The sequence below is a fragment of the Erythrolamprus reginae genome, chromosome 3 (assembly GCF_031021105.1).
Source record: "Erythrolamprus reginae isolate rEryReg1 chromosome 3, rEryReg1.hap1, whole genome shotgun sequence".
Lineage (NCBI taxonomy): Eukaryota > Metazoa > Chordata > Lepidosauria > Squamata > Dipsadidae > Erythrolamprus > Erythrolamprus reginae.
In genome coordinates, this window is record NC_091952.1 from 25951224 (window position 1) to 26022103 (window position 70880).

The window sequence follows — 70880 nt, forward strand, 5'->3', positions numbered from 1 at the left end:
ACTTTTTTTTAAAAAAAAGGGATTCTGCACTTTTAAATTCACCTTTTCAGTTTCTCAACTTTTGCCACAGCATCATTTTTAGGTAGTTGTAGACACCTGCTGGTCAATGGTAGATATTGCAACCATAAAAACATTAAAAAACATGGGAATAGAAAGACATACTTTTAAAGGGCTTGAATATGGTACTATTTGCTATTTCTTCCGGATGATACTGCATAAATAACTCTTAGAAACTCCTTAATTTTAAAAGAAGTTGTCCTATCAATCAATTATTGAAGAAATAAAGTCCCCACAGTAGTAACTAAAAAAATGGAAATTACATTGATATGTATATAACTATGAATATCTGATTCTGCACAAACCAAACTGTAGGTGATCACAAGCTGGACCCAAGTCAGATCATGATGCAACCAGACAAAAAAAAAGCAAATGAAGCATCCACTAGGAAAGACAAAACACAAAAGCTGCATTACTTGCATGTTCAAAGTTCAACTTTATTATTAGTCATAGACCAAAACAAATAAAAACAAGTGAATACACAATCAAAAGTTGTAGGATAAAATGATAAATAACAGATAAAATCCACTTACATGTTCATAGCACATACAAAAAAAGATTACTGTTCAATCACACAGGTGTAGCTTACCATTTTAACTTTTTTCACACTTGTACACATACCCTTGAAGACAAATGTAATTTTAGAATGCACCCTCGAGTAAACTTTACCAAGCACAGGAAGGATCAGTTCCTCTGTACTTAGTTATTTGGTCAGACCTCACTTTGAATACTATATGCATTCTGGGCACCAAACTCTAAGAGGCAATAGCAATAGCATTTAGACTTATATATGGCTTCACAGTACTTTACAGCCGCCTGTAAGCAGTTTAGAGTCGGCATATTGCCTCCCAAAATCTGGGTCTTCATTTCACTGACCTTGGAAAGATGGAAGGCTGAGTCAACCTTGAGCCTACTGAGATTCGATCTGCCAAACTGCTGGCAGCTGGTGATCAGAAGTAGCTTGCAGTACTTCACTCTAACTAACCAATGCACCACCAAGCCTCTTGTAGCTGAGTAGCTGATGTAGTTTAAAGAGAACGAAACTAACTCTAATAAAGAATTGAAGGAGCTGGGCATACTTTGTCTTTAAAAAATGAAAATCTGAGTGTTCTTCAAATGTCTGAAATGAACACACACACTATTTTCTATTATTCCTGAATATATCTATTTACAAAATAAATTTATGTGTCTGCCCAGTTCACACACATTGACTTCAGGCAGCTCACATTAAAAATCAACAATATAAAACTAATATCCTCAACCTCCCATTTGCTTGGTATGTATGTGTATTGCTGTATAGTAGTTTGGGGTTTTTTATTGATTAGTTAACTGGGGTTTTACTGTTTTATATTTTATTTCTACTGTATCATTGTATTATTATTGTAAGCTGCCCTGAGTCCTATAGGATTGGGTGGCACATACAGTAAGTCAATTAAATTAAATTAAAGTCACTTGATCAGCTCAGTGTAAATCTGGGATCCCCAGTTCTGCTGATGTTTTCAGGGTCAAGGTAGAGATCGATTTTATTTTTTCTAGAAAGCAGTACAAAAGGGATTTAGATTTTGGTAAGGCAGATTCCAGCTAAATGTATGTCAAAAACTACCTTAACAGGAAAAGAGCAGCTGGCAATGGAATCAATCATTTATAGAAGTGGAATTGTTCTCTTCTTCATTGGATGTGGTGAAGCAAATGCCTATCAATAATCTGTCAGGGATATTTTAATTGGAATTCCTGAGGAAAACAAGAGGTCAAAATTCTAGCTCTCCCACTGAGGTTTTAACACAAGTGTAATTATAGCACCTGAACTGTTTTAGTATGTATGGGTTGTTCCATATCAGTAATTCTTTGATAACATTCAGAATTAATTCTCCCTGGAGGGTTTCAGTAAGGATGGTGGGCACATTCCTTTCCAGTGATACTACGGAGGAGACAAATAATCCAAAGATAGAGAAGTATAATCAGAAATGTTTCAACCTCCCAAAGCACTGAAACCATTGCCCAGGACTGTCAAACATGTGGCCCGCAGGCTGGATGTGTCACACGCTGAACATACCCAGTTTAATGAAGGGGGGAAACTCCTGATACACCATGTGATGCCACCGTGACGACGTGAATTTGACACCCCACCACAAGGGTCCCCAAACTTGGCCACTTTAAGAGTTGTGGACTTCAACTCCCGGAATCCTGGGAATTCAGAGAATTCTGGGAGTTGAAGTTCACAACTCTTAAAGTGGCCATGTTTGGAGACCTCTGCCCCACCATATCAGGACTTCAGCAAACTCCTTCTGAAGTTCCATTATTTCTGGTAGAAGATACAACCCCCCCCCCCCCATCTAATTTTTATTAGTGGTTGGGTACTGGATTCAGTGGGATTCTAGGAATCTAGCAGCATCTTTTATTTGTGTAAACCTTTTTTTCTCAACGGAGCCCACACCGAACAACGGTCATAAATATAAAGGAGTCACTAAGCATCTGGATTTTGATTGCATGAACATGGGTATGTTTCACATGAACTGTGAAAAAAATGGTCGTCACTTTTTCCAGCACCATGATAACTTTGAACAGTCACTAAATAAACATAAATTGAGGACTACCTGTACAGTGGTACCTCTACTTAAAAACTATTCTAGATAAGAACTGGGTGCTCAAGATTTTTTTGCCTCTACTTAAGAAACATTTTCTACTTAAGAACCCGAGGCCAGAAAAATCCCCCAAGAAATCTGAGAGTGGCATGAAGGCCCGGCCAGTTTTCTGCCATTCCCCATTTAATCCCGGCCATCTGGGCTGCCAGAGGAGCCTTTTGGTGGTGCTTAAGGAGGCTTTGGCAGTCCAGACCGAAAGAAGCATTTTCCTTTCTCTGGGCACTTGGACAGGGAATAAACCTCTTCCAGCACCCAGAGAAAATAAATGCTCCCTTCGCTCTGGGCAGCTGAGGAGTCACCACAGTGAAGGAAAGGCACCGGCTACAATGCGACCGAACGATAGTCCAGGGGAGCCCTTCAGCATGGGAAGGAAGAGGAAGCAGGTAGCAGCAGCCAGTGTATGGGAGGCAGCCTCGCTCCAGGTGTATTGGAGGCACATGCTCCTTCTCGTGCCTCAGTTCCTCTTTCTTTTTTTAAGCCTTAAAGTTTTGGATTTTTTTTTATTCCCCTCACCTTCCTTAGGCAGTGACCCTCCTCCTCCTCCTCCCCCCACCCAAATTCCGAGCTTTTATTTCTTTCCTAATCGGTTTGCACACACGATTTGCTTTTACATTGATTCCTATGGGAAAAATTGCTTCTACTTAAGAACGTTTCTACTTAAGAACCTGGTCACGGAACGAATTAAGTTCTTAAGTAGAGGTACCACTGTACTAGATCTGTCAAACCTGCGAAGTTTGAAGCCAGTTTTACTTCCTATCCAAACTTCATGTCCTTTAAATGTGATTGACCCTCTTCCTTATTATTCACAGTCAAGCTAAGACCTAATTGGGGGGAAACTACCTCATTCTACAGAGGAAAAATATGTTTTCTTTTTGTGTGTGTAGACAGACAAATCCAGTTTAAAAGCGGTGCTGAGGGGCTAATTTCTGTGCAATAATAGGACAGGCATTACTGCAGCACGAATAGCTTATGCCCAATATTGGAAGGATGACAAATCTCCAGTGGGAAATGTATTGATTGACAAAATATACAGATGTGCAGAAATGGACAAATTGACAATAGAATTGAAAAGATAAAGTGAATCAGACTATTTCTGGAAGAAATGGTATAACTGGATTGGAAAAATGAGAAAAAAACAGCGTGATAGTGTGGAAAAGACTAGGAATCGGGACAATGGAAAGACATGACATATTATGAACAGATCACATATTGTAAAGGTAAAGTATAAAATTTAATGCCTACCCTCCCTGCCCTTCTGTCCTATTATCCTTTTTTATCACTTCTTTATACTTTATTTTAATACAAACTATAATTCTATACTGTATTTGTTAGACCAATATAATAAAGGAAGAAAAACAATAAAAACAATAATATAAAAAATAATAGTTCAGACTATTTCGAATGAAACCAGATATTTTATGCAAACCAATCAGAAATTAGGCTTTCAGGAAGGAAACTAATTAGGTCGCTTCCTGATTTATTATATCAGCATGGACTCTCCAGATCTCCGTAATCTCCATTCAAGCAACTCCGGCAAACAGTCTTCCCCCGACCACCCCAACTTTTTTCTTCCAAAAGAAAAACCCTCCCCCCCAAAACGACCCCCCACATTTCTACGGCTGCTCCCAAATTTTAATCCCTCTTCCAACGGCCATTTAGAAACTTGCCCTCCCGGATGGGCTCGTTTCCCGAACGGTTGATCTGCACCAGAAAAACAAACGCGACGACCCCAGAAGTAGCGCGCGCGCGACAGAGAGAGGCTTCGGTGCTGGGTGGCCTGCGTGGCTTGCGACGGTCGCCTTCCCCTCCACCTCCCCCCGCCCCCCGCCCGCGCCCTGTCTTGCGCCCGCCCGCTCTCCGGCTGCCGCAGCCACTTGCCTTAGCCGTTAGCAGCAATTCACTTCCCGCGTTGAAGTGACGTGGGCGTTGGGGAGGGCGGGCTTGGAGCGACAGCGGCGCAAGATGGCGGCCACCACGGGCTCGGGTGAGCGGGGGACCGGTTAGCCCAGGCCGGCTTGGCCCGTGAGAAGGAGGCGCTGCTCGGCGGGGAGGGAGAAGCGGGTTGGCGACTCTGGCGGGGGCCCGGTCCTCCTGGGAAGGGGGCTCAGAAGGCGACCCCGCGGGCTCCCCAACCAGCCGGGCTCGCCGGCTGGGTGTGTCTGGGGCCCGAGTGTCACGCTACCGTATATGGGCTGGAACCTATCTAGGCGACTGGCAGGGTGCTAGCCAGGAGAGACTTTTAGTCTTTACCGCCATCTAGTGGCCAGCCGTGTTTTGACAGGCCGGGAGTGGGGAGCCGTACCGAGGGGCGGTGGCTTGGGGGAGTCGGTATCCCGACTTGGTCGAGGCTGAGGCTGTGGGAGAGGCGGGTGGGCAGCCTTTGGTGTGGCAGGGGGAGTCCATGGGGGGCAGAGGATGGAAAGAGTCTAAGGAAATCCTCCTTGTAGGAGACTGACAGCTTCCTTTATCATAGTGGTCCTCAACCTTTCTAATGCCTTAATACATTGACGCTAGACTTATGGTTGGGGGTCACCACAATATGAGGATATTGTAGTGACCCCCAACCATAAGTCTAGTGCCAATTCTCCCAACAAAGCTTTAAGTTGATTGGCAGGGAGGTCAGAGGGACATCCCCACTGTAAACACCTGATTGGTCAGATTGCAAAAATATGTTCCAAGGCACCAGAATAGAAATTTTAGTTCCTAACACCATGGGAAATTTGTCTTCTCCCATGGTCTTAGGTGACCCCTGTGAAACGGTCGTTCGACCCCAAAGGAGTCCTGACCCCCAGGTTGAGAGCCACTGCTTTAACAGATTAACAGTGTTAGAAGGGATACTGCAGGTCATCTAGTCCAACCCTCCTGCCCAAGCAGGAGACCCTACATCTGCTTCCACTCAGGATCAAACTCATAACCTCCTGATTGTGAGACAAGAGCTCTCTACCTCTAGGCCACAGAGGCTACTTTTAGTTTGTAGAACTGGTGAGTTTCAGCTCCCATCATCCCTCTGATGGGAGTTGGAGCTTTCCCGTTTGGATTGCCACCACAAATCCGAAAAAGCAGAATGGTTGGGATACAGGAAGAGAAGTTTGTGCAAATTCTGCCAGCTTTTTGGAACTTCCATGTTCAGAAGCAGTGATACTTGAAGGGTGGAGTGGAACAGCTTGCCTCCAGGAGTTGTGAATACTTCAACACTAGAGGTTTTAAAGAAGATGTTGGATAACCATTTGTCTGAAGTAGTGCAGGGTTTCCTGCCTAAGCAGGGGGTTGGACTAGATAGAAGACCTCCAAGATGTTTATGTTTATTTAGATTTGTATGCCGCCCCTCTCCGCAGACTCGCAGATCCCTTCTAACTGTGTCGTATTATTATTATTATTATTATTATTATTATTATTATTATTATTATTATTATTATTATTATTATTATAGGGTAAGGCCCAGGTAAGTGCCAGAGGGCTTTTTGCTTTTTCTGTGCCTTTTGAACATTGAGTTGCATATATTCATATATACCTGAGTTGCATATATTCTCCACTGCCACTATTTGAATGGTTTTTGGAGTTCAAGCCCTAACTGAATGTAAGAACCTCTGTTTAGATCAATTTTTAGTAAGATCCTTGTAGGCTCGACTAGTAGGAAATTACTATTTATCTTAAGACTAATACACTGTCATTACCAGCATTATAGAGTCTCAGTTATCATGATGTAAGATGGGCAGTCAATGAATTTCATGAATAAATTTATTTATTTATTGGATTTGTATGCCGCCCCTCTCCGTGAACTATGTAAAAAATGATAGGGGAGGGAGAGTTGAAGGCTAAAACATATGAAGAGTGGTTGCAGAAGTTGTCTGAAAACTGCAAAGAACTAGGGGTGACATGATAACAGTGGTCCAATAGTTGAGGGGCTGCTGTAAAGAAGAGCGGGGTCAACATATTTTCCAAAGCATCAGAAGAACCAATGGATGAAAAGTGAACAAAGGGAGAAGCAGCCTAGAACTTAGGAGAAATTTCCCGACAGTAAGAACAATCAATTAGTGGAACACATTGCTTTCAGAATTTTTTAATGCTTCAACAATGGGACCTTTTTTGGAAGGGACTGGACAGCCATTTCGTAAAGCTTGGGGGCTGTGAGTGATGAGACTGTCTCTGGCTGATATGAGATAGGATTGGATTGGATGAATGTGTATGAGTGTACATGGGGGGTCTTTTAAAATGTTTTAGTAAATTTTCATACTTTATAGTTATTAAATTTCTTATATATTGTTATATTTAATGTCGTACACCTCCCTGAGTCGCCTCCAGGAGGGTGGCATAGAAATCTAATAAATAAATAAATAAATAAAATGTTATAGGGTCTCCTGCTTAAGCAAGGGGTCTCTTCCCACTCTCTTTATTCTGTATTCTGCGAAAGTGATACTGTACTCCTAAAATAATCCAATGTTTTAGAAATGAATTATAAATGTTTGCTTTTTGTTTGATAGATCTATGGTATTTGAAGAGATGTTTGCTGAGAGAACCTTCTAGCTGAATGGGTTTTCATCCAGGGTGGATTTGATTTAAATCAAGTCCATTTAAATCCCAATTTCAATCATGATTTCAATCACTAGTAAAAAAAACTTAATTTAAATCATAATTTTAAAAGAACAACTGTCATCTCTGTCCTGCAGCAGCTCCTCTGACCCACTGTTGACTCACCAACAGTCCCATTCACTTTAATGGGATGGCTGGTTATCTGGCAAAAAGGTGAGAGACGTGGCAGGCAGCAGGTGAGTGGATGCCCACTAACAGGTGCTGCCATGATGGATCTGAAATTTATTTATTTATTCATTCATTCATTCATTCATTCATTCATTCAATTTTTTTAATGCCGCCCTTCTGCTTAGGCTCAGGGCCGCTTACAACATTTTATTTTATTTATTCATTTGTCCAATACACAATACATATGGAAGAGAATAAACATGAAGTAATATATATAAAGATAATATGTAAAAATAGAGGAGAAGATATATTAAAGGAAGAAAATATATATGATATATGAGATAAAGGAAAGGCAATTGGACAGAGGACGAAAGGCACACCAGTGCACTTATGTACGCCCCTTACTGACCTCTTAGGAATCTGGAGAGGTCAATCGTGAATAGTCTAAGGGAGAAATGTTGGGGTTTAGGAGTTGACACTATTGAGTCCGGTAATGAGTTCCACGCTTCGACAACTCGATTGTTAAAGTCATATTTTTTACAGTCAAGTTTGGAGCGGTTAATATTAAGTTTGAATCTGTTGCGTGCTCTTGTGTTGTTGTGGTTGAAGCTGAAGTAGTCGTTGACCAGTAGGACGTTGCAGCATATGATCTTGTGGGCAATACTTAGATCGTGTCTTAGGCGCCGTAGTTCTAAGCTTTCTAGACCCATGTTAGCAATAGTACTTTTTAACAGAGCCAGCATATTGTCCCCACAATCTGGGTCCTCATTGACAGATGCCCTTTAATATTATATTTATCAGCTGCTTAGAAGCTTTCATTTTTACTACTTGCCCTTCCTCCTCACACTTAGAGCCCAGTGGTACAGAGGCATTTCTCTTCAAACAGTCTTACATTGTTTAGTGTTGCCAAACAATGGATAAAAGAATATTCCTGAACTTCATTTTATGATTTATCTCATGGTTACTGCAAAATTGTGTGAATGCATCAATGCAGTGCATGTTATCTGAGCTTGCAGAGCTTGGATTCATTGAATGAGTTTACCCAAAATGTAAATATTTCGGATTATACAGCCTCATGCTCCATAACTAAGCTCCATTTCATGCTGAATAAACTAAATTATTAATGTATCTTAAATAGAAAACTTTTACTATAGATTTTTAGAAATATTTATAGCAAATCTTTTACTATGGATTTTTTTTACTCCAAAAGCATTTTATTAAAATAAATTTAATTTTTTTTAAAAAAAATATCATTTTATTTTATGTTTATTTTTTTTAAAAAGCATTGATTTTTATCCACCCTGATTTCATTCTTGGTTGTCTATGTTCAAGCCAAGTTTTTTAAATACTGCTGGTTGCTTTCAGTTGGTTTTAAGAAGACACTACAATTTTTACTGCCTTGTAAGCAACATAGATTCTGAGGACAATCTGGAGCCTGTTGAGGTGTTTCCAGACCTGCTTATTACCATTTACTGAATTTGATGAGTATATAACCTTATATTCCAGTTATAACTTGTGACTTCCCCACTGCTTTTCCTGTCCCTGTTTATTATCAGAGAAAAATGTAGAGAAAAAGAAGAAGTAGCTACCTGATTTTTTTTTGCATATAACCACATAGTGAGGCAGTTCCTAGCTTAATTAAGAAAGGGTTGTTTCTGGGGACATTAATTGCTCAGGTGGGTAGATACTGCTGGTAATAAATTTGTGTAGAAAATGTTTCCAATTCAGAATTTTCCAGGAAACCTACATCTTTGTCTACACTACAAAGTTGTAAACGTTATTACCAAAAGTAGTAGTGATGGCTTAAATATTAGACATTACACAAATAAATGGAGGCAATAGGGACCGCCTTCTGCTGCACAAATCCCAGCGACCAGTTAGGTCCCACAGAGTGGATCTTCTCCGGGTCCCGTCAACTAAACAATGTCGCTTGGCGGGACCCAGGGGAAGAGCCTTCTCTGTGGTGGCCCCGGCCCTCTGGAACCAACTCCCCCCAGAGATTAGAATTGCCCCCACCCTCCTTGCCTTTCGTAAGCTACTTAAAACCCACCTCTGCCGTCAGGCATGGGGGAATTGAGATCCTCTTTCCCCCTAGGCATTTACAATTCTATACATGGTATGTATGTATGTATGTTTGGTTTTTATATTAATGGGTTTTTAATCATTTTTAGTATTGAATTACTATTGTACACTGTTTTATTGTTGCTGTTAGCCGCCCCGAGTCTCCGGAGAGGGGTGGTATACAAATCCAATAAATAAATAAGTAAGTCAGTCAGTCAGTCAGTCAGTCAGTCAGTCAGTCAGTCTAGAAAATCAGATTTGAACAGCTCTGTTGTACGTCACATGATATTATAATTGAATAATTCTTGATAGGGTCTCAGTGAGTTAATAATGGGTTCAGAAAGGGCAGATACCAAATAAAATGTTGAAAAACTTGTTCTACATAATACTTCATAAGAGTGAGTAACAAAAATGTTTTTTGGCAAATTAAAAGCTTCCATCCCTAAAATGGAATTTCCTTGTGTTCCATTGAAAAAGTGATCAAAAAGGCTTGGGTGTTGAGATTTTTCTGTGGAGATAATTGTTTCAAATGAGAGAGTAAAGTTTAAATATGGTATTTCTAAAGCAGACATTTTTAGTAAAAAGTATTCTGTGACAACTCAGCATCTTTGTCTTGATGTCTATATAGTGAAGTGTTAACTAATGCTAACTATGCAGTCCTATGAAAGTTGGCTGATATATCCTATTTATTGAGAAATATTTTTCTGAAAGTTCGCAAGGTCTCCAGTCTAGTAAAGACATCTTTTATTCCTCAATATTAATATAGATAACTGACTTCTCTGAGATTAGACTACCATACTTGTCCATTTAGGTTAAAACGAGGTACTCTAATTAGTTGATTGTCTCTGGAGTCTAAAGCATTTATTTACCAGCTATGATCCAGCTGGAATCCTCTCTTATACAAGAAATGTGGCAAATCACCAAGCTATAGTTTATCTAGTAGCTTGCCTGTGCTGGGGAAGCAACTTTTAGGGTAGGAATCCTATATACTGTATCTTTAGAGGAAGTAGCTATTTTGTGGTCCTTAGTTTGGAAGAAATGATTGGTCGTAGACTGGAACACATTACATAAATTGGAAGAGAAAGAATTTCTGTCTAGGTCACATTTGTTAATGATATTCATGTACCCAGTAGAACAAGTAATAAATCTTTCACTTGAGCTCATAGAAATTATTCTTTTCCTCTCATTTTAGATCCCGGTTTGAAATTTCTGTGGAAGAAATTAAGTGTCACTGGCAATTATTTTGGCTTATAAAACTCTTCTTTATGGTCTATTTAGAGATATTTTTAAATAAAAATCAAAGGATAAAAAAATACATTGCATTGAATGCTGATTTAACCACTTTGTTGTCAAAGCAATCTTGGGCCACTTTAAAGTTTCTTTTTCTCCTAACATGAAGGAAATCAAGAATTGTCTCACCTTGTATTTTAATAGTCGCAGTCGGGTAATGCCTGACTTCTGTATCATTTGATTGAATTTATAGTGGACCTGTTTGAACAATACAGCAAAGACCGATCTGTATATTAGCAAACATTCCTGCTTCCAACTATTGGCTTACCTTGTCCCCAACAATCCAGCCAGAAAATAGCTGTCCTTGGTTTGGTTTTAACGTAATATGTCTGATTGAAGCTGACCTACCTATTTGATACAGCTGTCTTTGCTTTGCTCATATCTGATAAGCCATGCTTGGGATGTATGTTATCCAAATGCATGAAGTTTTTAATTCATTTCAAAATTATTTGTTATACTACTGAATGTAATGTCTTACTGAACACAAGCAACATGACTGTTCTTTGGTTTTACAATAACGGGACCCAGGGGAAGAGCCTTCTCTGTGGCAGCCCCGGCCCTCTGAAACCAACTTCCCCCAGAGATTAGAATTGCTCTCACCCTCCTTGCCTTTCGTAAGCTTCTTAAAACCCACCTCTGCCGCCAGGCATGGGGGAATTGAGATACTCTTTCCCCCTAGGCCTTTACAATTTTATGCATGGTATGTCTGTATGTATGTTTGGTTTTACAATAAGGGTTTTTAACTGTTTATATTGGATTGTCATATGCTGTTTACTACTGTTGTTAGCCGCCCCGAGTCTGTGGAGAGGGGCGGCATACAAATCCAATCCAATCCAATCAAATCAACTATTCTTCAGAGTTCACAAGAATAGCATGTTCAGATCCTTCTTTGGCTTGTGCCCTGCTCTGAAGTTTTATTTGCATACTGTTTTGATAATCCAAAACCCCAGTGACAAAGGAAGTAGCATACCATCCTAAACCTGTATGAACTTGTCTCAATGCTAAGATTAGCTATGGAAGCCCTCTATCATGTGCCCGCCAATTAGATCTGTCAGATGAGTAGGGACAAAAGACAGGATCTTCCATTCCCTATTACTATTTCTTAATTTGTTCTTAATCTTTAAAGGTTTTATTCCACTGTTTTCTCAGTTATATTTTAATGGGCATTTTTTTTATTTGTATCACATTTTAGTTTGTTGTATTCCATTTTGTAAACTGCTCTGCTCATATCTTTCAAAAAGGTATAAAAATATTGTAGCTATAATAAAGTTACATGATCATATAGATATTTATTACCTTTGGATCTTACTTCTGGATTTAATTCCTTCTCTCATTACAATTCTTGTAAGGTAAGATGAGATACTGTTAATGACCAAAGTTATGCTGTTTCTTTAATTCAAATCCAGTATTTTAAACACTGTATCACACTGTTTCTTAGGTTTCCCTATCTGAGCAAATAATTTTGTTCAACAAAAATATATAGCAAGCAATAGCAACAATTTTTGCATGAGGAAATGAAAAATCTTAAGTTAACTCGTAATAGCATAGTTGTTCATGTCAGCAGTTTAGAACTATTTTTTATTGTTCTGGTCAAATGTCTTGCTTGGCGGTTGTATTTTGGAAATGTCTTCGTAGAAATCTACTGTTTCAGCAGCTACATTTGAATCACTGACATCTTTATTATTGACCTTTGTACCAGCATATTTGTTCTTGATATGACGACTTTGCAGTACTGGTCTCAAACTATAAGATGTGGCAGTGCACTAATAGCAGTGGCTTATACGCTAATATTGATTTGTGATGCAGAAAGAGTTAATTTTGGCCAGTTTTATAAAATATTCTGACATGGGAATTCCAGCCCTTTCATCTTGTGAAGTGTTGATTGTTTAATTCATTATGTGCCATCCAGTGGGGAACAACTCTTAGGAATATATAGATTTTTTCCATGACAATATATAGATTTTATCCATGCCAGTGTAACTCAGTCCACCTATCTTATTGCTGGTCTCTTCTTTTTCATTCCATTTCCCCCAGCATTTGAGGCTTCTCTGGGGTTTTCAATTATCCACGGTGTATCAGCAATAATGTCTCATGTCCCTTGGCTATTTTCTAAAATCAGATTCAATGTCTGGTTTCTCTTTTTTCCATGTGGGGTTCTAATGTGTGTTGAATGATTCTAAGCATTATTGTGCCTGTATGGGAAAGTATGAATATTTTATGTTAGTTTTTACACTTTATTAAAAGTCTTTTTTTTGGTATTGGAATGTAACTTCCCTTTTTTCATTGACTGTGCTGTTCTACAGTTTTGCTGACAAAATTTGCTTGAGACCTTTAGTGATTCTTCACAATTTCTCTAGCCGTTTAACTTTCTAATAGTCACCCAGGAAGCAATGAAGGAAGGAAGGAAGGAAGGAAGGAAGGAAGGAAGGAAGGAAGGAAGGAAGGAAGTGCTGATCAATTTCTGTAACTTGCTAATAACCAGAGTGCTGATCTAATTTTATCTTCTAGTATTAGAAGTTCTTATAAGTAGTGAGGATCTTTTAAAGGTATTTTGGATGTTGGCTACTTTACAGTGTTGTTTTTCAGTATACTCTAGTCATCTTTGATCTGTTTTGAATTCAATACTCTGTCCACTGGTGTTTATGCCAATTCAAAGATGAATTGATTTGGGTACTCCATTTTCAGTGCCTTTACAGATTTTGTTGCAATAATGTACTTGAGTCTTATCTTTTGTCACAGATTTCTGAAATTTTGTTCAGTTCCTTTTTGAGATTTTTGTCTTTTCTTCTCTTCTTGACAATTTCCACAGTTTGCTCTGATGCCCAGTTTTTTTCCTTCTGCTTTTGGGTTTTGGGTACTCTTATTTCTATATTAATCTTTAACAACTTCTTTCCATTCATTCCACTGTTCTGTTGATTGTCTACTAATGAAATTCATGACTTCAAAGTACTTCCTGATGTTCTTTTTTAAAATTGTGGGTATATATATGCTCAAGATGACATTGTGGAAACTGATTGGCTTTCTTCTTTCTTCTTTAACTTAACTGGAACTAGCATATGACAGGTTAATAATCTGTTCCACAGTCAGTACCTGGCTAATGTCTTTGATGATATAGATGAGCTACTTTAGTAATAATTTTTTTTAAGAAGAGACTGACCAACCATATATCTGAAATAAAGACCTCCAAGGTCCCCTCCAACTGTTGTGTTGTTCTGTTCTACTCTGATTTCTGTGTACTCCATGTAGTGATGTCCATGCAGATGCATCTTTTTGAGATGATATATCTCAATAGCCAGTGTGGCACAGTGGTTACAGTGCAGCACTGCAGGCTACTTCAGTTAACTGCTTGTAGTTCAGCAGTTCAAATCTCACCACCGGCTCAAGGTTGACTCAGCCTTCCATCCTTCCGAGGAGGGTAAAATGAGGATCCAGATTGTTGGGGGCAATATGCTGATTCTGTAAACTGCTTAAAGAGGGCTGTAAAAGCACTATGAAGCGATATATAAGTTTAAATGCTATTGCTGTTGCTACTTTGGTTGTTGACGATAGCATTATTTATAGGCCACCCAGAGTCCGTCTGGAGTTGGGTAGCCTATAAATCCAATAAAACTTAAACATTAGCTATGAGAAAAATAATTGGAGTTGTGAAATTGAGAAGTCATTCTGCTTCATTTCAGGTGGCTATAATTATTTCAGCTGCTGACTTGCAGTTTCAAGTTGACTGGAACAATAAGACAAGTTATGAATACACGTGGCCCTTATTTAGCCACAACTGGGATCAGTAACTTGGTTGTAAAGGGACAGAGCAGTCACTATGTGAAACTGTGACTGTGCTTGTGATCTGAATGCCAGACTTGGTCACAAGGTTATTTTTTCATCCCCTTTGTAACAGCCGTCGCTATCCAAAGCAGTTGCTAAACAAGGATTATCTCCTGTTCCATTTAAAAATTGCTTTAAGAGCCTACAGGTGAAACTTGAAAAATTAGAATATCGTTTACTTCAGTAATGCAACTTAAAAGGTGAAATGTAATATATGAGAGAAACTCATTACATGCGAGGCAAGATAGTTCAAGCTGTCATAATTCAATATTTGTCATAATTGTGATGATTATGGGGTACAGCTCATGAAAACCCCAAATCTACCATCTCAGAACATTAGAACATTTTCAATAAAAAAAGAATTTTACATAGAACAATATCAGACCTCTGAAAAGTATAAGCAATACCTATGCATTCAGTACTTGGTTTGGGCCCCTCTTGCAGCAATAACTGCCTCAATGCGGTGCAGCATGGAAGCTATCAGCCTGTGGCACTGCTAATGTGTTATGGAAGATCAGGATGCTTCAATAGCGGTCTTCAGCTTTGTTCGGTCTTATGTCTCTCATCTTTCTCTTGGCAATGCCCCATAGATGCTCTATGGGGTTCAGGTCAGGTGATTTTGCTGGCCAATCAAGCACAGTAATTGAATCAGGTTTTGGTCCTTTTGGCAGTGTGGGCAGGTGCCAAGTCCTGCTGGAAAATTGAAGTCAGCATCTCCATAAAGCTCAGCTGCAGAAGGAAGCATGAAGTGCTCCAAAATCTCCTGATAGACGGCTGCGCTGACCCTGGACTTAATGAAACACAGTGGACCAAAATCAGCAAATGACAAGGCTCCCCAAATCAACACAGATTGTGAACACTTTTGCATCTCCTTTGGAAACCAAGGACCCAGAGTATGGAGGAAGAATGGAGAGGCACACACTGCAAGATGCTTGAAGTCCAGTGTGAAATTTCCACAGTCTGTGTTGATTTGGGAAGCCATGTCACCTGCTGGTATTGGTCCACTGTGCTTCGTTAAGTCCAGGGTCAGTGCAAAAAGTCCAGGGTCAGTCTCAAAATGGGTGAGCAGTGTGGTCGGGCGGTAGGAAAGGCAAGTAGGATGCTTGGCTGCATAACTAGAGGTATAACAAGCAGGAAGAGGGAGATTGTGATCCCCTTATATAGAGCGCTGGTGAGACCACATTTGGAGTACTGTGTTCAGTTCTGGAGACCTCACCTACAAAAAGATATTGACAAAATTGAACGGGTCCAAAGACGGGCTACAAGAATGGTGGAAGGTCTGAAGTATAAAACGTATCAGGAAAGACTTAATGAACTCAATCTGTATAGTCTGGAAGACAGAAGGAAAAGGGGGGACATGATCGAAACATTTAAATATGTTAAAGGGTTAAATAGGGTTCAGGAGGGAAGTGTTTTTAACAGGAAAGTGAACACAAGAACAAGGGGACACAATCTGAAGTTAGTTGGGGGAAAGATCAAAGGCAACATGAGAAAGTATTATTTTACTGAAAGAGTAGTAGATCCTTGGAACAAACTTCCAGCAGACGTGGTTGGTAAATCCACAGTAACCGAATTTAAACATGCCTGGGATAAACATATATCCATTGTAAGATAAAATACAGTGATCTCTCGATTAGCGCGGGGGTTACGTTCCAAGACCTCCCGCGCTAACTGATTTCCGCGTTATACTGGATGCGGAAGTAAAAACCACCATCTGCGCATGTGCGCCATTTTTTCATGGCCGCACATGCGCAGATGGTGGAGGTTGCGTGTGGGCGGCGGGGAAGACCAAGGGGAGGTTCCTTCAGCCGCCCAACAGCTGATCTGCTCCGCAGCGCGGAAGCAGCGAGGAGCCGAAGATGGGGTTTCCCCGTTGCCGCGCTGCGGAGCGGATCAGGTGTTGGGCGGCTGAAGGAACCTTCCCTTGGTCTTCCCGCCGCCCAGGCAAAGGGGAAACCCCAAGATCACTTGCCGCTTGCCGTATTGCAGCTTGGAGCCTTGCTTCGCCTCCTTCCCTGCAATATGGCAAGCGGCAAGCTGCCTGGGCGGCGCTGGGGCCATGCGGAGCCGCTCATCTAGGGGGGCGTGGACCGGCAAGGTGCCCTCCGCTCTCTCTCTTTCTCTCCCTGTTACCGGTGTGGTATAAGAGAGAGAAAGAAAGAGAAAGGAGGGCGACTTGCCAGTCCACGCCCCCCTGGATGAGCGGCCCCGCATGGCCCCAGCGCCGGACTCCGTTGCCGAACGCCGAAACCGGAAGGGGCGAGGTGTGGGGGGGAGAACGGGAGGCTCAGCATTCCGTCAGTCGCAGCGCTGGCTGTCAACTTTTCTTTTTAGCACTGGGGAGGCAAGTCAGCTCCTGCCCAGTTTTAAAAAGAAAAGTTGACAGCCAGCGCTGCGGCTGACGGAATGCTGAGCTTCCCGTTCTCTCTCCGCCCCCTCGCCCCTTCGCCCCCCTTTGTTCCTAGGAGAAGTGCTGGTGAGGAGCAGAAGGTCTGTCTTGCCTCAATCCCCAGCACTTCTCCTAGGAACACAGGGAGGCGAAGGGGCGAGGTGGGGGGGAGAGAAAACGGGAGGCTCAGCATTCCGTCAGTCGCAGCGCTGGCTGTCAACTTTTCTTTTTAGCACTGGGGAGGCAAGTCAGCTCCTGCCCAGTTTTAAAAAGAAAAGTTGACAGCCAGCGATTGTTCCGCTGCCGCCAGCATGGCCTGGCTGGCAGCGGAAGATGTAACGGAGCCCACGGGGGATTCGCCTTCCTCCCACCCGCAGCCGAGACTGATCGTGGGCTCCTTCGCAACCTCGGAGAGCTTCCAGGGCATGAAAGCTCACGAAAACCAGGAAGCTCTCCGAGGTTGCGAAGGAGCCCACGATCAGTCTCGGCTGCGGGCGGGAGGAAGGCGAATGCCACGGGGCTGGGCTCGGCTCCCCCCTCGGCTCCCCCCCTTACCAGCCCCGCCGCGGAAGGCTCCATTCTGTTCCCTGCCGGCCCGATTGAGCGGCCGGCGGTCTCCATTCAGGGAACCGGCACCCAGCGTCCCCACGCCGCCTCCACCTCCCGATAATGCACCCGACCTCTGCCTCTCTCTTTCTCTCTCATATACCACGCCGGCAACAGGGAGAGAAAGAGAGAGAGAACTAGCGTGGACTTATTTTTTATTTTTTAATATTTTATTTTAATATTTTATTTTTTTAATTAATATTTTTTGAAAAACCGCGTTGCAGCGTTTCGCGCTAATCGAGACCGTGCTAATCGAGGGATCACTGTACAGGAAATAGTAAAAGGGCAGACTAGATGGACCATGGGGTCTTTTTCTGCCGTCAGTCTTCTATGTTTCTATGTTTCTAAAAAAATACCCAAAGAATCAAACAGTTTGAATTTTATTGTCAACTTAACATTGATATTTGTTAGTGGAGCAGAATAATGTTTTAGTCCAACTCCGGACAGTGAGTGATTAAATATTAAATGCTTAACTGCTTTGTGGGCTTTTAATGTTGTAGCTGGGCTTATAACTCAAACAGCCATGACACTACCAAAATGTAAATTTGCACCTTTTTGTTGAAATAGCAATCTTGCCAAGTTATATTCTGTTCCTATTAAACTGTTCCAGTAAAGCATTAATATAGACATAAATCTTCTGCGAGTCAACTTCAAGATCCGTTCAGCCCTTGGGCAGTATAATAGCTCTTTTTAATGTTGAGGCAGGCCATTCTCTCTGGTTATTTTCAAGGATATGACTTCTGACTTAATTCGGGGTTTGTCACTTTTTATGTGTAGTCATGTTCTTAACAGATAGGTCTCTCTCTAGCTTTTAAAGGATAAGAGGTGAGTTTTGTTCAAGGTCTGGCAAAGTGAGATTAACCAAATTTTATATCAAATCTTCCGAGAACATATCCCTTATCCCTAATATTCATATTACTATGAAGCTGGGGAAAAGAATAAAGGTTTGCTTCAAACCCTTTTAAATCTGAAATTTTGCAGAACCATTTTCAACTTAAAACTACCGTTTTTGTGTATGAAATTATCTGTTTCAAGCATTTGGAAGTGATTTTCATGTTCAGGGCAGGTGTTTTGCACTCAAAATATGTTTTTTTTATGATGTTTTGTGCCAGAAACCCTTCAAAATGAGATGTTTTACACTCACCTAGAAACAAGACCTTACCTCTGTAATTAGAATAGGACTTTAAAGTACTTGAAAAACAATTTATCATTACATTGTATGAAAGATTCCTCCCACCCATCACCCATCCTGTACTCTTTTGAGGATAGGCCTGTTAGCAGTTAAGACCTAAAAAGAGCATTGCTGGATGAGAATCCTGATCTATCTAATCCTGCTCTAGGTTTTTATAGTGGCGAATCGAGTGCGCAAGGAAGCTTTCTGGTCTCCCTGCAGGTGGCCTTCAAGGTATCACAGTTATTCTCAAGGATAAAAGTAATATTTATCACTTTTAGAAATGACTTAACTAGCTTTGAAGCCCCTATTTCATTAGGATTTATTATGGGTTTTATTGTTCTTTTATTAATATTTGACTTTGTTTATTGTATGTACTATGTACTGTTGTAAGTCGCCTTGAATCCCATTGGGATTATCTATCTATCTATCTATCTATCTATCTATCTATCTACCCACCTACCTACCTACCTACCTATCATATATCTCAAGGATCGACAAACCCAGGCGCCTGGTCGCCAGTGGCGCCTAGAAAATGTTGTCTGGCGCCTAGAAAATGTTGCCTGCTGTACTGTATGTATACAGTATATTTTTCCCGCCTTGTGTTTACGCCCAGAAATGGTACATCTTGGCTTCCGTAGCTCCGCCCATCAACCTCGGAGCGAGCTGCTTTCCCAGCGTCCCCTGCGCTTGCGTGCGTCTCTCCCTCCCCCCCTTGCCTCCATTCCGCCTCCTACTCGAACCCCTTCACTCCCCCCCACCGCACACAGACGCTCCGATCTTGGCCGCTCACCCGCCTTCGGAGAGAAGCGGAAGCCCCTCCCCTCCCGGCGTGAGGTTTTGTTCATTCCTCCTCCGGCCGCGTGCGCGGTGACTTCCGACCAGTAACCCCTCCTCCCCCCTCCCCCCCCCTCACCCGCGTCCCCGGCCCGGTCTCCCTTTCCTTCTTCTCTGTTTCGGTTTCTGACTAACGGTCTCGCCTCGGATCCCGACGGGAGTACAGCAGAGCCGGCTCGGCGGAGCCAGGCCTGCGCCGGGGGGGAGGGGGTGAAAGCGATGTCAGGTGGAGACTCGGCAAAAAACCAAGTTTGCTTAAAAAAAATTCTGGCTCCTAAATTTTTTGGCTGGCTCCTAGATTCTGAACAACTTTGTCGACCCCTGATATATCTATCTATCTACCCACCTACCTACCTATCATATATCTATCTATCCATCCATCCATCCATCCATCCATCCATCCATCCATCCATCCATCTATCTATTTGATTTTTATGCCGTCCTTCTCCTTAGACTCAGGGTGGCTTACAACATGTTAGCAATAGCACTTTTTAACAGAGCCAACATATTGCCCCCACAATCCTCATTTTACCCACCTGGGAAGGATGGAAGGCTGAGTCAACCTTGAGCCGGCAATGAGATTTGAACCGCTGACCTACAGATCTACAGTCAGCTTCAGTGGCCTTCAGTACCTTCTGCGCCACCCCGGCTCTTAGGCGGCATAGAAATCAAATTAATTAAATTAAATTAAATTTTAGAACCGGTCCGAACCGGGAACAACCCACCTCTGACCATAAATTCATATCAGATAAACTAGAATAAGGAGCTATACAGCTCAGTAGTTCAGCACTTATTTTACATGCATCTTCCTATGGTAATTCAGATAGGCAAGGGTACAATCTCCATTGGGGGAGATTTCCACCCAGGTGAAACAATAGTATAAAATATCTTCCTGTTGCTAAATCAACACCAGTTTATATATATTTGGGCCTCCTGGATAGGTTTATTGTGAGAATCTTGGGTTCTGGGTTGTAATAAACAATCCAGATGTCGTTAGGAGAGAAACCAGTAAGTGTGCGGTTGGCAGTCTTCGAGAATATATTGTAGCAATTTGTGTTGCTTATGACACCTTTACGTTCCAATTGGAGCAACTGGCATTTGGTTGTGTGTATTTCCCCCTTATATTAATGTAATTCACAATGTTGTGGTGGTGAAAATAGCAGAAAGGTGTGTTAAATATGCTCGCCACCTTGTGTTATTTCAATAGCAGTGTATCCAAGTGTCTTCTTAAAATATTCAGAAGACATTTTAAAAAAAACTCAAAATTGCTGTGCCAAGCCTGAAATGTTACCGTGCCTCAATAGCACCATACCCCCACTCCCCAATGTTTCACCCAACTCAAGTACTTTTCCATATCTGGACAGCCATACGTTCTACCTCCTCACCTTATACATCACTGATCTCCTATTTTTTGTGCTTGTACATCACTCAGGAACTAATGAGTAATGTTTGTGCAGGGATGGCTTAAAGTCGATACAATCATAAAAATATATATCTTTTTTTAAAAAGCAGTAAAATTAAATGTGTCATGCATTAAAATAATAAATAGAAGTTACCAGAAGAAGCCACTTACTAAGGACAAAAATGATAGCTAAATGGAATCTGAGGTCTGCTTAGAACAATGTTTCCCAACCTTGGCAATTTGAAGATATCTGGACTTCAACTCCCAGAATTCCCCAGCCAGCATTTGCTGCTGGGGAATTCTGCGAGTCGAAGTCCAAATATCTTCAAGTTGCCAAGGTTGGGAAACACTGGTTTAGAAGAGCTAAATTTTAGCCCAAAATGCATCAGCGTCTTTGAGAGATATTTGGAGAGTTCAAAATGTTTTCAGAGTTTTTGTTGCTTTTACCGTATTTTTGAGATTATAAGATGTGCCTTTTCCTTCCCTAAAAGGCTGAAAATTTGGGTGCATATTATTATTATTATTATTATTATTATTATTATTATTATTATTATTATTATTAATTGGATTTGTATGCCGTCCCTCTCCGCAGACTCTCCGCAGACTATGTTCTTATACTCTGAACATAGCTTTTTCGAAGCTTTTTTTTTTTTTTAGCCTTAATGAGATGCTAACAATCTCCCCAGCTCTTAGCAGCTTGCAGGCTCTTTCACTGTTGCTCTCTCTGAATAAAGTTTTTCCAGTCCTAAGTCTTTGCAGGCTTTTTTCATTTATTTATTTATTAGATTTGTATGCCGCCCCTCTCCGCAGACTCAGGGCGGCTCACAACAATAATAACAACAATATACGATGTAACAAATCCAATATTAAAAGAAAGTATCTGCTGCTCTACTTGCTCCAAATAAGTTTCTTTCCAGCTCTAATGAGATGTTAACGATCTTCTCAGCTCTTACTGGCTTTCAGGCTCTTTCATTGGTAGTCTCTGGATAAGGTTTTTTAAAATAATATGCTGAAACTGACCGGACTAAGGATGCTAGCCAGATAAATACCTGGTAGGCAGATCGCCCCCCTTCTATTTTCCTCCCCCAAAACTAAGCTACATCTTATACTTTGGTGCATCTTGTACTCTAAAAATACAGTAATTAAAATGTATTTTAAAAGATGGCTTCAGGTTAAATATCTATTTTAAGTCAATCCCTATATCAAGCTTTGAATATCAGTTTTAATGCAAGATTTTACTTTAAAGTGTAATTTCTTTGGGATTTAACTGCAGGGAAATGAAACTTGCTGGAGTGGAAGGTGGAAGAGTTAGAAAGAGTGGTAATTGAATAGAATCCAAGGTGGGAGAGAATCTTTATAAAGGAGACTGATATTGGAGAGGTGGCCATGTCAGGTTTTCTGCAGATGATGCTGGTATTGGCTTTGACTGAGCTGCCAGAAAATCACTGCAAAAGGAGGATACACTTTGACATCAATATGTGCACTGGTGGAGGGTGAGCTAAGTGGGTGGGGTCAACATCATGGGTTTATTAGAGAGCGTAAAAGCAGAAGCTGAGCCAGAATTCTAGATTATAGAAGTTTGTTTCTGGCCCTTTGGCAACTGCCACAGTCAGTGAGAAAAACAACAGCAGATTCAGAATTAAAAGCAATTTGAATAGCTCCCAAGCAACTAGTGCTAAAGCTTTCTAGTCAAATTCAAATTGCTAGCCATTACCTTTAAAGTCTTAAACTACACAGCATTTGTATATGTCAGGCTATGCCTTGCCAGGATTGAATCTGCATTTACATCTTCAAAAGAGGGCATGTTGAAAGTCTCATCCCACCCTGCATGAGGTTCATGGGTATTACCCAATATCTTTCAGACAATTTTGGCTCCTTGTAACTGCTCCTGGAGATATGTGCAGATTCTGCCTTGCTAATTTATTTATTTATTAGATTTGTATGCCACCCCTCTCCGCAGAGTCGGGGCGGCTAACAACAGTAAAAAGACAACGTAAACAAATCTAATATTAAAAAATCTAAAAACCCCAATTTAAGAGATCAGTCATACATACAGTCATACCATACATAAATCTTATAAGCCTAGGGGAAGGGAATATTTCAATTCCCCCATGCCTGATGACAGAGGTGGGTTTTTAAGAGCAAGGAGGGTGGGGGCAACTCTGATATCTGGGGGGAGTTGGTTCCATAGGGTTGGGGCTGCCACAGAGAAGGCTCTTCCCCTGGGTCCTGCCAAATGACATTGTTTAGTCGACGAGACCCGGAGAAGGCCAACTCTGTGGAACCTAACTGGTTGCTGGGATTCGTGCGGCAGAAGGTGGTCCCGGAGATATTCTGGTCCGATGCCATGAAGGGCTTTATAGGTCATAACCAACACTTTGAATTGTGACCGGAAACCGATCGGCAACCAATGCAGACTGCGGAGTGTTGGAGTAACATGGGCATATTAAGGAAAGCCCATGATAGCTCTCGCAGCTGCATTCTGCACGACCTGAAGTTTCCGAACACTTTTCAAAGGTAGCCCCATGTAGAGGGCGTTACAGTAGTCGAGCCTCGAGGTGATGAGGGCATGAGTGACTGTGAGTAGTGACTCCCGGTCCAAATAATTATTCCATCAGTAGTCCCAAAGGTGCTTTTCCGAGAGGCAACTCGACTTTCTGGGTTTTCTTTGAAGACCTTTTGCTTCTCATCCAAGAAGCTTCCTCAGCTCTACAGATGAAACTTGAAAAATTACAATATCGTGCAAAAGTTCATTTATTTCAGTAATGCAACTTAAAAGGTAAAACATAATATATGAGAGATATACAGCAATATATCTTATTATTGTGCTTGATTGGCCAACAAACTCACCTGACCTGAACCCAATCGATGGGGCATTGCCAAAAGAAAGATGAGAGACGTGAAACTGAACAATGCAGAAGAGCTGAAGGTCGCTATTGAAGCATCCTGATTTTCCATAACACCTCTGTAGTGCCACAGGCTCATAGCTTCCATACCACACTGCATTGAGGCAGTAATTGCTGCAAAAGGTGCCCAAACTGAGTACTGAGTACATATGCAGGCTTATTTTTCAGAGGTCTGATATTGTTTTATGCACAATCCTTGTTTTATTGATTGCATGTAATATTGCAATTTTCTGAGATGGTGGATGATGGTTTTCATGAGCTGTACCCCATTATCATCACAATTATGACAAATCACGGCTTGAACTATCTTGCCTTGCATGTAATGAGTCTTTCTCATATATTATGTGTTCTGTCGGGCTGTCTGGTAGACTCATCCCGAAAATTCACAGGTACAAATTTCAGACACACACACGTTTGAAAATTCAAAACAATGTTCTTTATAATGAAAATTCACTTAAACTAAGCCCTCTTTTTGTATAGCAAAGAGCACTCGTCTCCAAACAAACTGGTAATTTGTACAAGTCCCTTATCAGTTCTGTGATACTTAGCTTGCAGCTGTGAGGCAATTCACAGTCCTTCTTTCACAAAGTGAAACACACTTTGCTCTGGTTTAGTTTCAAAGCGGGGAAAATTCAGCACACAAAAAGTCAAAGTCAGCAAAGTAGGCACGAAACACAACGATCAGATAATCCTCCACAATGGCCAAACCCACAGACTGCTATTTATAGCAGCCTCACTAATTAGCACAGCCCCCACCCAACCACAGGTGGCCTCATTTTCTTTGATAATAATCTCTCAGTTGTTGCCTATGCATCGCTCTCCGCATGCGTGGCTGTATCATTAACTCTTGTTCTGAATCCAAGGAGGAGCTAGATAATTGATCTCCTTCTGAGCTGTCTGCCACACTCTCCTCCTCCCTGTCACTCATGTCTTCTTGGTCAGAGGAGCCTTCATCAGCAGATTCCACCAGGGGCAAAACAGGCCTGCAGCATGTGGATGTCTCCCCCACATCCACAGTCCTTGGGGCAGGAGCTGGGCCAGAGCTAACCACAACATTACGTTTCATCTTTTAAGTTGCATTACTGAAATAAATGAACTTTTGCACGATATTCTAATTTTTCGAGTTTCACCTGTATTCCATCAGTACATCAAGTCTGTATTGTTTCAGCAAACCCTTGGCCCCTAATGATCCTAACTGCAGGTATTTCTGTACATAAAATGAATGGGATGAAGCATTGCATATGATAAGTGATAAGGACTTCTCAGTGCAGTATATGTGAAAATCTAGCTGCAGTTCCCAAAGATTCGCTCCAGTTTAAACCCATTGATCTTAGGTTACAGTTGTTGATGCTGGTGTTACCAAGGAACAAAATAATGTTTATTAAATTCTTGTTTTTCTAGAAAGGGGAGCAGATGGTACTCTAGGTGTAATTGGAAACAAACTATATTTAGCAGTGGTATAGCGACTTTATGGTTGACAAATGCTTAATTTTGTTTATGCCTGTGAATCAATGCTTTAGAGAAAAAAATAGTCACGTACAATTAAATCTCCCAACCTGTCTCTATAATTTTTCCCTTCAGCCAAGATCAACTCCTGGGGATCCTATGGCCATGGCCATGTACTTTTATTAGCAATAATATAGAATGTTTATTACTTGTTCTGTTTTAATTAAAGGGAGAATCCAGCAGGCTTATTAGGGGGTGGTGAATTCTCTCTTTTGGGATTTTTTTTCCTGTTCCATTAGACTTATGAAATAAGCAGCTTCAATGCTCATCAGATATGCATTCCAACATAATGTTGGTGATAACTTTTTAGTATCGTTCATATCCAATATGTCCATATCCATAACAGTATTTTTCCCTTGGTGCTTTTAAAATCTCTTGCCACAACTTCCCAATTCTAGCCAGTGCAGCCCTTGTTATCACACATCTGGAAAACACATTGTGGAACTTGGTGAAATGTTATTCCATTCTGTGCAACAGTGTATAGTAATGAGCAAAACAGCAAAATAATATATTGAAAGAAGCTGGGTTTTGTGTGGGGTGTAACATTTGTGTAACATTTTTGCTGATAATGAAAAGGAAAGGAGACTTTACATATATATCACTGCAAATGGCTTAACTTTTTGTTATAATAAGGCCATGATCATACTATTTTTCTGTGTTTATTTACAGATTTATTTATTTATTTATATTTATTTATTTATATTGATTGATTGATTGATTGATGATTGATTGGATTTATATGCCGCCCCTCTCCCCAGACTCGGGGCGGCTAACAACAGTAATAAAACAGCATATAATAATAATCCAATACTAAAAACAGTTAAAAACCCATTATTATAAAAACCAAACATACATACACATATAGCATGCATAAAATTGTAGAGGCCTAGGGGAAAGAGTATCTCAATTCCCCCATGCCTGATGGCAGAGGTGGGTTTTAAGCAGTTTACGAAAGGCAAGGAGGGTGGGGGCAATTCTAATCTCTGGGGGGAGTTGGTTCCAGAGGGCCGGGGCCACCACAGAGAAGGCTCTTCCCCTGGGTCCCGCCAAGCGACATTGTTTAGTTGACGGGAGCTGGATAAGACCCACTATGTGGAACCTAACTGGTCACTGGGATTCATGCAGCAGAAGGCGGACCCTGAGATAATCTGGTCCGGTGCCATGAAGGGCTTTATAGGTCATAACCAACACTTTGAATTGTGACCGGAAACTGATCGGCAACCAATGCAGACTGCGGAGTGTTGGTGTAACATGGGCATATTTGGGGAAGCCCATGATTGCTCTTGCAGCTGCATTCTGCACGATCTGAAGTTTCCGAACACTTTTCAAAGGTAGTCCCACGTAGAGAGCGTTACAGTAGTCGAGCCTCGAGGTGAGCTTTAGCGCAAGAGATACCTGTTCTGTTTTATAATATCTTCCAATGACATAATAGTTTCTCCACCGCATGGTATGGTTAATTTGCCACGTAAAATGAGTTGTAAATGAAATCACTGTTCTAATTGTTCTTGAATTCTTTTCTAAGGTCTCTGTAAAATCAGATAGGTACTGTATATTCCATAGACAATAATCTTGAATGCAGATTGTTATCAAACTAATTATAAACATAATTGTTGCTAATTATTTATTAATATGTGCTGTGGTGCTTAAACGAATAGCTTCTTTTAGCTGCGGCCCTATTTTCTACCTATTCATATACACAGAAGCAAGTCCTTTGGATTTTGTGGGATTTAATTTGTATTCAGATTTATATTGTTAATTATTAACTAGGGGTGACATGGACTAACAGTGTTCCAATATCTAAGAGGCTGCCACAAAGAAGAGGGAGCCAACCTATTGTCCAAAGAACCTGAATGCAGGACAAGAAGCTATGGATGGAAACTGATTAAGGAGAGAAGCCACCTAGATAGAACTAAGGAGAAATTTCCTGACAGTTAGAACAATTAATCAGTAGAACAACTTGCTCCAACACTGGAAGTTTTTAAGAAGAGATCGAACAACCATTTGTCTGAAATGTATAGGGTTTCCTGTTTGAGCATAGGGTTGGATCAGACGACTTTCAAGTTCCCTTCCAACTCTCTTATTCTGTTTAAATGTTTAGCAGACTAATCAGACCCCTTAGTCCGTGCCAGTGATGGGCTCCTATGGGTATGGTCAGGAACATAGTTCCCTCTAAGCTGAGCAGTGAGCAGTCGCTCACTTAAAAATCATCATCAACTCAGAGTTTTCCAAACCTGCCCAGAAGCCGAGAGGGAAAGAGTGAGAGGGAAGGAGAGAGAGAGGAAGAGAGGAAGAGAGAGAAACAGATAGAAAAAAGAGAGGAAGGAAAAGAGAAAGAAAAAGAATGGGAGTAAGGAAGAGAGAAAGAAAATCAAAATCTAGTTTGAAACTAGCTCAACTATTTAAGTGGCATTTTGATATTGATAGAGTTGCCCTATTATGAGCTCACTGTTATAGACACACAGTACAGTATTTTATTTTGAAATTCTCTGAGGCAAAACAGGGTGGGTTTTTTATTTGTTTGTTTGTTTGTTTATTTATTTATTTATTTATTTATTTATTATTTCTGTGCCGCCCAGTCCCAAAGGGACTGCCGCTCAGACACTATACTTTTCCGCCCACCCCCTAAAAAAATTAGAGGGAACACTGGTCAGGAACGCAGTTCCGGTAGCAAAAGTTGTTGTGAGCCGCTCTGAGTCTTCGGAGAGAGGCGGCATACAAATCTAATAAATAACAATAATAAAATTTGCACTGAACACCCAATTTGCACTGAAAGATGTTGAAACAAAATGCATAAGCCACGCCCACAGTGTGGTAGTAAAATTTTTAGTAGCCCATCACTGGTCCATGCTCAATATTATTTTGCTAACAAACATTCTAATCTCAAAAGTCCAATCTGTTTATTTCCAGGAGTAAAAGTTCCTCGTAATTTTCGACTGCTGGAAGAGCTAGAAGAAGGCCAGAAAGGAGTAGGAGATGGAACAGTTAGCTGGGGTCTTGAAGATGATGAAGATATGACACTTACAAGATGGACAGGCATGATTATTGGGCCCCCAAGGGTAAGCATCAGTTTAAAGATATAAAACCATTGCTTTGTTTTTGAAAAATCTGATTTCTAGTATTTATTATAATAGGATACATTACTTTTTGTGATTGATTTTATAACATACATTAGTTCATAGTGTGAGGGTTATATAATGGTAAATCCCATGCTTAACTTTATTTTTCTTTGTCTTTTTAAATGATATGGAGATTCCATTTCAGTTTCTGTGGGTTTTTAAAAGTATAGTCAAATTGATTGTTGTTCAACTGTTTATTTGACTAACTGGGTAATTTAATCACAATTTCTTTTTTTGCACATAATGATGAATCAAAAACTACTAAGGCAAAACTCAGTGGGGAAAAGTTCAGCTTTGCAATACTAGATGTGAGAGTAGGATATGAACATACTTTGGCTGTGCATAAATTGTGGATGTCTTTCATAAATGGGACTTTGAATCAAATTTACTTTAAATGGATCTATTCATCTTGTTTTGAAGACCCAGCTCTAAACAAAACTGCTTTAAAGAATTCATGTAGGATTTCTCAGTCTCTTCAGATGATAGATGAAAAGCTGCAAAAATAAAAGTTATTAACAAGCTGAAAGACATAGTAAATCATATGCCATGTTACTTTGAAATCCCAAGGAGTAAAGATAGCACACATACTAATTCCTCATAATTAAAATTGATAATTTAAAACTCTGGGTTTTATATTGGCTTATAGCACCCCCATCTGACCACAAAGGAATTTAGAGCATGATACCTAACAGATATAAATTATGTCAGGAATAATTTTCATTGATGTTGTTTAAATATGCTTACCTATAATATAACTACATTATAAGAAAGCATTGTGCTATATAGAAGCAAATTTTGTGATGAAATTATAGAAGAACCATTCAGTTTAGCTTCAGTTTCTTAAGGTCATTTTTATGTTGAAAACATAGATACGAGGAAATCTGACTGGTGGCCATCCCATTGATCACCAGGTTTGATCTGGCTCACTTAGGGTTGTGTCCCCTTCCTCCCTCAGTGCTCTATGTGTCTTTCTCCCAAAACTGCTTCTCCATGAAAGAGAATGTTTATCCCAGATAAAAGTATACTATGCCTAAGTCAGGGCATGCAATATACAATGTGCTAGCTACACTGCTTGAGCTTCCAAACAAGCTGAAAGGCCATTTGTAGAATTGTAGAGCAAGACATTTGGATGGACAGATTTAGGTCTTGGTTTATTGTTTGGAGCATCAGAATATCAGAAATTTAATTAGGAAACATAGACTCCAAGCCATACAGTTTTTGATCCAACAACCATTAAAATAACATCAGTTTGAATTGGGAAAGCCCCAGCATGAAAAACCAGCCAATAAATATCCAAGGAAGTAGCAACTAAATGAAATTCTAGGCTAACATCACAAATAGAGCAGCCAATCAGAAAATGAGAATATGTCATATTCATGGTATTATGAGATCCTGATGCTTCTAAAAATTGTGACTTTTTCGTGAATACTAAGACTACGGCTGTCTCATTCCTTCTAATGCTAGATCTTTGGTAAGTCTTTCAGGATGGAGAAACAGGGATTTTTGTTTTGGAACTTTTCTAATTGGAGAGCCCCCCCCCTGCTTAACTTTTCTAAATTTTCTCTGAAGCTGAAAACTATATTAAGTATTTTAAATTGTCCTCAGAAACGCATGGACATGCCATAAAAAAACACTTTGAGTTGAACTCATCTTGAAGCAAAATTTATAATATGAAATGGTAGATATAAGTATTTCTCTATATGTTGAATTATTTATTTAGATGCTTAGTTATGTTTTTCCTAGGACATTTTGAAAGTTAAGCTATTTCCACTTGATCTCGATTAATATGCTTTTTTTTGGGTTGCTGATTATGACTTAATTTATTTACCATTTAGTATGTGTTTAGAAAATTATATTGATTTTTATTAATTATTTCATGAACTTGATTCTTATAATTATAAAATATATGAATCGTTTGACTTTTCCAATAAATTTTAAATGGAGTTTAATGCAGTCAGGTCCCAGATCAGCATGGCATAAAGAGCATAAAAGAATCCAACTGTCAGTCACAACCAATTGATTTAAATGAATTTAGTTTTGGAAACAATGACATATTTTAAAAATATCATCATGTACATCTATTGGGTGTACTTATTTTTTTCTGTGTTTGGAACTACAGTAGTGCTTATCTTTATATGGTTACTAGTTTTGGGAACGCGTTAAAGTATGTATTATTTTTTATCAAAATAAGCTGCAATTCAATTTGTCTCCTAATTTCCATCATGTTGCGCTTGTAATATATCCATTTATAAGCCAGAATGTTCTTTGGAGGGGAAAAAAAGGAGTATGTTGATAACAAATGGAATTTGCAAGTCAATAATTTATACTAAGGATCTTAGGATGCATCTGATGGAATATATTTTGTACATATTTTGCCTTTTGTAATTCTTGGAGAAGCCCAGTATAAACATAGTTATTTAATTGGAATATGACCCCAACACCCCAAGGTAAGCAGAAGGCTTATGGATCATACAGTTTTCATCAATTCTCCATATCCTCCAAAACAGGAAGAACTTCCAACACATTAGTTTTTAGTTCAGAGGAAAAGTCTAAAGACCATGCAAGTGACCAAGGATGGTACAAATGGAATTCCTTTTGCTTGCCAAGCAGAATATTTACATCCAAGCAGTGATTTAGTAGAGTGCCAAATTATAGGTTCTCCCCCTCCAATAGCAAGTTCAGATGTTTTGATATCCTGTTAATTTAAAAAGACAACCACTTGTTGAGAAACACATGGAGTTTGCGTGTGTCAGATAAATTACTAAGGAAAAAAGAATTAAGCAATACATCTTTGTATTTTTTAGATGTACTGTACTTGTCCATCTACAGTTATAATTATTTTATAATATTATGAAATGTGCATGCAAATTATGTTCATTTGAAGGGTGGGGAAAAAGAAGAAAAATAGCCTAGCTAATTTGAAACTGTTCCTGTATGTGTTGGTCCCTCAGTTATGGGTTACTTGACAGAAATATTTCTTTTTTCCTCCCCATAGACTATTTATGAAAACAGAATATATAGCCTTAAAATAGAATGTGGCCCTAAATATCCTGAAGCACCTCCGTTTGTAAGATTTGTAACGAAAATTAATATGAATGGAGTAAATAGTTCTAATGGAGTGGTAAGTTTTTCACTATTTCTCTCCTAACAGTAATATTCTGTCAGTCTTTCTAGCAGAATAGGAAAGCAGCACATTTCTGTAAGCATGAGCTAGTTATTTTTCTGTTTTACAATTTTTCTGTAGTAAACCTTTGAGCAACTACATATTTTACAAATGTATTGATGAAGGCATTACAGTTCTTTAATTGATTCAATTGTATAAGTCTTGAGACTAGTTTTTAAAAAACATAACAGTACAACAGTATATCAAATATAAAGCAGTAAAAGCACTTGTACAGGAAAGCCTGAGAAAATAATAGTGATTGATTAATTAAAGTTAATTTCTATGAGCCATGGTTGTTGTTAGAAATTTGGCAACCTAACAATTAGTATTGTAAGTCTGTCCTTCATTTAGTTAGTATCAGCACCCTAACATTACCTGAGCTATAGGTTGTATTACTGCATTATAGCTTAAAAATATGGTTTTCATAGAAAATATTGGTGAATCTGCCCGTTATCTGAGAAGATCTGAAAATACAGTGATCCCCCGTTCGTTGCGAGGGTTCCGTTCCAGGACCCCCCGCAACGAGCGGGTTTTCGCGAAGTAGCGCTGCGGAAGTAAAAACACCATCTGCGCATGTGCAGATGATGTTTTTAACTTCCGCAGCGCTAGCGAGGAGCCGAAGATTGGGGGCGGCGCGGCTGTTTTAAAACGCGGGGTGCGAAATGACTTGGAGGAATGTGAAGCTGAAACCGGCCGATTTGGACTTCCCATTCCTCCAAGTCACTTCGCCGCTCGTGTCCTGGCTAAACCGGGCAGCAGGAGACAGGCTTTGAGTTTTGGCTGCGGGGCGAGGGAGTTAGGAAAGTCCTACTTCTCCCCCCGCAGCCAAAACTCAAAGCCTGTCTCCTGCTGCCTGGTTTAGGCAGGACACGAGCGGCGAAATGACTTGGAGGAATGTGAAGCTGAAACCGGCCGGTTTCAGCTTCACATTCCTCCAAGTCACTTCGCCGCTCGTGTCCTGGCTAAACCGGGCAGCAGGAGACAGGCTTTGAGTTTTGGCTGCGGGGCGAGGGAGTTAGGAAAGTCCTACTTCTCCCCCCGCAGCCAAAACTCAAAGCCTGTCTCCTGCTGTCCGGTTTAGCCAGGACACGAGCGGCGAAGTGACTTGGAGGAATGTGAAGCTGAAACCGGCCGGTTTCAGCTTCACATTCCTCCAAGTCATTTCGCCGCTCGTGTCCTGGCTAAACCGGGCAGCAGGAGACAGGCGGTGGGCTGGGAGCCGCAGGCGAAAGGAGCTCGGGCATTGTTCTCCGGACCCCACCCGCAGCCTGGAGAGGGAAAGGGCCGCCGCGGGGCTGAGCGGGCGGGGTCCGGAGAACAATGCCTGGCGCCGCGCTCCGATGCCCGAGCTCCTTTCACCTGCGGCTCCCAGCCCACCGCCTCGCTGGTTGGCTTCTCCTCCTGCTCAGCCTCGCCTCGGCCTTTGTGCGCGGCTTGTCCCGACAGCCCCCCACCCCAGCACTTTGAATCCAGCAGCTTCTGCTGGATACGGGCGGTGGGTGGGACGAGCGGCGCGGAAGCCAGGGGCTGTGGCAGCTCGCCCCCCCATCGCCCGTATCCAGCAGAAGCGGCGGGATTCAAAGTGCTGGGGTGGGGGGTGTCCCGACAGCCCCCCACCCCAGCACTTTGAATCCAGCAGCTTCTGCTGGATACGGGCGGTGGGTGGGACGAGCGGCGCGGAAGCCAGGGGCTGTGGCAGCTCGCCCCGCCCATCGCCCGTATCCAGCAGAAGCGGCGGGATTCAAAGGGATTCAAGGCTAACTTCTGCGCTTGGCTTGAGGACTCAGCTGGGAAGCGGCACGGGTGTTTTAAAAGGTCTCCGCCGGCATGGGGGGCTTCCTACCACCCCCCCCCGAACCCCCAACCCGGGTTTGGGGGGGTGCTAAGAAGCCCCCCATGCCGGCGGAGACCTTTTAAAACACCCGTGCCGCTTCCCAACTGAGTCCCGAAGCCAAACGAACCCGGGTGGCCGGGCGAGCAGCGAGCAAATGGCGGGTGGCCGGGCGAAGGGTGGGCGAACGGAGGGCGAGCGGGTGCTGGGGGGGGCTTCTTGCCCTCCCGCCAGCAAGAGGGGAAAGACCCAGGGAAGCCGCCCAGCAGCTGATCTGCCCGGCGGGGAACACCATCTACACATGTGTGGCCATAGGAAAAAAGGGCGCACATGCGCAGATGGTGTTTTTACTTCCGGGTTGAAAAATCGCGATGTAGCCCGTTCGCAATGGTCGGGGACGCAATAACCGGGGGATCACTGTAGACCAAAACAGTATGATTGTTGAGCTATAAGGCAAATAGAAAATGCTAGTTCTAGGTCCCAAATCCTCCGCTTGAGATTAGCTATGGCTTTGTCCAGGGGTGGGTTCCACTTACCATTGTCGCAAGTTCGCATCGCGACAAGCTGCCACAGGCATCCCCGACATAAGTGATGTCATGCTGGCCACACCCACTCCAGTCTCCCAAGGTTGAACACAACCCGATTATCTAGGTCCTCAGCAGTCAGGATTCAGGCCCGGCTACAGCACGGAAACTGCTTTGGTCGCGCTGATGGATGATCTCTGGCGGGCCCGGGACAGGGGTTTATCCTCTGTCCTGGTGCTTCTTGACCTCTCAGCGGCTTTCGATACCATCGACCATGGTATCCTTCTGCGCCGGCTGGAGGGGTTGGGAGTGGGAGGCACTGTCCTTCAGTGGTTCTCTTCCTACCTCTCTGGTCGGTCGCAGTCGGTGTTAGTGGGGGGTCAGAGGTCGACCTCTAGGTTACTCCCTTGTGGGGTGCCTCAGGGGTCGGTCCTCTCCCCCCTACTATTCAATATCTACATGAAACCGCTGGGTGAGATCATCCAAGGGCATGGGGTGAGGTATCATCAGTATGCAGATGATACCCAGCTTTACATCTCCACCCCTTGTCCAGTCGGCGAAGCAGTGGAAGTGATGTGCCGGTGCCTGGAGGCTGTTGGGGTCTGGATGGGTGTCAACAGACTCAAGCTCAACCCGGATAAGACGGAGTGGCTGTGGGTTTTGCCTCCCAAGGACAATTCCATCTGTCCGTCCATCACCCTGGGGGGGGAGTCACTAACCCCCTCAGAGAGGGTTCGCAACTTGGGCGTCCTCCTCGATCCACAGCTCACATTAGAGAAACATCTTTCAGCTGTGGCGAGGGGGGGCGTTTGCCCAGGTTCGCCTGGTGCACCAGTTGCGGCCCTATTTGGACCGGGAATCACTGCTCACAGTCACTCATGCCCTCATCACCTCGAGGCTCGACTACTGTAATGCTCTCTACATGGGGCTACCTTTGAAAAGTGTTCGGAAACTTCAGATCGTGCAGAATGCAGCTGCGAGAGCTATCATGGCCGTTCCTAAATTCGCCCATGTCACACCAACACTCCGCAGTCTGCACTGGTTGCCGATCAGTTTCCGGTCACAATTCAAAGTGTTGGTTATGACCTATAAAGCCCTTCATGGCACTGGACCAGAATATCTCCGGGACCGCCTTCTGCCGCACGAATCCCAGCGACCAGTTAGGTCCCACAGAGTTGGCCTTCTCCGGGTCCCGTCAACTAAACAATGTCGGTTGGCGGGGCCTAGGGGAAGAGCCTTCTCTGTGGCGGCCCCGACCCTTTGGAACCAACTCCCCCCCAGATATCAGAGTTGCCCCCACCCTCCTAGCCTTTCGTAAGCTCCTTAAAACCCACCTCTGTTGTCAGGCATGGGGGAATTGACATGTTCCTTCTCCCTAGGCTTATAAAATTTATGTATGGTACGCTAGTGTGTATGATTGGTTTTAACTTGTGGGGTTTTTAAAATTAATTTAAATATTGGATTTGTTGTACATTGTGTTGCTGTTGCTGTGAGCCGCCCCGAGTCTGCGGAGAGGGGCGGCATACAAATCTGATTAAACTTAAACTTAAACTTAAACCCTGTTCTAGAGGATCTGGATTGTCTAGCCTAAGGGTAGGCAAAGTTGGCTCTTTATGACATGTGGACTTCAACTCCCAGAATTCCTGAGCAAGCATGATTGGCTGAGGAATTCTGGGAGTTGAAGTCCACAAGTCATAGAAGAGTCAACTTTGCCTACCACTGGTCTAGCCCTATTCCAGTCTAGTTCCATTCTAAAGATGGCTTGGCTCCGTATAGTGGTTTTAGGAAACTTTCTGACCCTTATGGCAGTTAGGTATCTGGCTATACTCTTTATCCCAGCTTTGCTGGCTGAGGAACTCTGGGAGTTGAAATCCACAAGTCTTAAAGTTGCTAAGATTGAAGACCCCTGCTCTATCCTATTCAACGTCTATTTGAAGCCTCAAAGATCATCAGGGAGTATAACATTTTCAGTACACTGCATTAATTGTCTTAACTATAGTTTTTTTATATATATAAGGTCATGTGTAAGTAATGGAAAAATATTTTCCATACACCAAGCTAAGTAGTGGGAAATGGGATTGAAAATGTTAAAACAAAGATATTATTTTAAGGGATATATATATCCCCCGTTTTTCGACAGAAAAACAACCGTGTGTGTGTGTGTGTGTGTGTGTGTTTGTCTATGTGTGTGTGTGTGTGTTTACTTTGACTACAACTCTTCTATTGACCAGTGATAATGAAAGCTAACCTATGGCTTGAATTTGTTTCAATTTGATGCAGAAGAGATCATATTTATTCTATATTGAGTTTTTTAAATCTTTTAATCCTTTATAAATAAGGATTATAATATTTAAATCCTCCTGAATATTCAAATACCCTTGGACTAATATGACACCCTGTATGTTGTTGAAATTGTTTTTTTGTCAGTAATTAACATAGCAGAACATTTATCAAAGATAAATAGTACTATTAATTCTTCTGTAGTTGAGACATACTTCTAGTTAGCTGCCTAAGAAAAATAAGCATATCATTTGCAAACATATTAATTACATAATGTTGTGTTTCTATACTAAGCTCTTGACAATTTTTAATTCTTCCTATATTCTCAGCTAAAATAGGTAAGGGTACATTATCCTTGTATCATTCCCTTATTTTGATGAAAATATAGGTAATTAAAATGCAGGTGCGAGTTATTGCTAAATGCTGCTGGTTACTGCTATTGCTTAAATTCTATTTCCAGTAATAATTTTAATAGAAATGTACTTTTATTACCATGTATATGTTTTCAACTGATTTTTAAAAAGAAGATTCTTAGCTTTATTTTGTTGATCTTACACATCACCAGAAGTTGTGAGTATACCAATTCAAGAAATAATGAAATAATAGAAAGAAAGACTTTTCATTGATATTATAAGTATTAAATGGAGCATGAGTTTCAGAATATAACTAATAAAAACCATTAATAGAAGAAAAAGGCATCTTTGATTTGTTTACTTTCAAACAACACTTCTTTCCAAAACAAACAACGGATTGTGTGCAAAGTAAACACATAAGCCTTAAAAACCCAGGTTCTACAAATTTGAATTGGCCTCTGTTGATTGATTTGATAACTATTACTGCTTTTAAATATTCTATTAAACATTGTAGCCAGTGCATGAAATTCAAAGAGCTGGTATTGGCATAGCTTAATGCTTGAATGTTCACGATAGTCATTGATATTACAGATAGTCCTCGATATGACCATAATTGAGCTCAGTCTTTATGTCCCTAAGCAAGATGGTGAAGGGAATCTTGCCCCATTTTATGACCTTCCTTGCCACGGTTGTTAAGTGAATCACTGAAGTTAGTAACGTGGTTGTAAAGTGTATCTGGCTTCCCCATTGATTTTATTTATTAGTTTATTTATTAGTAGCATTTTGCTTGCCAGAAAGTCACCCAAAGGCAAACCACACACCCCAGGACACTGCAATCTTCATAAATATGAATCAGTTGACAAATGGGTGACTTTTGACCATGTAACCCAGTTCTGCCAAGCTGGAGGCCGGTGGGACAGGTATGGCCAGGCCCACCCCAGCTCCGCAAAGGCAAAAAACATCACGATACGTCATATGATGCAAGCGGACCTGACAACCCTGATGCAACCATAGGGATGCTGCAGTAGCCATAAGTGTAAAAATGGTCATAAGCCACTTTTTTCAATGCCATTGTAATTTCAAATGGTCACTAAAAGAAGAGTTGCTAAGACAAGAGCTACCTGTATTTAAGAATACAGTGTTCCCTCGATTTTCGCGGGTTCAAACTTCACGGAAAGTCTATACCACGGTTTTTCAAAAATATTAATTAAAAATACTTTGCGGGTTTTTTCCCTATACCTTGGTTTTTCCCACCCGATGACGTCATATGTCATCGCCAAACTTTCGTCTGCCTTTAATGAATATATTTTTAATAAACTTTAATAAATAAACATGGTGAGTAATAATCTGAATGGTTGCTAAGTGAATGGGAAATTGCAATTTAGGAGTTTGAAGTGTTAAGGGAAGGCTTGTGATACTGTTCATAGCCAAAAATAGTGTTTCAAGTTTCAAGTTTCATCAGATTTGTATGCCGCCCCTCTCCGCAGACTCGGGGCGGCTCACAGCAATAGCAATACAATGTAAGACAAATCCAATATTTAAATTACTTTAAAAAAACACCACAAATTAAAACCAATCATACAGACTAGCGTACCATGCATAAATTTTATAAGCCTAGGGGGAAGGAACATGTCAATTCCCCCATGCCTGACGACAGAGGTGGGTTTTAAGGAGCTTACGAAAGGCTAGGAGGGTGGGGGCAACTCTGATATCTGGTATATAAGTGTATTTACTTCCGCATCTCTACTTTGCGGAAATTCAACTTTCGCGGGTGGTCTCGGAACGCATCTCCCGTGAAAAGCGAGGGAACACTGTAGTCTCATTTTTACAAAGTGATGTATCAACTTGATTGGGACTAGTTGTACTCAAGAAATGCAGGCCAGGAATCTTTTGCGTCTATGAAATTTTGTAGCCTTTTAATTCTAGGCCTGACTGCTTTAGTTGTTGAAATAAGGGTCGTGAAGGTGTTTGAGACCTAAGTTTGTTCCTTGTTTTCCACCAGGTTGATCCAAGAGCCATATCAGTCCTAGCAAAATGGCAGAATTCTTATAGTATCAAAGTCGTTCTGCAAGAGCTCCGGCGTCTAATGATGTCTAAAGAAAATATGAAACTTCCTCAACCACCTGAAGGACAATGTTACAGTAATTAATGAAAAACAAAAAGAAAAAAAAATCATGCCCCATCATTCAATTTAAGCTCTCTTCATTCTCCACAGTAGTAAATTTTCTAGCTGCATCTTGTAGATCTTCAAGTACTGGAAAGGAAGTTCCCTATTGCAAAGGAAAGTTTATCTTGAGATACTGTAAATGATACTAATTTTTTTTTTCCATTTGAAAATAAGTTGTGCTATAACAAATAATGCTGTCCTGTGTAACCACTGTCCACATAGTTGAACTTCTGGTATCAAGAAAAGTCTATTTAAATTTATTACTGTCAAAGACCAGTGTGTCACATTGAACTCGACTGTGAAAAAGCATAAAAAGCATACATCACACAATCACATTGCTGTGTGTTTGGCCTGGGTTTATATCTTTTCTCCCGTCTCTTTCTCTCTTTCTCTCTCTCTCTCTCACACACACACACACTCTTTTCCCACTCCCTTTCTCTCTCTCTCCCTTTTTGTGTGTTTGCAATAGAGTTGATGCTCAGGGCTATTTATTAGAGTAGACGTGGAGAGCACAATCCATAGATCATGATCTTGCACAAGCCCTTTTGAAAAGTAGCAGAGTCTGAGCCAGAATTTCCTTGATTCTGGCACAGTCCTCTTTTAATCCAACGGGGCTTGCCCAAGACAACGTTCCCAAAAGGTTGTGTTATGGCACAATCTTTCAGTTACCAGCTACGTCTGGATTGTATGGACTACTAATGGGATGTTTTTTTGGTATCTTCGACCATCCCTCCCTTTGTGCAAGCTCTAGTAAAAACACTGAATGTCTCTAGGGTTGGTTTTTATTTCTTCTGCTTTTAATGAATGCTTACACAGCCATTTGGGGCAGGTTCTTCTTTCTCCCAACCCCTTTGCTAAGGCATAGATTGTATATCTGTCTCTCCCTTTTCCCTCCCGGAATGAGGGCCTTGGGATGATAGATCTGGGGGATCTTTTCAGATTTTTCCTCTCTGTCTTTCTTGTCATGGTTGGGGTGCTGCTTTCTTCTTGCCCCTTCTATGATGCTTTACATTTGGCCAAAAGAGGTAAGTGGCTGGCAAACTGCCTGATTTTATTGTTATTATTGTTGTTATTATTATTATTGTTATTATTATTATTATTATTATTATTATTATTGCTTCATGCTTGTCAATTTTGAGGTGGGACGTGGGTAGGGTCTATAAATTAATCTTCACCAGCTGAGAAAACAAGAATGTCTGGTTTTGCTCACAAACAGCCTTCCCTTCCTATTCTGGGGCAGCTTCCATTACAGAGAGCTAGCCACAGCTGACATATTAGACAGGGTTTTGATACAGCGAAAGAGCAGTCATTTACCAGGAGCGTCTTAAGTCTGTTAAAGAAAAAACTGGCTAAATATCCCGGAAAGATCTCTACACGGATGTTTGAAACAAACACTCCAGCTTTCTGAGCTGAAGGTCACTACCTCTGCTTGAATGCCATGTTAACTGCTCATCGGCATGTGTAACTTTGAGGCTCCATAGCCGCCTGCCAGCATAAAGACAAAATCCACTTTATGAAGAGGAGATTGTATTCTGCAGAGAGGGAGAGGTTTTTTTTCTTTCCTAAAGAATCAGAGGGCGCTGCCATGCATGGCGGGTGAGGCTTCTTGGCAAATCACTTCTTTTTCAGACTCTTTGTTTTTTTGGACCACTGACTGCTGAAACGTGGATGCAAAGCTTAAAAATGCAAACAATCCAGTGTATCCTCTTTAACGAAAATTAAAACCGCAGTGTTCATGTAAAACAAAAAAAAGCAAAAGTCAACGTTTAAAAGCAGAAGTATCAAGTCAATGAATAATTGATGTTTCCATTAACTTTTTTTAAGGAGCATATTAGTTGTCAGGATTTAACATCCTCTGTAATTTAAAAAAAAAAAATTAACAGTATTCCATAAGCAGCCTTTTTATTGTATCAGACCATTGCCTGATTTTAATATAATAAAAAGTGTGCATTAATATTACTGTGCTGTAATTGTATTTATCTTTAGAGGGAAATCTCGGAGTTGGGGCAGAGAGGGAGCCACACAGCACGGGTGTCTCGTTGAAATGTTTACCCTGATCTTTAGAGCAGTGTTTCCTAATCTTGGCAACTTGAAGATATCTGGACTTCAACTCCCAGAATTCCCCAGCCAGTGCTGGCTGGGGAATTCTGGGAGTTGAAGTCCAGATATCTTCAAGTTGCCAAGATTAGGAAACACTACTTTGGAGGACACTTAAAATTGCTTAGGCAAACTCTCATGGATGTTACTGGAACTCGCCCGATTCATTTTGATTTATCGTTGCTGCTATTAAATGTAATATTAGTATAGTTCAGAACGGATTTCAGTACTGTGAATCTCTTATATAGGTATGGTTTGGGATAGTTCTGTAAAATGATTGGAATTAGGATTGCTGTAGACCAGTGGTTCTCAAACTGGGGGACAGGATCCCTTTGGGGGGGTCGAACAACCGTTACACAGGGGTCACCTAAGACCACGGGAAAACACAAATTTCCCAGGGTGTTAAGAACGAAAGCTTCTATTCTGGCGCCTTGGAACATATTTTTACTATCTGACCAATCGAGCGTTTATAGTGGGGGTATCCCTCTGACCTTCCTGCCAATCAACTTAAAGCTCTGTTGGGAGAATTGGTGCTAGACTTATGGTTGGGCGCCACCACAACAAGAGGAACTGTATTAAGGGGTTGCGGCATTAGAAAGGTGGAGAACTACTGTTGTAGACAAACCTGAATTGACTGCAGTTTGATTTGACGAGGGGATTGTACAACTACAAATGTAAAGGTATCTCAGGGCACTTCATAACAAGGATCCCCAACCCTTGGGCTGCAGCCCACTACTGGTCCTTGAGCTGTTCAGAACCGGGCCGCAGAAGCAATGGGCGCGTGGATGCATTCCCGCTCGCGCAAGCAACCAGCAAACAGGTATGCGCGTGCTTCATTTGCACGAGCAGCGGGTATGTGAGCCCACTGCTTGTGCAGAACTATATACTCTCTTCTCTGCCCCTAAAACCTGGAAAGATGGGGAAACAACACTCATTACATTCAGTAATTGGATGAGACGTCTGTACTAAATACAGTGGTACCTCATCATACGAACTTAATTGGTTCCAGGAGGAGGTTCGTGAGGTGAAAAGTTCGTAAGATGAAACAATGTTTCCCATAGGAATCAATGTAAAAGCAAATAATGCGTGCAAATCCTTCAGGAAAATCCCAAACTTTAGAAGGGAGGCGAACAGGGTAGGGAGGAGCAGCTAAAGAGGGCGGGTGGAAGAAGCAAGGCTAGGCTAAAGGGTGAGTGGGAAGGAAGAAAGGCAAGGGGGGCACCCCTCCCTTTTCTTTCTTAAAAAGACACCCTTTCAGTGCCTTTGCAAGCATGCAAAATCTTTACTCCTCCAAGCTGCCCCTCCCTTTTCTTTCTTCAAAAAAGGAAAAAAAGAGAAACCCCTTCATCCCAGCAGCAGCTGCTTGGGTTCGTAAGGTGAAAATAGTTCAGAAGAAGAGGCAAAAAAATCTTAAACACCGGGTTCGTATCTTGAAAAGTTCGTTAGAAGAGGTGTTCGTAAGATGAGGTACCACTGTATCTCCATCGTCTCTTTGCTGCCGGTTTCGCAAGAATAGATTCCGAAGTGATGTCTGGCACTTGACAGAAGAGATGGGCAAAGGGCCCTCACCTGAGATATTGAAGCAAAGCGGTCCTTACAGTCTTTACATGACTCTAACACAGTGGTTCTCAGCCTGGGGGTCAGGACCCCTTTGGGGGGGTCAAACGACCATTTCACAAGGGTCGCCTAAGGCCTTTGCTAAAGACAAATTTCTCATTGTGTTAGGAATTAAAGGTCCTATTCTGGTGCCGTGGAACTTATTTTTACAATCCGACCAATCAGGCGTTTACAGTGGGGGGGGGGTCCCTCTGACCTTCCTGCCAATCAGCTTGAAGCTCTGTTGGGGGAATTGGCGCTAGACTTATGGTTGGGGGTCATTACAACAGGGGGAACTGTATTAAGGGGTCGCAGCATTCGAAAGGTTGAGAACCACTGCTCTAATACAATTCTATGTGGCACATTTTCCAGCTCATCACAAGTGTGATAGAAAAAAAAAGTTCCAAGAAAGTTGTAATCTCAATGGTTGAATTGAATCAAAACAACTTCACTCCAGTACAGGTAGTTCTCGATTTACAACAGTTCAGACTTGTGACCATTTTTCACACGACTTTTGCAGCATCCCCATGATCACATGATTTATATATGGATGCTTGATAGCTGGTTCACATTCATGATGGTTGCAGTTTCCCAGGGTTGTATGATCATCTTTTGTGACCTGACAAAATCAATGGGGAAGCCAGGTTTACTTAACAGCTTTAGTATTAATTTAACATCTGCAATTATTTAGTTTACAAATGTGGCAAGAAAAGATGTAAAATAGGGCAAAACTCACTTAAGAAATTTCTCACTTAGCAATATAAATTCTGGGCTGGATTGTCATCGTAAATTGAGAATTACCTGAAATTAATTCCGCCAATGATTAAGGTCACGTAGACTTTCCTATAGGTATTTTATTCCAAATATGAAGTCTTGGGATAGGCCTCTGCTGACAAATCCATGTAGGATATTTAATTTAATTAGTTGTTAGTTTCAACATATTAAAACAATAGAAGGTGTAAATGTCCTAGATATCTACAAGTACGCGCATACATATATACCAGTGTCTTAAATAATGGAGAGCAATTGCCAGAAATGTTTAAAAATATAATTTTATTTTGAGAGTCAATGTTGTTTTAACCTAGTCCATGTGAACTAGGTTGCATGTTATATTGCAATTTATGTGCTGTTCGGGAGCTGTAGGGCAGTATTTCCCAACCTTGGCAACTTGAAGATATCTGGACTTCAACTCCCAGAATTCCCCAGCCAGCGAATGCTGGCTGGGGAATTCTGGGAGTTGAAGTCCAGATATCTTCAAGTTGCCGAGGTTGGGAAACACTGCTGTAGGGAGTTCTGTGAAGACCTGGAAAGCCCATTTGAAGAGTTGGAGCCATCTCAGAGGTGAAAACCAGCAGAGGAAATTTTGAGTAGTTTGGAGAACTGGCCAATAGCACCTCTGGCTAGCCCCATAGTGGGGTGGGAATGGAGATTTTGCAATAGAACCAGTAGTAAAAAATTTGGGAATTCACCACTGGGCCATCTATATTGTAAGACATGTGTACATAAAAAAAAGTGAAGGGGACAATTGCAGTTGAAGTTCTGACTCTTTTACATGTTCAGGTAGTCCTCATGGTAATTGGGACCAACAACCCCGTTGCTAAGTAAAGAAGTCATAAAGTACACTGACATCACACTGGTTTAGGACAACTGTTTCAGTAGTGCTAGCCGTTGTTGGGCAAATCCCACATCATGGTAGTGTCCTGTGGTCATGTGATTATTTATGACCTGTCTTCAACCAGCTTTCCTGGTTGAAAACCAGCAGTGAAGATTGCCAGTGGCAACCACATAACACAACACAGAATGCTACAACAGCTGGAACTACAAAGAATGGCAAGCCCTCTTGTTCAGCACTGTCATAACTTCAAACAGTTGCTGAAAAAGTGGTCACTAAGTGAGGTCTACCTATATCAGTTGTGTGGCTATCTTGATTTCCCATCTTGGAAGCATCTCCAATAGGCCTCCTTGGATACAATGGATCAATAAAAATGTGTCCTGTGTGTTTTCAAATATGATCTTTGTCTGTTCCCAGCACAATTGTCAGCATTCCAATTAACATCCGAGAAGTAAATCAGAGTCCAAACTTTGGCCTTCTTCCAAGTTCTAATTTATCAACAGAACCATGTTGGTTATGAACTATGGTCAATCAGATACTAAGTTTTGCTACAGTTCTCCACCCAGGTCAAGCGTCATCCCTCGTCCCTACACCCACAAGTTCATCACATGGACCACTCTGGTTCTCTCAACCTCCACGATCCTCCCCTATACTTCCAGTTCATGCTGATCAAAAGATGACCTTGAATTTCTGGAAAAGAATTTGTTGTGGCTAGTATCTTTCCCTCTCATGCAACCCCCCCTCCCCAGTTCCCACAGTACTTGTGGCAGGCCAAAGTCTTCAACTCAGACCTATGGCTTTGGCCTGTCAACATTTTTTTAAAGTACAGTGTAACTAACCCATAGCCCAATTAACATAAAACTAACATATGTAGTCTCTTCCCAAAAAGAGATTATGCAAATTCCTTTAATAAGCCTAGCAGCCCAACCCAATCCTAACATATTGTATTGGCAGTGTTATAATAGTGTTAGTAATGTACTAGAATAAGCCAAAAATATTTTTATCATTGGAATGCAACAAGAAAGTTGATTGCAGTTATTTCCCATTTTTTGTAGCACTTAGAACTAGGAAATACTTTGTTTGACAAAGATTTCTGATCTTGGTTTCAACTACTATGGAAGAATGTCATAGTGCAAATACTGTAAAAGCTGGATTTCTGTGGAGATTAACAATCATCCAGTCACTGTTGTCCCAAAGGGCTCTTTTTTTCAAAAGGCAACCGGACTTTAGCTGTTGTTATTGTTGTTTCTTTGAAAACATTCGCTTCTCACCCAAGAAGCTTCTTCAGTTCTACGAATTTGCGGGAAATTGAAAGATTGGGTGAAAGGACTAAAGAAACTTGTAATTTCTATAAAATACCAGTAGGGGGTGCTAGCAAACTTTCCAGCAAAAAAACCCCCAACAACCCACCAGCTGTTGCTTGTATATTGCCTTTTGTTTTTCCCTGTTGTAATAAGCAATTCAGCAAATTCAATGGGACTTTTAAGCAGAAGGATTTGAATCCCCACCCAACAATTTTCTTTCAACTTCTGGTACTGTGATTCCCACTCCTGCCAGATGACCTGCAAGGCCTTTTTCTCATTGCAAAGTATTGCTGCTTTGGGCAAGGCTAGTCAAAATAGCCACAGTTGCGATTACTTGGCCTGTACAAATCACCTTGGACTCACCTTGACAAAAAGCCTTTGCGCCACGATTGTCTTTTTTAAGCACTGGAATTTGCTTCAACCAGCATTTTATGTTGCTTTCCTTGGCTGCATGATAGTGTTTGCAGAGTTGGTAGGGCAGTAAAGATTTTTCTGACTCCCACACTTGAAATCCTCTCTCAGCTTTTGCAAGGGTTGTGCAAAGCAGATGAAATGAAGCCACCAAGCAGCCACTGGGTGCTTTTTACAAGTAAGATAATTATGTTGTTTTGCAAAGCAGCTTTGGGAGCATGCTTGATTCTAGTTTTCACATCCTTAGCCATATGACCTTCTTGTCCCCATCACTGCCTAGTCATGGTTAATTTGCCTGAAATTATTCATCTGGGATTTGGGTATCTTTTTGCATTCACTTTCTTGAAATGGAAAACCTCTAGAAATGTTGGAGCGTTACTCCTGTTGTCAGAACTAAAAATCAAGGACAGGAGATTTTTGGAGAACACTTTTTAAAATTGCTGATCTGTATGTATACATATCTGTTGTGGTTAGGTCTGGCCCAGCTCCTGCCCCAAGGACTGTGGATGTGGGGGAGACATCCACATGCTGCAGGCCTGTTTTGCCCCCCCCCCCCGTGGAATCTGATGATGAAGGCTCCTCTGACCAAGAAGACATGAGTGACAGGGAGGAGGAGAGTGGGGCAGACAGCTCAGAAGGAGATCAATTATCTAGCTCCTCCTTGGATTCAGAACAAGAGCTAATGATACAGCCACACATGCGGAGTGATGCATAGGCAGCAACAACTGAGAGATTATTATCAAAGAAAATGAGGCCACCTGTGGTTGGGTGGGGCTGTGGTAATTAGTGAGGCTGCTATAAATAGCAGCCTGTGGGTTTGGCCATTGTGGAGGATTATCTGATGATTATGTTTCGTGACTGCTTTACTGACTTTGACCTTTTGTGTGCTGATTTTTCCCCCGCTTTGAAACTAAACCAGGGCAAAGTGTGTTTCACTTTGTGAAAGAAGAAGGATTGTGAATTGCCTCACAGCTGCAAGCTAAGTATCACAGAACTGATAAGGGACTTGTACAAATTACCAGTTTGTTTGGAGACTAGTGCTCTTTGCTATACCAAAAGAGGGCTTAGGTTAAGTGAATTTTCATTATAAAGAACATTGTTTTGAATTTTCAAACCTGTGTGTGCCTGAAATTTGTACCTGTGAATTTTTGGGTGGAGTCTACCAGAGAGCCCGACAGAACACATATCTATGTATGTCCAAGTGCCGCCTCTATGTTGGTTGAGGCAGGCAGGATTCCCTTGGGTACCATTTGTTGGGGGTCAAGGGAAAGGGAGGGTTTTGCCTTGTCTTTCTGCTCAAGATCCCCACTACAATTGCTGAGCCCCTGTTGGACTTTGGCCCAATTCAGCATGGCTCTTCTTATGTTCTTAATAGCATTTAAATTAGATTAGATTAGATTTATTGGATTTATATGCCGCCCCTCTCCGCAGACTCGGGACGGCTCACAACAATGGTAAAAAACAGTACATAGTAACAAATCTAATATTTAGCAATCTAAATTACAGTTTTAGGTTAAAAAATCCAAAAAAAAAAAAGAAACCCCAATATATAGAAAACAAGCACACAATCAAACCATACACAAAAACTACATGGGCAAGGGGGAGATGTTTCAATTCCCCCATGCCTGACGGCAGAGGTAGGTTTTAAGGAGTTTACAAAAGGCAAGGAGGGTGGGGGCAATCCTAATCTCTGGGGGGAGCTGGTTCCAGAGGGTCAGAGCCACCACAGAAAAGGCTCTTCCCCTGGGTCCCTCCAGACGAAATTGTTTAGTCGACGGGACCCAGAGAAGGCCAACTCTATGGGAGCTAACCGGTCGCTGGGATTCATGCAGCAGAAGGCGGTCTCGCAGATATCCTGGTCCGATGCCATGTAGGGCTTTATAGACTTATATGCCGCTTCCTAGTGCTTTTACATCCCTCTCTAAGCAGTTTACAGTTTACAGAATCAACATATTGCCCCCAACAATCTAGGTCCTCACTTTACCCACCTCAGAAGGATGGAAAGCTGAGTCAACCTTGAACCGGTGGTGAGATTTGAACTGCTGAACTACAGCTAGCAGTTAGCTGAAGTAGCCTGCAGTGCTGCACTCTAACCACTGTGCTACCCCAGCTCTGATATATTCTGATCATTTTGCAGAGTAGCCCTTTCTCAGCAATATCCATTCATACACTCTTGATCCAAAGAAGGAATTGAATCTCGATAGCAGTTGTGATGCTTTTTCATAACAATGTTGTTTTGGTATTCATGGTTACCATGATGATTACTTTGGGAATTTCTGAATACTAGTGACAATTTCTTTATTCTAGTGCAATGTTTCCCAACCTTGGCAACTTGAAGATATTTGGACTTCAACTCCCAGAATTCCCCAGCCAGAGGATGCTGGCTGGGGAATTCTGGGAGTTGAAGTCCAAATATCTTCAAGTTGCCAAGGTTGGGAAACATTGTTCTAGTGGATGCACAAATGCAACCTCCTATCTGTGGACTGGCATTGGACCACGGCATACCAGTAACCGACCTGCGCAAAGCCCCATCCGCAAGCTGCAGGTAGCACCTGAAACTACACCCCCTGCGGTTTGCAAAAAAACCTTTTTCCATGAAACCAGTCCCTGGTAACCAAAAAGTTGAGGGGCTGTTGCACTAATGTTCAAAATGCAAGAAATATCACAATAAATTTGGCCATGCACAACATTGGGTCCAATTGAAGGCCTATGATAAATGGTGAAAAGAACATATTCCTGCTACTATTAGTTTATTTTTATTTATTTATTTGCTTTGTCAAGTACGTATTGGTGTTATACCAAGCTATAATAATATTTATATACATGATATTAGTAAAAGAGTAATATTAGGATAGGGGATGGAAGGGACTCTGGTGCACTTATGCGTGCCCCTTACTGACTTCTTAGGAATCGGGAGAGGTCAACAGTGGATAATAATAATAATAATAATTATTATTATTATTTATTAGATTTGTATGCCGCCCCTTTCCGAAGACTCGGGGCGGCTCACAACAATAATAAAAACAATATTATAGTAGAACAAATCTAATATTAAAAAACATATAAAACCCTATCATTATTTAAAAAACCAAACAACACATTCATACCAAACATAAAATAAAGTATAAAAGAGCCTGGGGGAAAGGTGTCTCAACTCCCCCATGCCTGGCGGTATAAGTGAGTCTTGAGTAGTTTACGAAAGACATAGTCTTTCGTAAAAGGATAGTCTAAGGGTGAAATTTTAGGAGTTAAGTGATGATACTACAGAGTCAGGTAGTGAGTTCCAGGCATCAACTATTTGGTTACTGAAATCGTATTTCCTGCAGTCGAGTTTGGAACGGTTTACTCTAAGTTTGTATCTGATGTGTGCTTGTGTGTTGTTGTGGTTGAAGCTGAAGTAGCCATTGACAGGAAGGACGTTGTAGCATATGATTTTATGGGCTATGCTTAGATCGTGTTTAAGGCGACGTAGTTCTGAGCTTTCTAAACCTAGGATTGTAAGTTTATTTGCGTAGGGTATTCTGTTGCGAGTGGAGGAGTGGAGGCTTCTTCTAGTAAAGTATCTCTGGATATTTTCTAGAATGTTTATGTTTGAAATCCGGTGTGGGTTCCAGACAGATGAGCTGTATTCAAGGATTGGGTCATATTAGGTCAGCCAAGAACTTGATCAATTCACAAGAAACATTTTTACAAACCAGTTGTTAGCTGAAGGAGCAAAAAGTTGCTGACATATTTATAAAATAAAATTGCGGTTATCTGCTAGAGATCTCCGGGCCTAGAATTTCCTCTGGAAATACTTAAGTAGATACGGCTGTCTCTGGCAGCCACACCTGACACTGAATAATGTGCCAGGGTGTCTGGACTAAATTCTCAAAGAGATCCAGTTATTGGCACATCTCAAGTAGTGAATTTCTCACCTTCTAAAGCAGTGTTTCTCAACCTTGGGCGTTTGAAGATGAGTGGACTTCAACTCCCAGAATTCCCCAGCCAACAACACTGGCTGGGGAATTCTGGGAGTTGAAGTCCACCCATCTTCAAATGCCCAAGGTTGAGAAACACTGTTCTAAAGGCTATCTCTGGAAAAACAAGCTCCTAAACCCATTACCCCTGTGAAGAAGGAAAAAAAGCAGGTCTTCTCCAGCTCCTTTGAAAATGTGTGAATTCAGCAGTCTTGGTCAACGATGCTCCCCTAAGTAAATGCATCTGAATGCTGTACATTACATCATTGTTTTTATTTCTTATTTATCTTTAATCTACATAATCTCTGAATTGGAAGGTTGGCACCGTTATGCCATTCATTCGTGCCAAGACGTGAAGCTATGGGAGGTGAGGGTACTTACTGATGAGGTTGGAGATTTTATACTTGAACCTAACTCAACAGATTTCTACATGTGTATGCAATTTTTTCCCCTTCCTTGAGCTTATATGTTTTGTTCTTTAAAATATAGACACAACATTAAAAAAAAAAGTCCTTGTACACTGCTTTTTTCAAACAAAACACAAAGCCTTCTCTCGGCTGTGAAATTTGAATCTGAGTTTCATTCACCAATAGCTGGTGATTGAATGGATTTCAGTGGTTATGATAAGAATAGAGAAGGTGGACACCATTCGTCGTCCATTCGCTGTCACACATTTTATTTTATTTTATTATTTTATTTTATTTTATTTTATTTTATTTTATTTTATTTTATTTTATTTTATTTTATTTTATTTTATTTTATTTTATTTTATTTTATTTTATTTTATTTTATTTTATTTTATTTTATTTTATTTTATTTTATTTTATTTTATTTTATTTTATTTTATTTTATTTTATTTTATTTTATTTTATTTTATTTTATTTTATTTTATTTTATTTTATTTTATTTTATTTTATTTTATTTTATTTTATTTTATTTTATTTTATTTTATTTTATTTTATTTTATTTTATTATTGTTAGAGTTGGAAGGGACCGTGCAGGTCATCAAGTCCAACCCCCTGCCTAAGCAGGAACCCTATATACTAAACAAATAATTCCCTCAACCTTATCAAACTTTTTACTAGTTTTTTCTCATCATTCCTATCACGCTTTCCCTCCCACTTACTTACTTACTTACTTACTTACTTACTTACTTACTTACTTGTTTGTTTGTTTGTTTGTTTGTTTGTTTGTTTGTTTGTTTGTTTGTTTGTTTGTTTATTAGATTTGTATGCCGCCCCCTCTCCGTAGACTCGGGGCAGTGATGGGCTACAAAACTTTTACTACCGCACTGTGGCTGTGGTTTATGCATTTTGTTTCAACATCCTTCAGTGCAAATTGGGTGCTCTGGGGTGGAGCTCCAAATTTTGCTACCGGAACTGCATTCCTGACCGTTCCCATAGGAGCCCATCACTGCACTTAGGACTCTATGATTGTAACTTGTTGCTTATATCCTAAGATTTTTTATTAACATTGATTGTTTCTTCATTGCTTATTTGACCCCTATGACAACCATTAAGTGTTGTACCACATTCTTGACAAATCTATATTTTCTTTTATGTACACTGAGAGCATCTGCATCAAGACAAATCCCTTATGTGTCCAATCACACTTGGCCGATAAAGAATTCTATTCTATTCTAATCCATGATGTTAGGACAGAGATTTCTCTTCTTATTCTCCTCAAATAATTTTTTAAAAAAGTCTCCTGGCTATATTTTCACTCCCTTTGCAGAAATCTCCAGTCCTGGGCTACCAGATTAGATGTTGTCTGGGGTTAATGACCAGATGTTTTTCAGCTGCTGGATAGATTTCCAGCTGAGACTGAAATGAGTGGCTATCCAGCAAGCAAGTATTAATATAAACATTGCAGAGGCCTAGCCTTAAGCGAGCCATTAAAAGCTTCCCACGATACTGTGAGCGATGCCGGCTTCCTTAGAGACCTATCCAGAGTTCTCCTGCCCCAGAATATCTTGTGTGTTTCACGCTGGAGCTGCCACCTGCTAATGTGATGCCGGGGCCGAGCCTCCCCCTTGGTTTAGTGGCGCCAGAGCCGTGTGGTCGCTGGAATTTGATTATTTGTGTTAGCAGATAATTCAAGCCAGAAGGCTTAGAGCCCTCTCCTTCTTCGCTGGATGCCATCAGGCTTCCCAGCAAAGCAGTCACAGAATCGTCCTTTCCTTACCGACAACCCACCATGAGAAATACCACAAAATAAACTTACGGGACGGAGACAGAAAGAAAGTCCTCATGTACGTGCCGAAGCTAATTTTATGTATGCTAAAATTGTGATACAGGTAAAATTGTGATACCCTTGCAAGAGTTCACTTAGTGACTGTTTGAAGTGACAAGGGCACGGAAGAAGTGACTTATGACCAGTGAAGGGCTGCAATTTATTTTTACTACCACACTATGGGAGTGGGTACTTATTTTGTGGGTGTGGCTTACTGGCCATGTGACCAGGTGGGAGTGGCTCGATGCTCATGTGACCGGGGTGGCTTAAAGGTCATGTGACTGGCTTAAACGTGGCCTACTGGATGTCACTCATGCCAACGGTTTGGGTAAGGGTGCCTGGCCTCTCCTCGCTTCAAAGAGATACAATTCCCCTATCTATTTACTATTACAGAACATCCCAAATATACTATATAATTCTATGTATATATGCTGTTGTGGTTAGCTCTGGCCCAGCTCCTGCCCCAAGGACTGTGGATGTGGGGGAGACATCCACATGCTGCAGGCCTGTTTTGCCCCCGGTGGAATCTGCTGATGAAGGCTCCTCTGACCAAGAAGACATGAGTGACAGGGAGGAGGAGAGTGGGGCAGACAGCTCAGAAGGAGATCAATTATCTAGCTCCTCTTTGGATTCAGAACAAGAGTTAATGATACAGCCACGCATGCGGAGAGCGATGCATAGGCAACAACTGAGAGATTATTATCAAAGAAAATGAGGCCACATGTGGTTGGGTGGGGCTGTGGTGATTAGTGAGGCTGATATAAATAGCAGCCTGTGGGTTTGGCCATTGTGGAGGATTATCTGATCATTGTGTTTCGTGCCTGCTTTACTGACTTTGACCTTTTGTGTGCTGATTTTTCCCCGCTTTGAAACTAAACCAGAGCAAAGTGTGTTTCACTTTGTGAAAGAAGAAGGAATTGCCTCACAGCTGCAAGATAAGAATCACAGAACTGATAAGGGACTTGTACAAATTACCAGTTTGTTTGGAGACCAGTGCTCTTTGCTATACCAAAAGAGGGCTTAGGTTAAGTGAATTTTCATTATAAAGAACATTGTTTTGAATTTTCAAACGTGTGTGTGTCTGAAATTTGTACCTGTGAATTTTTGGGAGGAGTCTACCAGAGAGCCCAACAGAACATATGCCATATGTGTACATACATATTACACACAGGCACACAAAAGTATACATTATCTACTATATAAACTGTATGTGTATGTAGACACACATGCACGCACAGCTCTTTTGAAATTATACACATTCAACCTCATTTACTGCGATAGGAAAAACATACTCAGAGCCCAGAAGGGGGGAAAAAGAAAAAAATAATATTTTTTTCTACCAGTTCTGTATACCTGACCAATTTTTTTCTACCGGTTCTGCGTACCTGACCATACCTGTAGACGCCCATCACTGCTTATGCCCGTTTTTCATACCTATGACCCTTGTGGCATTCCCATGATCATGTGATCAAAATTCAGATGCTTGGCAATTGACTCATTTATAATGGCTGCAGAGTCTCAGGGTCACATGACCAGAAGTGGGTGGCAGTCGTGGGCAACAGCCGGTGCTCTGTCCTGGTAGGAAATTCCAGCTTGTGCACTTAGCTGCGCATCTCTGACACGTGCACGCGCGCCCTTCCATGAGATTTGGCTTCTGGGCATGCGCAGCAAGGGAAATCTCATGTGAGGACACTCGCGTGAGCAAGATTTCACCAATTTTTTTGCCTCTGCGCATGCAGATTTTCAGTAATTTTCAATGAGTTCCAATCTTTCTTTGCTTCTGTGCATGCACGGATATTGTATCAGTAAAAATCAGTAAAAAAAACACCTAAATCTTGCACGTGTGAACATCCTCGCCTGTGATTTTGTCAATTTTGATCGAATACTTTGCTTCACACTGGCAGGACCCAGGGGAAGAGCCTTCTCTGTGGTGGCCCTGACCCTCTGGAATCAACTCCCCCTGGAGATTCGAATTGCCCCCACCCTCCCCATCTTCCGCAAGATGTTAAAGACCCACTTATGTTGCCAGGCATGGAGGGACTGATTTCCCCCCCCCCTTTGCTGATTATAGCACTTGAGAATGGTATGATTGTGTAGTATTGATTGTTTTTTAATATTAAGGGCTTTTAACTTCAGTTTTTACTAATACTGTACTAGATTTGTACCACTATTCATTGTATTTTATTATTGTTGTGAGCTACCCGAGTCCTTGGAGAGGGGCGGCCTACAAGTCTAATAAATTATTATTATTATTATTATTATTATTATTATTATTATTATTATTATTATTCTGCGCATGTGCAGATGCAAATTCTTGCACGGGGTTGCGCGTGCCTGCGCCGGCCTCCGGAACTGATCCAGAGTATTTCACCCCTGCTACACTTTGTAAATTTACTGAGTTTGAGAATCAGTATTATATTTATTACTACATATGCTATCTTTAGATGTGGATGCTGGCCAGGTGGATTGCAAGGAGCAATTAAAGCAGTGTGTCACAAACAGAATAGTAACAAGATGCCACATAATAGAATAGAATAGAATAGAATAGAATAGAATTTTATTGGCCATTTGTCTTGGTGCATATGCTCTCAGCGTACATAAAATAAAATAAAATATACATTTGTCAAGAATCATGTGGTACGGCACTTAATGATTGTCATAGGGGTTAAATAAGCAATGAAGAAGCAATATTAATAAAAATCTTAGGATATAAGCAACAAGTTACAGTCATACAGTCAACATGGGAGGAAATGAGTGAAAGGAATGATGAGAAAAACTAGGAGAATAGAAGTGCAGATTTAGTAGAAAGTCTGACAGTGTTGAGGGAATTATTTGTTTAGCAGAGTGATGGCGTTCGGAAAAAAACTGTTCTTGTGTCTAGTTGTCTTGGTGTGCAGTGCTCTGTAGCGACGTTTTGAGGGTAGGAGTTGAAACAGTTTGTGTCCAGGATGTGAGGGGTCAGTAAATATTTTCCCCGCCCTCTTTTTCACTCGTGCAGTATACAGGTCCTCAGTGGAAGGCAGGTTGGCAGCAATTGCTTTTTCTGCAGTTCTGATTATCCTCTGAAGTCTGTGTCGGTGCTGTTGGGTTGCAGCACCAAACCAGACATATGTATATGTGCGTGCTTTTCTCAGTGTTTTTTCAAACCTAACAATTTTTAAGATGCGTGGATGTCACTTTCCAGAATTCCTCTGCTAGGGGAGTTAAAGTCCACACATTTAAAAGATGTCAAGTTTTCAAAACACTGGTTTAAACATTTTGATGCAAAAGATAATGTTGATTAATAAAATCGGCCTTTTTGAGATTGCTCTTCAGTTCGCTATTAAGTGGTCTCCATTTTTATTATACTTGTTCCAGGCCTAAATTAGGGTATTACATGTTGCTATGGGATTTCTAAAACGTTTGTTTACAAAGTCTGTGCTTGATCTGCAGATTGAATCCATCAGCTGGATAGCCTTGTGACATTTTTACATGGGTGAACATTTCCTCTTAAAAATGAAAGGCCAGGCGAAATAACGCCGGGCCGAAAATTGCCAATGGCGGGAAGCAACTCGGCTCCCCCCATCAGCTGTGGGGCGTTCCCCGCGATAGCGCGGGAACGCCCCAGAGCAATCAGCGGCCGCTCGGGCATTCTGGGAAAGCCGAGGGGCGGGGCGTGTGCCCTTTATCAGGGCTTGCTTGCCCCCCCCCCAGCTTCTTTTGCCCCCCCGAGCTCGCCGCAGAACGGACAGAGAGGTGACCAGGGAGCCTTTTCTCCTCGACGGAAGGAAGGAAGAGACTGAGGACGTTGCCTTTTCGAAGCCCCTGGGATCGATGGCGATCGCCAGGGGCAGCTCAGGTTTGCGGGTGGGCAGGGGGCAACGGCATCCAGCGCCCGGGAACATGCTGTTCGCCGGGCGCCCATCGGGAAGAGGACGTCGCACTTGCGGACGGCTCTCCCCTTCTTCGGCCAGTCTCGGGAGCAGCAGCCCGGGCTTCGGGGCCTGTGGGCCCGCCCGGGCATGTGATCAAGGGCTCCGGCGGCCCGGCTGGCAACGCGCCAAGGCGTTTCGGTGCCGGGCAGCCAGGGCTAGCGCTGGGGGCCCCACGTGGTTTGTGCTGCCGCCGTCTTCAGAAGTCTTGACTCGCGGCCGGCGGCGGCTGGCTGCGTGCGAGGTCCTTCCTGCGAGCTGCCACCGTTTCGGAACCCCTGGGATCAACGGCGATCGCCCGGGGCAGCTCGGGTTGCAGCGGGGCGGTGGGGGAACATCGGCGGGGACACCCTGCGTCCAGGAATACAGTATAGTCCCCCCACGTGGTTGGTGTTTGGCCGCAGAGTCCAGGGGCCTCGAGTGGGGCCGCGCGCGGGGCAGCGCCTGGCTTGATCCACGTGGTGAGCCTTTCACACACACACCCCTTTTTGTTTCCGGCACAGCGCGAGCTAGGTAGGTAGGGTAGAATAATGCCTTGAGCATGACAGCTTAGGGGGGAGGTAAGTTTTTCTTGCCTATGGCAGCCCCCCCCCCCCCTTGTGGGGACCAGGCAGACACACATCTCCCCCCCCCCCACTCTTGCCGACTTGGGCCCCGTTCCCCTGATGGAGCGGAGGTTTACATGTATGTTGCTTCTGGGTAATAGATTTAGTACATAAATCAGTTCATAACGATAGTGATCTGTAGGAGAATAGTTCCAGCTGCTGGCAGATCTTATCTATTTGGTCTACTGAAGCCCACATTTATTTAAGTCAGTATAGTACTTGAGTTGATTGAGCATAAACTGATTGTATCAAACGATTTAATTTATTTAAACTGGTATGCTTGAAGTGGTTTAGCATAAACTGATTTGTAAAACAAGTTAATTTATTAAGTCAGTACTGTATAGTAAATTGATTGAGCTTGAATTAAGTTATTAAAATTTAATCGATTTAAGTCAGTAGATTTTGATTGAGCATAAAATGAATGAATCAAAATGATTTAATTTAAGTTAAGCTAGTATACTTGAATGAATTGATACTAAGAGGAATGAATTAAAATGAGTTAATTTATTGAAACGGTTATACAGTATTCGAATTAGTTGAACATAAAATGATTTATTTAAAAAAAAAAAAAGAATGATTTAGGTTATTAAGTCAGTGTATGGGAAGGGATTGTGCTTAATGAATTATCAAAATGATTTAATTTATTAAGTTAATGTATTTGAATTGAGTGAGCTTAAAATGAATTAATTTGAAAGTAAACTGATTTACTGGGGGGCACAACACATGGGTTATGATATTACAGCGGGGGTGGTGGGGCAAACTCCCCCCCCTCTGCCCGCCCCTCCAATTCCACAGGGCAATGTGAACATCCCTTTAAGGCAATTTTTAGCGTACACAAATTTGGAGAAATAAGGCTTCTGTACGCCAGTTAAATAGTGGGGTAGGCCAAACAAGCCACTGGGTTATGAGCATTGGTTAGAACGGGATATATAATTGAGCCATAATGTGGTGGACATGGAAATGGTATGGGGATTAAAATTTCATATTCTGAAACGCTTTTCAGCAGCCCGGTCTCACTACCATTTAATAACAGTTCTTTCATACCCAGTGGATAATGGCACCCTCCTATGGCATTTTTCTCACAAGAGGGACAATAACAATCAGGGATAGTAGCCATGAAACCAGGTTAGGTGGTGTTTGAGCAACTGGATCGATGGAAAGACTGCTTTGTCAGTGAGAATGGCTTGTAGTGATCAAAAGACTGTAGCATTATTATAGACCTTGGCCCCCTTTTGTTCATCATAGCTTCAGGGGACTTAGCTGGCTTCTGACAGCAACTTGGCAGTTAAAACCTTGGCTTCTGCTCAGAAGCGGGTTTAGAAGAAACATTGCAACAAATGATGAGGGTTTTTCTGCTACTTGGGAGGCTGTTAATCTTTATTACACTTTTATCAAACATTAGAAATCCTGCACTTCATTTGGAACAGTGCTGCTGAATATAAAGGATTGGTTTCTGCCTATGTAAGGATCTCCTACCGAGAGCTCTGTGCAGAAATATATCTTGGCCTTTCTTTGAAGCACTGTGGAATGGGGACCTAAGAACCTGTTTGGCTGACAGGTCTGACATATGTTTCTTTACCACATTGAAAATAGCAATTAGGTTATTGGACGGTAAGTAAATATAGCCTCATGCTGCTCCCTTACCCTCAATTTAAAATAAATAAATAAACAATGGTTCTCACGCTTTAATAAGGGTTAACAGTGTTAATTTAAACTGTTATGGCAGATGGAACATAGTGAGCTAGGTTCTACACCTTACATACCTTACAGGCCGGAGGTTTACTTTTGTATGTTTTCCTCGGCACTTTCAAGTTGGCTTAATGGCAATCCTCCTGGTCAAATATGCCCCCCCTTTTTTTTTTCCTGAGGAATTACCTTTGTTAATTTTATGGACATACTTAACTAGTGATGTACTGCACTAAGGGATTACTTGGTAACAAGGTTTTTATGTGCTTGCTCCTGGGTATTTTAGTATTATTACTATTATTATTATTATTATTATTATTATTATTATTATTATTATTTTCATGATGTGCCGGATCCTGGAGCAGTTGCGCATGGAAGTCATTATGTCTCCATGAATGGTGCTACTAATATTCTGAATTTTGCCACATTTCCAAATGTAAAGTTATGGTACTGAAGGCTATAACAGTACGGGTGCAGTTGGTAACAGGCCTTTTTCTGTACCAACAAAACTGAAAGATACTATTAATGCCATAACTACAGCCTGCAGATTCCCATGTCATTACCATGCTGAAGGTTGGAAATCTCCTAATTTCTGGCTAATCCCCTCAGGAGTAAGACAATGAAGAACCGGATTGGGGGGGGCAATGGCCTGGCTCTGTTTGAAGGGTGCTGTTGCTGACATGTTGCGAGCCGCCATGAGTCTAGGAGAGGGGCGGCATAAAAGTCGAATAAATAAATAAATAAATTAGTCAGTTTATCTCAGCCCCCTTTAGTTTGTTCATAAGAAATGGGGTAGTCACTTACCGGAATGGGGGGCTTGCAAGAACGCTAAGCATTGAGGTCATCTGAATCAAATTCACGCTTGAGTTGATTTTAAGCTTAATATAAGTATTAAGCATTATATTAATTGTTTTTAATGAATAATTCAGAAAATGTTATTATCATAAACAATATTGAAGTCGTGGTGTCAGGATGGTACCATTAATATTATGGTTATATTGATGAAGTCATGTTGGTAAAGCTAATCCATGTGCTAACGGTAAAGAAAGCATTGGCATGGGCCTTTGCTTATCTTCATAAATTTTTTGCAATTATTTACTCCCTGGGTGAGCAGGCAAGGCCACGGAGCATATTGGCTAATCTCCCTGGCATTTTAATGCTGGAGGAAGAGTATTATGATTTCCTGAGAGGAATACAGGAACATGGGACTGCAACTATGGTGTACAGCTGGCCCATCAGTGGAGTGAAGCGAGCCAGCAACAGGAGGCCCAGTCCGTTAACAGGGAGTATGTGTGCTTGGGCAGGCGATTGGCAGCCACATGGCATAGGCTGGGGCGCAGGGTACCCAGAATTGGTAGATGGCACCATCAAGCAAAGGAGTGCAGGTTGCACCACATGGTTACATGCCATCACATAGGGGCAGCAGGTGGACTTAGCTCTCCTAACAAAAGACCTCGGTGTCAAACTATTTGAAGATAAGGGGAATGATCAGGAGATGGTCCAAGGAAAGGACTCAGATGGGGGAGACATTAGTAAGCCGCTTTACATTACCCAGTTTCAGGGGCAGCGGGCATTGGATGAGACCCAGATCCTCACCCAACGAGGCGAGGCTGTTTTTTCACATGGCAGCCATAAAAAAGGGCCTTTGGGGACATGGTAGGTCTGCAAAGTGCTGTCATGATCACATAGTAGTGGATCATGCAAGGTTCCCTGGGCCAGCAAACCGAGGTTAAATGGGGGCTGCGGCAGCCGCGTTGGTTATGCACGGTGGCTGACCAGTAACGCAGATGGTGGTTTGATCACTGCCGAGTATATCAAACAAGGATATATGCCGGGGTATGATGGACTCAGTGCAAGTAAAGCGAGGAAGCCAGGGAATAGTGCCCTTGGTACCATAAGACAGGCCTCCACAGGAGGATTGGCAGGATATCGGGTGCGATTCCCTCAGCAATACTGAATGCAGTTTTCAACAAGTTCTCAGCAAAGTGGTGGATGGAAGTCAGTGGTTTTCATGAAGTATATTCAGAGCACCTGAGTACAAGTGTTTTTGGGATCGGGTGGCTAACACTGTCTTTGTATCCTTATCGTTTCTCTAGGTCCTGGCCCTGCTCCACTTTGTTACGTGCGAACTGCGAAGGAGCTGCCCTTCCGTTGCCCATAGTAGTGAACTGCAGCCACAGCGTGGCTTGGTGGCTGAACGTTGAGCTGCAACATTATCTTCAGGAATGTGGAGGTTGCTGAGTCGCTGGGGCTTCAGAGGAAAGGCTTGAGCTCGGAGGTCTTCGTTTGAGACGGGTCTCTTCTGTTGTGAAAAGTCGGGAGCAGTGATGGGCCGGACCCAGATTGTTGGTGTTACACACGGGTGGCAACGACCTGGTGATGGTGAAGGACTTGGCTCAGTGGCGTCAAGTCATGGCAGTCCCCCGGGGCTTGCAGAGCATATGGAACAGATTGTTGGTGTTGCACACGGGTGGCAACGACCTGGTGGTGGTGAAGGACTTGGCTCAGTGGCGTCAAGTCATGGCAGTCCCCCGGGGCTTGCAGAGCATATGGAACAGATTGTTGGTCTTGCACACGGGTGGCAACGACCTGGTGGTGGTGAAGGACTTGGCTCAGTGGCGTCAAGTCATGGCAGTCCCCCGGGGCTTGCAGAGCATATGGAACAGATTGTTGGTCTTGCACATGGGTGGCAACGACCTGGTGTCGGTGAAGGACTTGGCACAGTGATGTCATGTCATGGTGAACCACCGGTCGTACGGGGCCTACGGCCGTGGTGTGTGGTTCTGGTGTGTGGTTCTGATACCCCCACATGGAGGGGACGCGGAGTCGCCGTCACACCAACAGCTGTTGACGGGACCAGGATATGGGTTAACATGGCAGGGGGAGGCAAAGTGATCTGACAAACGGGCATGTGTTTTTAAACCTCCCCCCCCCCCCAGCTTTTACTGGGTCAATTTAGGAAGACGTCAGGAGTGGCAATTTTACACAGACCTGCAGTGGTGCCTGCGTGAGCTGGGGCAGGCTTAGGTGGGGAGCAGGGGGCCAAGATAGAGATCTGACCCCCTGCTGTGGCAGAAACGGGGCGGAAAGGGTATCAGTAGCAACTGTGTGTTCTCCTTTGGGCATCTTTTGTAAGATGATTGGCACCCCCATTGCACAACTCATGCTTCCTCCACGGACAGAGAGGTGTAAGGGGGGTGCCCTTGGGGCTCACCTACGTCATTTCCGGTTCCGGGTCATGCAAGGCGAGCCCTCCCACATGCTGGGCGTGGCTTCCGGGTCGGAGTAGGCGGGGCACGCCTCACCCTGACCAGGCATGGAGTAACGCCCATTTAGTTGCCCAAGTATGTTGTGTTCAGGAAACTCCGCCCCATTTAGCGACCCCTGCAGGTCTTTCTGTTAATATTTAATAAAGTGACCCATTTTACCCAGCTTGGTGTCCGAGTGTTCATTTCCCGTCCAAGGCAAATGAAAGGCCAGGCGAAATAACGCCGGGCCGAAAATTGCCAATGGCGGGAAGCAACTCGGCTCCCCCCATCAGCTGTGGGGCGTTCCCCGCGATAGCGCGGGAACGCCCCAGAGCAATCAGCGGCCGCTCGGGCATTCTGGGAAAGCCGAGGGGCGGGGCGTGTGCCCTTTATCAGGGCTTGCTTGCCCCCCCCCCCAGCTTCTTTTGCCCCCCCGAGCTCGCCGCAGAACGGACACCCACCCACCCTCCGCTCAATCCAGGATGTTTTTTATAGGTCGCCTGGTTGGGGCCGAGTAGGAATTTTTGCAATCTTTAGGCATTTGCTACGGATTGTTTTTCGCCTACTCCATCCTGGACGAGGGTAAGGATTTGTGGTTACGGGGTGCATCTGTATGTAAATAGGTTCTGATTCAGCAATTTGATGTTTATATTCTTGGTCACTATATGGCAGAAACGGGGCGGAAAGGGTATCAGTAGCAACTGTGTGTTCTCCTTTGGGCATCTTTTGTAAGATGATTGGCACCCCCATTGCACAACTCATGCTTCCTCCACGGACAGAGAGGTGTAAGGGGGGTGCCCTTGGGGCTCACCTACGTCATTTCCGGTTCCGGGTCATGCAAGGCGAGCCCTCCCACATGCTGGGCGTGGCTTCCGGGTCGGAGTAGGCGGGGCACGCCTCACCCTGACCAGGCATGGAGTAACGCCCATTTAGTTGCCCAAGTATGTTGTGTTCAGGAAACTCCGCCCCATTTAGCGACCCCTGCAGGTCTTTCTGTTAATATTTAATAAAGTGACCCATTTTACCCAGCTTGGTGTCCGAGTGTTCATTTCCCGTCCAAGGCAATGTAAATACTGATTTACTGGTGTGGGCAAGGAGTTTTAAGAAAAAATAATTCTTCAGGTCCATTTTCAGCAGTTCACTTTGATAATTTAAAAAAACTGCATTGTAACAAATGCCCTCTGTTTATATGCCGACAACAGGGGTGAGATGGGGAGGGAAGCCCCACTATTTGAAAAAAAAAAAGTGTGCTTTAGTGATATTTCTGAAATGAAGTAAATAATATAGAATTCCTTCCTGTCTGTTGTGGGATTATGAAATGGAGCCATACTTTATGAATTGGAAGGCTGGCAAATGAAGGCTTTACTTAAATCTTTTGTATACAGAACAGAGAGCATTTGCACACTAAGCTTTCATTAACTCATTTTGCTTTCTGCTTGTTCCTTATTTGCCCTTACAAATATTTTCTTTCTCTCTGTCTCTTTTTAGAAAAAGGCCTAGGTTGTTATTCTGTTCCGAAGTCTGCAGGGGTCAAAAGCAGATATCTCTGTGAACAAACTTCTTCCAGGAGGCCATGGGGAAAAATTAATAATCAATTTGTTATTGTACAGGACTTGTGATCTCATGACCTCTTTTTTCCGCTGATAGGGTTTATCTGTATAGTGAATGAAGCCATAGAAACATAGAAGATTGACTGCAGAAAAAGACCTCATGGTCCATCTAGTCTGCCCTTATACTATTTCCTGTATTTTATCTTACAATGGATATATGTTTATCCCAGGCATGTTTAAATTCAGTTACTGTGGATTTATCAACCACGTCTGCTGGAAGTTTGTTCCAAGCATCTACTACTCTTTCAGTAAAATAATATTTTCTCACGTTGCTTCTGATCTTTCCCCCAACTAACCTTGTTCTTGTGTTCACTTTCCTATTAAAAACACTTCCCTCTTGAACCTTATTTAATTAGCCCTTTAACATATTTAAATGTTTCAATCACGTTCCCCCTTTCCCTTCTGTCCTCTAGACTATACAGATTGAGTTCATTAAGTCTTTCCTGATACGTTTTATGGTTAAGACCTTCTACCATTTTTGTAGCCCGTCTTTGGACCCGTTCAATTTTGTCAATATCTTTTTGTAGGTGAGGTCTCCAGAACTGAACACAGTATTCCAAATGTGGTCTCATCAGCACTCTATATAAGGGGATCACAATCTCCCTCTTCCTGCTTGTTATACCTCTAGCTATGCAGCCAAGCATTCTACTTACTTTCCTTACCGCCTTACTGCACCCATTTTAGAGCTCAAGAAAAGTAGCATATGCACTTGTAGGCTGCATGAACAGAAATACAGTGTCACGTTGAAGAGGAGTCACGTTTCTTTTTAATTTGCACTGATCAAACTGGATTTAGACTAGTGTCGCTAACATTGGGCACCAGAGGAGAGTTCCTTCCGGTACGGATCGGTTCTATAGAACTGGTAGCGGGAATTTCCCCCTACTCGCCAAACTGGGAACGATGGTCGGCTGGCTACTTCCCCAAACCAGCTCTCTCAGCAGCACCATAGGCCCCGCCATCATAAGTGTCACTTTTTGGGGTGACAATTTGCTTCATGTTTACTGTGCTCTCTTTCCTGGGTCACCCCCATCTCAAGCTGGGTAGCTAGGCGAACGGGTGCCGATCAGCTGTTGAGAAAAGAGGGGGGAGGAAATGGGCTCACTACAACTCCTGCTGGTGCTGGTCTCCCTGCCGTTTTCCAAGGAGGAGGAGAAGGATGGGAGGGGTGGATAGTCAGCTGGAGCTGGGCACACAGCTTCATTTCCGCCGGTGGAGCTGCGTTCCACCCCATCTTGCCTGCTGCCCACCCCTGGTTTGGAGAACCAGTAGCGGAAATTTTGAATAGTTTGCAGAACCGGCAAATACCACCTCTGGCTGGCCCCAGAGTGGGGAGGAAATGGAGACTTTGCAGTATCCTTCCCCTGCCACGCCCACTAAGCCACACCCACAAAACTGTTAGAGGAAAAATTTTGAATTTCACCCCTCTGCACCTGGTTCAGAACGGTTTCTAGAACTGGTAATGCTGGTGGTGGGAGGCTCCTCCTACTCATCCAGGGTGCCCCTCCCAGCCACCTGCAAACCGGTGGCAAATTATTTACAACCCACAACTGTTGTGTACAATATAAAATACTCTCAGATAATCCCTAGTTTGATGACCTCCAATTATGTTGTACTGCATCTCTCATCCCAGTAACCTGATTGTTCTAAAGCTACATAAGAAAGACTCCTTTGAATGAATGAATGAATGAATGAATGAATGAATGAATGAATGAATGAATGAACGAACGAACGAACGAATGGATGAATACTCTCACTGTATTCAGAATGAGAAAACATGGAGCTGAGATTCTTGCCATCATAGCTTAAATCTCTTTGGAGAGGAGGAATACATTGGGGCACCAGGGAGAAAGGGAGATGAATAGAATTAATTAAGAATGATCATGGGTAACATTGTGAGACCACATTTGGAGTACTGTGTTCAGTTCTGGAGACCTCACCTACAAAAAGATATTGACAAAATTGAACGGGTCCAAAGACGGGCTACAAGAATGGTGGAAGGTCTTAAGCATAAAACGTATCAGGAAAGACTTAATGAACTCAATCTGTATAGTCTGGAGGACAGAAGGAAAAGGGGGAACATGATCGAAACATTTAAATATGTTAAAGGGTTAAATAAGGTTCAGGAGGGAAGTGTTTTTAATAGGAAAGTGAACACAAGAACAAGGGGACACAATCTGAAGTTAGTTGGGGGAAAGATCAAAAGCAACGTGACAAAATATTATTTGACTGAAAGAGTAGTGGATGCTTGGAACAAACTTCCAGCAGACGTAGATGGTAAATCCACAGTAACTGAATTTAAACATGCCTGGGATAAACATATATCCATTGTAAGATAAAATACAGGAAATAGTATAAGAGCAGACTAGATGGACCATGAGGTCTTTTTCTGCTGTCAGTCTTTTATGTTTCTATGTTTCTATTGGATCATTTAACTATAGGCCTGAAATTGATCTAAGTCGGTTGTCCCCGCTCTAGAGTAACCTTTTTCAAGATCTGGTGGTGCAAAAGAAGAAAAGATGTCTCTCTTCTTTTTTCAGAGAAGACTTCCAGCCATTTCATACCAGGACCAGCACGTGTCTATCTACAAGAGCTAAGATTCCGTTCCTGCAGTTCCTAGGGTTTAATAAATGCATTAATTGGTGGCAGTTATACAAAGGAATGTTTAAAGCTTCATTCTTTCATATTACCCCGCAAGCATTTCTGTATGATTTCACATTTCCCTCATGTTGATTAAACCACCCTGCACCTCATGAAATTGCTCTCCTGCAAAGAGGGGAAAACAAACAAACATGAAAGCCTACTTGGAAAGCTATTCTTGACGGGTTGCTTGAAATTCCACTGAACCTTCATAACATTAAAAAACTCTGGCTGTATCTATTGTCATTCGGGCATATTTTGTGAGTACAACATTTAGTACCAGGCAGTATTGAGTCCAAAATCCAATTACTACCGGTTCGCTCGCCATTTTGCAAAAATGGGGTGGGCAGAGGCGGCCTGCAGACTTTTTGTGAAAAATGGCCCATTTTAACATGCGTGGTCCCTCTCAATTGATTCTCCTGGACCGGAAGTGTTTTCCCAGTTGCACACTGCTCCGAGAGCAGATGAGAATGCGGCCAGGTGGGGCGGGGCGACTATTGTTCTTGGCAGGTGCCGCAGTAGCCATGAATGGCATGGCGAACCTGCTGCTGGGCAAGGAGGAACCAAGTCTCTGGAGAGGGGCGGAAATCAAATCAAATCAAATCAAATCAAATCAAATCAGCAACTTTGCAAAAGCTTTGAATGGCACCCAAAAACCTCCTTCCACATTATTCGCCGTGAATACCTAGCGGAGGTGATGCTTATGGACCAGGACGGTGATCCCAAAACATCAGTTTGATAAAGCTACTCTGGTCCTATGTCAACAGAGGGCCCTAACCAACCTATCCTTACAGCCTATAATAAGTAAAATAAATATTAACACTAAAATTCCATTGGGGCCCAGATCGGAGAGTTGAGGGTGTGTCAAAATGTTTACTTCTTCCTGGAGGTAACAGAAAATAATTGAGAAGCACTGCCTTAATACAATCTTATTAATTTCATTAAGAGGTTGAAACATCAGAAGTTGAGATTTAAATTCCTTAAAAACTGAACTTTAAAATAAATAAATTGTTTCATCAGCTTTTTCTTCATCCTGATGCTCTCTGGACATTTTGGATTTCAGCATCCATAACAGCCATTGATCAAGGAGGCTAAGAATTAGGAAACTGAAATACAGCTCATCTGGAGGCCATCAGGTTAAGGAAATCTGGTTTTTATTTTCTGAGTGTATTGCAACAATTGTAGAGAATGATGAAATTAACACAGACTTAATCCTGGCAATTGTTGCTAGTGTTTTGCAGACAAGACTTATTCTGAATGTAGAAATCCTGCTGAACTATTAACTGTTACCAATAAATGCTTAGCCTAACCAATCTGGAGGGTTAATTAGTGATTTTTTTAAATTTTAGAAGCAAGTTGCCAGTATGTTCTTGCAAACGGCTGCTATGAAAATTGCACAAACGTCACAAAATAGCTGCCACAGATTACCAAGGAAGGGAACAAAAAAGGCAAAATGGTGGCTGAAACTACATAGCTGAAGGTAGACATCAAATTACTTACCGGACCGTCTTCTGTCTCATGTATCCCAGAGGGCGCTCAGGTTCCACAGAGTTGGCCTTGGCTTCTCTGTGGTGGCCCCGGCCCTTTGGAATAAACTCCCTCAAGAGATTCATGCTGTCCCCACCCTCCCTGCCTTCTCCAGATCCTGTTAACTAGACAATGTCACTTGGCAGGGCCTAGGGGAAGAGCCTTCTCTGTGGGGGCCCCGGCCCTCTGGAATCAGCTCCCCCCAGAGACCAGAGATTTCGCACTGCCCCCACCCTCCTGCCTTCTGTAAGAGTCTTAAGACCCACCTATGTCGCCAGGTTTGGAGCAATTAGGTCTCAGCCCCCTGGACAATGAAATGAGATAAATTAGATATATAATGTATTTGTACATTATATATCATATTATTGGACTTTTGAACTGTAATTTTAAATATAATTAGATTTGCCATTGTGTGATATTTGTTATATTATATGCTGTGAGCCGCCCCGAGTCCTCGGAAAAGGGCAGCATACAAATCAAATCAAATCAAATCAAATCAAATCAATAAATACCATACCATACCATACCATACCATACCATTAAAACACAGACAGATAGAGAGACATTCCTTTCAGATAATTCTGTTCTGAAATCAGTGCAGTTAATCCTCGACTTGCAACCCATTCATTTAGCGACCGTTTGAATTCATAATGTCACTGAAAAAAGTGACTTATGATGAGCCTCACACTTATGACTGTTACAATATTCCCATGGTTGCATGATTAAACAATGATAATTTAATTTATTTGACTTATTAATTCTGGTCCCAATTGTGGCATACCGGTATATCCCCCCTATTCATTTCCTCATGCAGTCACTTTTAAGTGTTCCACTTACTCAAGCCAATAATATTCCATTCCCAATCTACCAACCTGCTTCTTATTTAGACTTCCCTCCGATCCGAGGCTGAAAGACAAAAAAAGTTAATAGCACACAAAGGAGATTTTTGTCTTGAGAAGTTGGCAGCCTGCCAAATCTATGAGCTGCTGTTTATCTTGCATGTTTTCACAGTGATAATACCCAAATCATATTTGTTTCTGGAGCAAGAGCTAGTCCTTCATCAGGTTTCTCTGGCATTAAAAGGATTTGCTGTTTTATTATTAAAAGGTGAGAAGTGGGGATCGAAATTGTTTCATTCACTGCATCTCAGGTTGTCACAAAAGTGCTTTTTTAAGGAGGCAAACTGGACTATTTGGGTTTTTTTTCTTTTGAAGGTATTTCACTTCTTATCCAAAAAGCTTCTTCAGCTCTTTTTAAAATAATAATAATAATAATAATAATAATAATAATAATAATAATAATAATAATAATAATTATTATTAGGTTAGGTTAGGTTAGGTTTATTGAATTTATATGCCGCCCCTCTCTGCAAACTCGGGGCGGCTCACAACCATAATAAAAGCAGTACAGTACATAATACCAAATCCAATGCCCACCCATCTAGTTACAATTTAAAATTAATAATCTCATAAAAACAGTATATATAAAAAACAGGCACACAGTCAATCAATCAACAAAACAACATGGGCAAGGGGGAGGTGTTTTAGTTCCCCCATGCCTGACGGCAAAGGTGGGTCTTAAGGAGTTTACAAAAGGCAGGGAGGGTGGGGGCAATCCTAATCTCAGGGGGGAGCTGGTTCCAGAGGGTCGGAGCCCCCACAGAGAAGGCTCTTCCCCTGGGTCCCGCCAGACGACATTGTTTAGTCGACGGGACCCGGAGAAGGCCAACTCTGTGGGACCTAACCGGTCGCTGGGATTCATGCGGCAGGAGGCAGTTATTATTATAATAAACATAGAAACATAGAAACATAGAAGACTGACGGCAGAAAAAGACCTCATGGTCCATCTAGCCTGCCCTTATACTATTTCCTGTATTTTATCTTAGGATGGATATATGTTTATCCCAGGCATGTTTAAATTCAGTTACTGTGGATTTACCAACCACGTCTGCTGGAAGTTTGTTCCAAGGATCTACTACTCTCTCAGTAAAATAATATTTTCTCATGTTGCTTTTGATCTTTCCCCCAACTAACTTCAGATTGTGTCCCCTTGTTCTTGTGTTCACTTTCCTATTAAAAACACTTCCCTCCTGAACCTTATTTAACCCTTTAACATATTTAAATGTTTCGATCTAACTTCTAATGCTAAAATTTCGATCTAACTGCTAATGCTAAAATCAGCTGTCTTTGGACAAAACCCCAAGACTTTATTTAGCTAATACAAAATTTATTATGCTAATACTGTACTTATTAGCTAATGCAGAACTTATGTTTTACCCTGTTCCTTGGACTGGAATGGGAATGGGCGTTCTTCTATCTAAATGGCCATGATCAAAAAATGAAATCCTTAGCACACAATGCATGGTTTAGTTTCTAACCATAACGGTTCGCTCAACAAATTCCCAATTGAGTGCTTCAGCAACAGCAGAGCAGAAGCCCAGAAATTCTGGATGCTTAGATTAGTTTATTTTTCCTCAGAAATTTCCTCGGAAATTCATCTGAAGGCAAAGATGTTTCCAAATAACAAAGAGGACATTTCCCTGACCTGTGTTCTTTCCAGATGTTTCATATTGCATTTCCCATTATCTCTAGTCAGTGCGGTTAATGAAAAGGTTGGTTGGGCATAATGGGAGATGTAGTCCAAGCCAAGACGACACCAGAACAAACAGAGCTACTTTAAAGGATGTTAGAGGAAGATCAGTCCAGGTTAATTCCAGAATCTGAATACTGTTCACAATAGAACATTGAATAATGTACTTCTGATTTATTTATTTATTGTTAGAGTTGAAAGGGACCATGAAGGCCATCAAGTTCAAAGATGCTGCACTGGACTCTTTGTCATTTGCCCTCTAAGGAGTTATTTATTTATTTATTTATTTATTTATTTATTTATTTATTTATTTATTTATTTATTCATTCATTCATTCATTCATTCATTTATTTTTGTTTATTTATTTATTTGTTTATTTGTTTATTTGTTTATTTTTTATTATTCATTCATTCATTCATTCATTCATTCATTTATTGTTAGAGTTGAAAGGGACCATGAAGGTCACCGAGTTCAACCCCCTGCCCAAGCAGGAACCCTATAGTACACCAGTCAAGTGGCAGTTCAATCTTCTCTTAGAAATGTCCAGAGTGTTGGGGTTCACAACGTTCGCTGGTAGGTTGTTCCATTGGTTGATCGTTTTGACCATCAGGAAGTTCCTCCTTATCTCCATGTTGAATCTCTCCTTGGTCAGCTTCCAGCCGTTGTTCCTCGTCCGGCCCTCTGGTGCCCTGAAGAATAAAGTGATCCCCTCCTCTCTGTGACATCCCCTCGTATACTTGTAGACTGCTATCATGTCCGCTCTGGCCCTCCTTTTCTCTAGGCTGTCCATGCCCAGTTCCCTCAGTCTCTCTTCGTAAGTTTTGGTTTCCAATCCCTTAATCATCTTGGTTGCTTTTCTCAGGTGTAAGTTGTACAAAAAGTGTTATAAGAATATTTCTTTACTGACACAAGTCACAGTGTTGGGGGACAATTTAGTGGTTGAGGTATATAGAAGATATCTTTTTTTAAATTGACTACTAGTTGATACCCGAGCTTCGCTACAAAACTATGTGATGGGGCTTGATAAATTGACACTTA

General features: G+C 41.9%; 1 protein-coding gene across 1 annotated transcript; it reads left to right on the forward strand.

Moving 5' to 3' along the window:
- The first annotated feature begins 4618 nt into the window (after positions 1-4618).
- On the forward strand, positions 4619-40777 carry UBE2V1 (ubiquitin conjugating enzyme E2 V1). The gene is made up of 4 exons (XM_070744632.1): positions 4619-4683; positions 28292-28440; positions 31496-31621; positions 38654-40777. Exons 1-4 carry the CDS (start codon positions 4662-4664, stop codon positions 38798-38800), a joined length of 444 nt encoding a protein of 147 aa, XP_070600733.1. The 5' UTR covers positions 4619-4661; the 3' UTR covers positions 38801-40777.
- The last annotated feature ends 30103 nt before the right edge of the window (positions 40778-70880 follow it).

Bases quoted from the DNA above. Each gene is read 5' to 3' on its own strand.
- UBE2V1 (XM_070744632.1), top strand. From the start codon at position 4,662: ATGGCGGCCACCACGGGCTCGG. The intron at 4,684-28,291 runs GTGAGCGGGGGA...GTTTATTTCCAG, and splicing joins GGCGGCCACCACGGGCTCGG to GAGTAAAAGTTCCTCGTAAT. The intron at 28,441-31,495 runs GTAAGCATCAGT...TCCTCCCCATAG, and splicing joins TGATTATTGGGCCCCCAAGG to ACTATTTATGAAAACAGAAT.